Here is a 70841-nt window from a genome sequence, read left to right as displayed (position 1 = left end):
GAGAAACTTGCCTGACATCATTGGAGTTACTCTGGCTCTTTGGGGGTCTAACAGAGACCCAGCGTTTGGCCAAGTGTCTCTTAGCAGCTCAATTCTACTGCAGTGTGGTGGACAGGGTCAGAGAGTGAGTCAGCACATGCCTTGATCTGAGAAGATTCAAGAGCTTGGAAGAGGAGATTGTAAAGCCCAATGTGACAGAGATGGAAGGAAAGTAGGACTGAAATCCCCCTCCTCCATTCTTGCGGATCTAAGTCCTGCTGGTCCCCACAGGCATCTGCAGAGGAAGACTGCAGATGGATCCAAAAGACTTCCAGTCATTTGACTTCCAAGTTTGGTGAGGAAGGTCGGACGTGGTGGTGAAGCCCTAGGACATTGAGACCTAGGTTGGACAACTCAAGGGCAAATGGCCTGGAAGCAAGCTCTTCCGGAAGCTTGACTGAACTTCTGTGCCAATGCTGCCGAGTTTCTGTAACTTCTGAGCACAGCCCCTGGAAAGCACTGTGGCTGTTCCAAGAAATTCAGACCTGATTCTGAAATTCAGAAAGGTTTACAAATCAAACACTCAAAGAAATCTGAAAACCAACACTGTATTCCTCTGATAACTGAATTGGGTAAGAAGTTCCATTTCTTTCCTGCCGCTCTTCAATTTGCTCTGCAGTGTGACACAAATTTCTCTCAGGTCTGTGCAGAACTGCATTGCAGAAGATGCCAAGGAAAGCTGGACTTTTGACCTCTGGCTAGGGTTCAGTTGGGTTTCATGGCCCCGAGGCACATGGGGGTTGTGTTACAAACCCCTCAGCTGGCTGACCCTTCCAAGTGATCAGCAATAACCAGCAGGACTGAAAGTTAACAATCTATTGAGGTGGAAAGAGGCACTCCCCCTTCTCAGAGCTATTAATGCTGGCTGTCTGCTTGCTGCACTGCATTTAGGATCTGGTCATTAGGGGATGGTTTTTTTGTTGATTTTCTTTTCTTTTCTTTTGGATCAATAAGGGCTGGAAATGTCTGTCTTAAGAGATTGACCTCTGCCCCACCGCTCCATAAGGATGAGTGCATTTTGTCACCAATTCCTCAGCCATGGAATAACTGGGGGGTCTGACGACAGGTAAGAATCCTGCACTGGTCTCCAGGGGATAGACAGATGGGCCTCATGGGCCTTTTCCATCTCTGCCTTCTCTCCTGCAGTAAGGAGCAGCCAGACCTCATGAGCCAGGGATGTTGAGTGAGCCCCCAAATCATTGATTGGCCCTGTACTGGATCTGAGAGGAAGTGGGGTGACCCATAGAAATCAGGACAATGTTGGAATTCTCCAGAAAAGTGGCATGTCTCCATCCCGGGGAGTGTAGGAGGAGGGGTTGGCTCCTCAGTGGCTGGGCCTGGCCATCTCCTCTTCGTAAGCGTGGACAGCTCTCTGCACAGCAGGAAACTCCCTCCAACTGTGTGAGCCCCACGGACCCCTCCCGGCCTGTGGCCTGGCAGTAGGAGCAGGAAGAGAACTACTGGACTGAGGAGATAACAAAGCAGCTCCCTACCTGTGCGATGAGAGCGTGTGAGCCACACAGGTTAGAACCACGTCCTGGGGGTGGGAGCGAGCCAGCAAGGCCATGGCCCTGAGCACTGCTCTTCTGGCTCTGGGATCACAGCTGTTGTCGAGCCAGATTAAGATCCCTCCCACGACGTCTCCAACCTGGAAGAATGCCAGAAAGTTGAGGGATGGATTTATCAATGAGTGGCCTCCTCCCAGGGAAACCATCCTGGCAGCCCTGCAAGCCTCCTCTGACCTCGGTTGCCTATCTTGGCTGCTCCCTGTGAGGCTTTGACAAGTCCAGGAACCCCAGTCTTCCTGAGGTCTGGGTTAGCACCTTCAAGCTCAAAAACACGCACAAAACCTTAGAGTGCGCACAGTCCTAACTCTCCTGATGTCCCAGGGCCTTCCCTGCCGTAGCAAACGGCTCTCAGCCCCGCTCTCAAGGGCTTCCCTCCAGGAGCCTTTCCTCCATCTCTGCAACTTCCTTTTAGCTCTTTCTTGCACAATCCGCTCCTCCAGACCAGTGGTTCTCAACCTAGGTTCCATTGTGGGACACATCCAATCCGACCTGTTTGTCCCTGAGGATGTCCCAAAGGGGCGCAGCTCTGTGCTGACCGGGCCACAGGTTGAGAAGCACTGCTCCAGACCCAGCTGGTTCTACCGATGTATCCCAGAGCCCATGGCAGAGATGGGAGGCAGGGCTAGTTGGGTGGGGCTAGCCAGCTCCCGGCCCCAGTCTCCTAAGTCCCCAGTCTCTAATCTCGGATTCATGCTATGGCACTTAGAAGAGCAGTGCAGACAAGGTGACTTGGGCTGGAGCCCAGGCTCTGAAGCCACCCTCCTCCCCAGGCTTCAGAGATCAAGTTCCAGCCCCAGCCCAGAAGAGTCTGCATTGCTGTTTTGGCCCCTCAGTGCCAGCCCTGGGAGCCCAAGTCCATAGGGCCAGGCTTTCAGGCTCCTGCTGCAGAGTTTGCAACACAGGGAGACAGACCCTGAAGGGACAAGCCACCCCCTAGGACTCTTCCGTGAGGAATTGGTCATTGCTCTTTCCTCTCTCGAACAAGGAGCAGAAGCTCCAAGGCGGGTGGCTGGATTCTGTTGACCTGTTCTGCTAGCAGGAGTTAGAGCCCTGCACAAATCAATCTGCTGATTGAGGGGCCATTTGTTAACTTCCCGCTGGGACCTGTTGGAAAGAAGGAACTCGGGCAGACACAAGGATGACCTGCAGGAAACCCTAGGAACAGGCAGGTTGGGGAGGAAGTTCAGGCTGAGGATTCTGTTCATTGATTAGTCTCAGAGTTTCAGGAAAGCCAAATCCCAGGAAGGGAATAAGTCTGCACTTCCGCGCCACGTGCAGGCGGTCTTTGGAGAAGGGCTTGAATGTCGCCTATCCCCGTGGCCAAGCGATGAATGGCAAGGGGCTGAGCCAACCTTCCAATCCCATGCCAGTGTCCCAGGAATGGTTTCCGAGGAGAGGAACTTCTCCCATCCCCCTCTCTGCGCAGCATCCCCCTGCCCCATTGCGGGAGTCTCTTACTCTCTCCATCTTGTCTCCGTGGAGAGATACGATGGCCCTCAGCTCTTCCTCTGCGGCTCTAAATCTCTGCAGGGTGGGTGTTGTCAGACCCTTCACGGCTGCCATCAGCAGGGCATGGAGCGGGGCTGAGGAAGGGTGGTCCCTGGGGGTCTGCAAAGAACAGGGTCAAAGCCTGTTGGGATTGAGTATTTCCCTCGGGCAGCTGCCCTGGAACAGTCTGTCCCCGGGGGAGGCTGGCAGTGCCGAGGGAGCATGGAGACTCTGGCTGAGCCCTTTTCTTCAAAAGCCTCCCCAGGTGCTAAGGTTTCCTTAGCCTTTTGTCCCCTCTCTGGCCCCCTCCCCTGAGAAGAGACGGGAGCCTCTTGGGCAGTGCTGGGACCCCAAGGGCCACCCCGTTTCCTCCCTCGCTAGCCCCTCCTCGCAGGAAACCCCGCTTTTGCTGAGAAAGCCTCAATGTCCTGCAAAGCCCATTCGAGTTGCTCCTTGAGTGTCGCCGAGGGGTCACTGGAGAACCTGCCCCATGTCCCATCCCACCCCGAGCGCCTGAGGAGATTGGCTCAGCAACTCTGGCAGCCCACAGTGTCTACGAGGAAGGGACTGAGAATAGGGCCCAAACGGAAACACCCTCTTCCTTCCCCACCTCGCAGCCTGTGGGGCTGCCAGAAAACAGGCAGGAATCGCCGTCAGGACAGAAAGTAACTGAGACTGAAGAAGCAAGTTTGCCTGGGTGAAGAGAAGCCCAAAGCGTGGGCCTCTGGGGCCAGAGCCCTGGGGGTGAGAACTCACTGGGCACAATGTTACTCCAGGGGGCCTGGTTCCAGGGTCACCTCAACCCAGGGCCTGGGGTGCTGGAGGCCTTTGCCCTGGGGTCTCAGGGCACCCCCTGGCGATTACTGCAGCTGGCCTGCATGGCGCTGGATTAGCACCGTCTGTCCTGGTTGCCAACAGCTGAGGGGTAGCTCAGTGGTTTGAGCATTCGCTAAACCCAGGGTTGTGAGTTCAATCCTTGAGGGGACCATTTCGAGATCTTGGGTAAAAATTGGGGTTTGGTCCTGCTTTGAGCAAGGGGGTGGACTGGATGACCTCTTGAGGTCCCTTCCAACCCTGATATCCTAGGATGCAGTAGAGCACGGCGGAGTGGCACACTCGCCTCCATACTCCAGACCCCCGGCGGGTCAGAAGCTCCCAGAATTGCAGCCTTTTGTATGCGCTGCAGGGTGCTCTGTCCTGAAGAGGAAGAGTTACAAAGGTGTCTAGAGGCTTTTGTAACTCGGACAGAGCCCAGATGTTGGCAGGCGAGAGGGAACCTGGGACCTCTGGAGCTTAGTGCAGGAGCCTCGACCACAGGAGCGAAAAGCCAAGAGGCTGTTAGCTAAGGCTCTCGAGCAGACTCCTTTTCTCTGTGTCTCAAAGTGGTCCTGGTGGCACGAGATGGGCCAGAACCCCACAGCCAGGAGATATGTGGGTTCCCCCGACCAGGGCAGGGATGGGCCTGGTCTGATTTTCAGTCGTGCCTGTGTGCCATGGAAAGTGCATCAGAATTGGGCACCTGAGTCAGGCACTTCTGCCAGTCCCACAAAGCACCTCTGGACTTCTTTAGGTGTCTAAACCCCTTTGTCAAAGCGGGCCTCATTCAAGCAACCCAGATAAAGGCTGGCTGGAGTTGATCACCCTTGATGAGTGTTTCTTTTCAGCCCCTGGGAGATATTCCTACACACAGCAAGGAATGCTTTCCATGAGCACGGCCACACAGCATCATTACCATCGTCATATGGGAGCTGCTTGTTAATGAGGGGCTGGGAGTGCGCTCTTCTTCCTGCTCTTCTGGGCTTCCTTTTTCCCACTTCCCCTTCGTGTCAGATGGCTCCTTCTTCGTCCCTGCAGCAGAAAGAAACATTCTTAACATTTTGTTTACAGAGGATGGAAGTTGGGCCCAGAGCCCTGAAGCGAATTGCCCAGGGTCAGACTGAAGGTTGTTGGCAGAGCTCAGCAGAGAACTCCCCGCTCTCCTGACTCCTAGCTGGGGGCTTTGACCACACGAGGCTTCCTCTTCCCTCGGGGCCAGTTTCTTTTCAATGGGGTCGTCTACTCTTCCCCTCCCCTTGTACCTCTTTCCTGTCAGTGATGGGCACCTGTCCTCCTTTTGCATTGAACCCCCCAAGAAGGAATGACTCAGCTCTGGTACAGTTCCCAGCTGTGACCTGCTGAGACCTCTGGAGCATTTTCCTGAGGAAAGGGACCCAATCCAGGAGAAAAGAAAGGATTTCCTCCAACGTCCAGCCTCTCTCTTCTCCTTCCAGCCTGGAACAATGTTCATAGTCCCCACCCCACCGTGCCAGATCCCCAGAGGGGGGTGACCTGACATTGTCAGCTCTCCCCACCTCAGCCATGGACCTCTGCCACCCTCTAAATGGATTCCAGAGCCGGAGGTACCCATCACTGTCCCATGAGATGGCCCTGATGTCGAAGGCTTGTCGAGTGACTGGTGTGAGTGTTCCTCACATGCTCCTCGTGAACCATGTGGATTGAACCATCTCACCTGTAAGATCCACTTCGACTTTGTCTGTCGTCTCCTGCAGCTTCACCTCCTCTCCCTCCACCTGGGTCTCCGCTGCTTTCTTCTTCAGGGACAAGTGTGTCCACCTTCTTGGAGAGGAAGCTGTTCTCTCCTCACTGCTCTCTGCCATCGAGTTGTGGGATTGGCAACAGACACAGAGTCTTTTCATGATGGTCCATGAGCATTTTCTTCCCTGGGGTTTCTCTGGCAAGGCCTGTTCTTGGGGGCTGAGGCCAGAGCATGCCTCAATGGCTGCAGGTTGGACGAGCACTTTGTGCACATGGATCTGTCTGTGCTCCCGAGAGGTGAGTCTTTGGAAAAAGGAACGAAGCCTGGAATAGAAAGAAGGAGGAAATGGGTTTTTCTGTCCTTCTCGAAAGGAAGGGAATTAGTTTGCCCAGGATTCCCAGATCCACGAGAGTGGTCTTTTGAAGCCATCTGCTCCTCTAATAGCCAGGACTGGTTGCTGCAACCAAGAAGATATGCAACACAAGACCGCCCAGACTGGGTTACACCAAAGGTCCATTTAGCCCAGTACGCTGTCTTCTGACAGTAGCCAGTGCTGAGTGCCCCAGAAGGAATGAACAGGGAATCATCAAGCGATCCATTCCTGTTGCTCATTCCTGGCACCTGGCAAACAGAGGCTAGGGATAGAAAGAGCAAAAGGTGAGTTTCTATGTTCTTTGGTCATTGCCTGGGCCTAGTTGCAAAAATGCTTCCTTCTTAACCCCACTCCTTTGTGCACAGAATGTTGGGACTCTGGGAACAGATCGGGCAAAGCTGCAAACCAAGAAAGCTCTGTTCCCAGAGAAGCCAGGAAAAGGAAGAAAAGATTGTCATCTCGAGGGATGAAGGATGAATTCATCTGGAAGGATGAATTAGCAGCTGCAAATATGTTGACTTCTTCTCAACTATTTGAAAATCTGGAATGTATTAGCATTGGGGAAAGAATCAGTCAACTTGAAATGAAGAATGACCCATATTATTTCCAACATCCAGTCAGAAGTTAGGCCTCCAAAACAAGGACAAAGAAATCACAGCGAGACCCATGACAAATGTAGGCGACAGCTGATTGAAACCCCTTTCCTGGAAAGGAATTGTGGGGTTGGGGGGATCGACACATCTCTTTTCTCTAGCCCAAGGGGGTAGAGTAGAATTTGTAGAGAGTTTTGAGATCTATCGCCATGAGATTCTTTCTGAGAGAACTACCAAGATGACAGCCAGGGGATGGGAGTGGAGCTGTATCACTTTCAATATCTAAGATTCATTTCTTCTGCATTATTTGAGCTCATTTATGGGCATTTCAATCCTGTAAATTCTGAGATCGATATTCTCTCAACACACATTTCTTTGGCAGTCATGACAGGAGACAAAGGGTTTCTATTCCCAACTTGAAGGCAAGGAGTGCATTAGGGGCGACTCCAAGGGAAAGACTATTGATGGAGATCTCAATCTAAATTCTACACGAGTTTTGTTATCTTCCCTTTTGGTTCTAACCCTGGAAATTCCCCCCGACTAGTCTGCTGAAAGATAAAATCACCTAAATCTGCCTCCAAAGAACCTGACAGGCTGAAGCAGGAGGAGACCTGAGAGATGGCCACTTTCAAATCAAAAGGGAACGCTGAGACCTGCCTGTTGCCACACCCGCCCCCACCCGTCCCGAGGAGAAGGAGGCGCCGACCTGTCGTGTGCGATCTAATGAGCAGGGAAAGAATCTGGGAATTACCTTCTGTAAAAACTCATCCTTTTGTTCCTCAAACACCTGTGGAAAAAGCTGATTCAAGAAGTTGCTGACAGAGGGATGGTCCGCGTCTCTCAGCAGCTCCTTGGGTCACCAGCCGTTGTCAACCAAGCCAGTTGGCAGACTGACGGCAGGGCAAGAATGCTGACGCCCAACACTCTTTGCTGTTGGCCTCCGTGACATCACAATCAGCTTGTGCATAAACACACACAGACCCCACCCAGAGAGACACACCCCCACTGAGCAACTCCCCACCCTCCTTCCCAGCACTTCCTGCCCACCCCAGAACAGCTGTTTCATGGAATTGAGGATGCTCCGGGAGGGTCGGTTCGGGGCGGGGACATGGCATACTTGGGGCAGTGCATGGGATTCTTCTCTCCTAAGTGCAGGGCTCAGCACTTGTCCTTGCTGAACCTCATCAGATTTCTTTTGGCCCAATCCTCTAATTGGTCTGGGTCACTCTGAACCCTATCCCGACCCTCCAGCGTATCTCCCTCTCCGCCCAGCTTAGTGTCATCTGCGAACTTGCTGAGGGTGCAATCCATCTCATCCTCCAGATCATGCACGAAGATGGTGAAGAAAACCGGCCCCCAGAGTGACCCGTGGGGAAGCGGGGGAGGGGGTGGAGGAGAGGAGGCAGACGGTGAGTGGCAGGGACCCCACAGAGGGGGGTGCAGTGGAGGAGAGGGGGAAATCATCCAGGCAGCGGTGGGCAGTGTGGGCTGGGAGAAGGGGCGAGGCAGATACAGGAAGAGATGGAGCACAGGCGGGGCACTGGGGCCAAGGCACCCAGGGCCTGGTCATCGTTGGCACCAGGAGAGGAGAGGAGAGGAGAGAGAGACAGAGACAGAGACAGAGTGTGTGTGATGGCCAACATACTAGAGGAGAGACAGAGAAAAACATGGTAGGATAGCAAGCAACTCACCTCCTGGAGTCATCTGTGATGAAGCGGGACTTCATGTTTCCTCTGAATTGTGTGGGGGTGCCTCAGTTTCCCCTATGCAGTTCTTAAGGATCTAGGGGGTGGGGTAAGGGTGTATGATCGTTGCAGAGCTCTGGAGGGCAGGTGTGTGCAGGGGTCTGGACACAGAGAATGGCCGACACCCTCTTTCCTGGCACCTGATGCCCTGGGCCCTTCCACCCTGTGAGGTGAGAGCTGAAGGGAACAAAGGAATCGGGTGCCCTCCTGGCCGAGGACAGGGACAAAGCCCAGAGGAGGAGGGGCTGGGGGGAGTTTCAGTTGGGGGCTGGCTGGAGACATGGAGTGAAGGGCAGACGGGGTTGTCTGGCTCACTGCCCCCCAAAATGGACCCGGCTGAGGGGTCCGGTTCTCTGCACCTACAAGCTTGTGTTAGACCATGTCCCTGTCGTCTAATAAACCTCTGTTTTCCTGGCTGGCTGAGAGTCCCGTCTGACTGCGGAGTTGGGGGGCAGGACCCTCTGGCTTCCCCAGGACCCCGCCTGGGCGGACTGGCTGTGGGAAGCGCAGGGAGGGGCAGAGGAGGCTGAAGGCTGAAGGAGGCTGAAGACGTGTTGTGCGTGTCATGTTGCATGTGTCGTGTGACGTGTTGTGTGTGTGACTTGTGTGTCGTTTTGTGTGTGTGTGACGTGTTTATGTGTGCGTGTTGTGGTCCATGTTGAGTGTGTGTGTGCCATGTTGTATGCCGTGTTGTGTGCATGTGACGGTGTGTGCCGTGTTGTGTGCCATTTTGTGTGCATGTTGTGTGTGTCGGTGTCATGTGTTGTGTGAGATTTTTGTGTCTCGTGTCGTGTGCCGTTTTGTGTGTCTTGTGTCGTGTTGTCTGTGTGTGTCATGTTGTGTGTGAGTGTGTGATATTTTGTGTGCGATGTTTTGTGCATCATGTTGTGTGTGTGTGTCACGTGTGCTGTTTTGTGTGTCATGTGAGGTGTTGTGCCTCGTGTCGTGTGTGTGTGTGTTTATGTGTCGGTGTTGTGTATTGTGTGTGATTTTTGTGTGTCGTGTTGTGTGCTGTTTTGTGTGTCATTTTGTGTGTCATGCTGTTTGTGTGTGTCGGTGTCCTGTGTTGTGTGTGTGTGAGAGACGTGTTTGTGTATGTGTGACGCGTTCTCTCTGTGTGTGTCGGTGTCGTGTTGTGTGTGTGTGTGCCGGTGTCGTGTTTTGTGTGTGTGATGTTTTGTGTGTGATGTGTGTGTTGTCTTGGGTGGCCACACAGGGTAAGACACAAAGCATTCCCCTCATGGAGGAAGAGTGACACAACGTGGCCACTCAGGAGTAACACACAAAGAATCCCCCCCCCCCCGGAGCAGCAGTGATGTGTGTGGCCAATTCAGGTCATGCACAAACCATTTCCCTCATGGAGCAACAGTGACCCCGGGTGGCCCCTCAGGGTACTGCACAAACCATTTCCATCGTGGAGAAACAGTGACACCAGGTGGCCAATCCAGATAATGCACAAAGCATTTCCCTCACGGAGCAACAGTGACACTCGGTGGCCACTCACGGTAGTGCACAAATAATTTCCTTAACGGAGCAACAGTGACACCGGGTGGCCAGTCAGTGTAGTGCACAAATCATTTCCCTCCTGGACCAACAGTGACACCGGGTGGCCACTTGGAGTAATGCAGAAAGCATTTCCTCACGGAGCAATGGTGACACTGCGTGGCCAATTCAGGTAGTGCTCAAATCATTTCCCTCCTGGCCCAACAGTGACAGTGGGTGGCCAATTCAGGTCATGTTCAAATCATTTCCCTCATGGAGCAAGAGTGACACCGGGCGGCCCCTTGGAGTAACACACAAATCATTTCCTCACGGAGCACCCGTTGCACAAACTGAGTTTAATAATAATAATAATAATAATAATAATAATAAACAAAAAATAGTTTCACTATCAAAGGCAGATTTTCAGTGATTATAAGGGATAGCAAACAGAAGAAGGCAGATTGCTAAGCAAATACAAATACACACACATACTAAGCCTAAGATCTTAAAGAGACTGGATTCAAGAAGTAATTTCCCATCCTAAATGTCTTTGGGCAACTTGAAGAGTTTCTGTAGCTTAGACTTCCCGTTGTTTCTCTTTACAGACTAGACTCCTGTCTTAGTCTGGACTTCCCCCTTCTCGTTTCCTTTGTCTCTTCAGGTACTTTCAGCAGCCTTTCTACTGCCCTGCATGATTTTCCTCCGCTCCGACTTCTCCATGGCTCCCGAGACCTCACCTGTGGGAATGCACACCTACCCGTGTCCTACAAAGGGAGACGGCACCAGGAGAGCAGAGGAGAGAGCGAGTTGGCGAACACACGAGAAGACGGCGAGTGCGGACGAGGAACTGGAAGCGCCGACCTGGCAGCCGGGTCTGCAGCGGGCAGAGAGCGGAGGCCTGGTTCCGCCTCCTTGGAAAGAGGCCCAAGCGGCTCAGGCCCCTCCGGCCGCGTTCCCCTCCGGCGAGAGCTCCGGCACCATTCCTCGCCAGAGCCGCTGCGAGAGCCGAGCCGGAGCCCTCGCTCCCCAGCGCTCGACGGGGGCTGGGAATCTCGCCCTCGGCCCTGCCGCCCTCTTCCCTCCCGCCCACACCGGCCCCACGCGCCGCCCAGAGACCGAGTTCCCCCGACCGTCCCCGCTCCGCTCTCGCCCCGCAGGGGGTCGTCTCCGGGGTGGGATTTCGGTGTCGTGTCCTCTGCCGTCTTGTGTGTGTGTCGGGTCTCGGTGTCTTGTGTGATTTCGGTGTCGTGTCCTCTGCCGTTTTGTGAGTTGTATGTCGTGTTGTGGGCGTGTGAGATGTCGTGAGTCGGCGGGTGTGTGTGTGGGCGTGGATGTGTGTTGTGTGTGGTGTGTAGTGTGTGTCTTTGGACGTGGGCTTGTGTTGTGTTGTGTGTGGTGTGGTTTGTGTGTGTGTGTGGGCCTGCGTTCTGCATGTGGTGTGTGGGCGTATGTGAGAGAAGTGTGTGTGTGTGTGTGAGACGTCGTGTGTCTTGTGTGTGTCAGTGTCATGTGTAAGACATCGTGTGTGTGAGTTGGTGTTGTGTGTATCAGTGTCGTGTGTGTCGTGTGTGTGTCGGTTTCATGTGTGTCAGTGTCGTGTGTCAGCATGTGTGTAGTTTGTGTCTGTCGGTGTGTGTGTGTGAGACGTCGTGTGTCGGCGTGTGTGAGAGACGTGTCTCTGTGTGTGAGACGTTGTGTGTCATGTGGTAAGTGTCACGTGTGTGTGTGAGATGTGGTTGTGTGTGTGTTGTCTTGAGTGTTTTGTTCAGTGTGTGATGTGTTTTGTGTCAGTGTTGTGTGTGATTTTTGTGTGTGTGACGGGTTGTGTGTCGTGTTCTGCGCGCGTGCGATGTGCAGTGTACACCTGACGTGCGGTTTACGTGCGACGTGTGATGTGCAACGTGCCTGCGACGCGCAATGTGTTGTGTGTGCGACGTGTGACACGCTGTCTACAACGTGCGACAGACTGTGTGCGATGTGTTGTGTGTATAACATGAAACGTGGGGTCTACAACCTGCGACGTGCGATGCACGAGGAACGCTCGACATGCTGTGTGCTACGTGTTGTGCGTGTGACATGTAAAGTGCAACGTGTTGTGCGTGACGTGCGACGTGCTGTGTGTGCGACGTGTGACGTGTCAGTGTTGTGCGTGTGACATGTAGTGTGTGCGTGCGCACAACGTGATGTGCGTATGCATGTGCGCAGTGTGACATGTGCATGATGTGATATGTGCGACATGCAACAAACTGTGTGTGCGATGTGTGTGTGCGGCATACATGCAACGTGCTGTGTGTCGTTGAGTGTGTGTGAGTCGTGTTGTGGGTTGTGTTGTGGGTTGTGTTGAGTGTGAGACATGTTGTGCGTCGTGTTGAGTGTGTGAGTGTGACATGTGGGTCGTGTTGTGTTGAGTGTGTGTGTGTGTGACATGTTGTGGTCGTGTGTGTGATGTTTTGTGTATGATGCTTTCCGTGTCATGTTGTGTGTGTGTCAGTGTCATTTTTGTGTGTCGTGTTGTGTGCCGTTTTGTGTCATCGTGTGTGTGTGACGTGTGTGCGTCCGCGCGTTGGACGTATTGTGCGTGTCCGTGTGGGAAGTGCGAAGTGGGATGGGTCAACTTGCCGCCCCCTCCCCCAACACTTTAGCCCCCTGTCGTAAACATGACCCTACCCCCTCCCCAGGGTGCTACTGACACTAAAACGACCTAAAAGACCCCCGACTTATCACTATTGGCTGGCACCCCATTGCCACCCGCACTTCTATGCTGCTGCTGGCCAAACCCTCCCCCAAAATCTAAACCCCACCCCCTACCCGGAACCCAACTGGAACCCTGACCCCATAACCTGCCCCCCAACTCGAAACCCCTGAACCAAAACTGTAGCCCAACCCTCACCCCAACCCGAACTTCCAGCTCTGAACCCAGCCCCCCGAAGCCTGACACCGCTTTAAGCCAGAGCCCAGTTCCCCATTCCCACCCTGGGCAACAACAGTGCAAACCACCCTCCTGCCCCCCGCCCAGGAATCCTGCTTCTTACCACCCCTTCTTTGGAAATGAACCTTTTCTTCACTTGCATCCCACACACCTTCATTCTCCTTTGAGGGCTTATTTAGTGACAGGGGTCTACACAAGGCAACTCTTTGCTATCACAGCGTAACAGGACACAGAGAAGTGAAAACAGTGCAAACAACATTCCACGAGTTTTCAGGAGGTTTAAACACCCAATACATTTGAACATTTAACAGTCGCTTTGATCTCTACTAACACACACATCCACTGGCCTGAATACACTCTGACACAAGCTGCTCTTTCAGCGTCACACCTTGTACAAACATTACTGCAACAGCGTGTAGGGCAGCGTGACCCCTGGGGGTCTGTGAGCTGGTTTCAGGGCATCCGCAGGACCCCGCAGCTTCGCCTCCCTGCCTGTTCCACCCACCACCTGTGCTTCCCCGGAGGGATCTCCAGACTGTCAATGCTGCCCGGAGCTTCCCTTCCCTGCCAGGCCTGAGCAACCAGCGCTTGTAACCAGGCCACTCACAGCCTCCCCGCGGGGAGCGTATGGACACAAACCGGCTGCAGAGCAGTTAGAGCAGGAATCCCTGGAGACTCGGGGAGCATCTTCAGCGGATGAGGGTGACACACCCCACAGGAGCTGAATTTCCCACTCGGGTCTGAGTCGTGCCGTGTAGATGGGGCAGCACGGTTGGGAGGCTCTGTTTGCTGCGGTGGATCCACTGGGGGTTGATGTCGTGGGGGTCGAGTGAAGACCCACTAAATTGACAGCAGAGCGCTCTTCGGTCGCCGTTGGGACTGCGCCGGGAACGGCAGGAGGAAGGGAAGTCGACCGAAGAGCATCTCCCGTCGACCCAGCCCAGTGTAGACACAGCAGGAAGTCGACCGAAGCGACGTCAAATCCAGCTCTGTTATTCAGGCAGCAGGTGCAGCGTAACTTAGGACGACTTCCTGCGGTAGGATAGAGTCATAAATAGAAAGGGAAGGCTAACCACCTTTAAATCCCTCCTGGCCAGAGGAAAAATCCTCTCACCTGTAAAGGGTTAAGAAGCTCGGATAACCTCGCTGGCACCTGACCAAAATGACCAATGAGGAGACAAGATACTTTCAAAAGCTGGGGGGAGGGAGAAACAAAGGGTCTGGGTCTGTCTGTGTGATGCTTTTGCTGGGGACAGAACAGGAATGGCGTCTTAGAACTTAGTAAGTAATCAAGCTAGATATGCGTTAGATTCTGATTCCTTTAAAAGGGGGAGAAAATAAGCTGTGCTGAATGGAATGGATATTCCTGTCTGTGTGTCTTTTTGTAACTTAAGGTTTTGCCTCGAGGGATTCTCGATGTTTTGAATCTAATTACCCTGTAAGGTATCTACCATCCTGATTTTACAGAGGTGATTCTTTTTACTTTTTCTTCTATTAAAATTCTTCTTTTCAGAAACTGAATGCTTTTTTATTGTTCTTAAGATCCAAGGGTCTGGGTCTGTGGTCACCTATGCAAATTGGTGAGGATTTTTACCAAACCTTCCCCAGGAAGGGGGGTGCAATGTTTTGGTGAGGATTTTTGGGGGAAAGACGTTTCCAAACAGCTCTTTCCTAATAAAAAACCCGGTTAGACTTTTGGTGGTAGCAGCGAACGTCCAAGGGCAAAAGGTAAAATAGTTTGTACCTTGGGGAAGTTTTAACCTAAGCTGGTAAAAGTAAGCTGAGGAGGTTTTCATGCAGGTCCCCACATCTGTACCCGGCGTTCAGAGTGGGGAAGGAACCTTGACAGATAGACACAGTGTGAGGCCTGAGTTTCCCCTGCAGTCTGGATGCTCAAACACCGGCTTGGCAACACAAGTCAGCAAGCCCAGGCCACATAAAGACAGGCTCAGTGTGCAGTGTGGACAGACCCGCAGACAGCCCCAGTATTGTCAAATGAGGAAATCCTGCCTGTGTTTTGACTTGCTGGTAGAAGAGCCGAGTGACATTGGAGCTCACCGAGCTTCACTGACCAACGCAGCGCTCCAGCACCTGAGCTCTCGGGCTCCCTGCTGAAAGAAAAGCTGAAGGAGCGACCAAGGTCAAAGAGAGGTGCTCGTCTTTGGCCCAGGGCAGGGAGTCCCACCCTCAAAGCGAGAACCTTTCTCTCTTTGTCCGTCTGAGTTGGGGCAGGAGCGATAACACGTCCTCCTGCATTGGCTATTTCAGAGAGTAGTTTCTGACTGTCTTCTCAAAGACAGGGTGCGAAACAGGCCTCAAACCTGACTGAGTGGAAACAAGAACGATGCAGCTCGACTGAGCCAGCTGAGACTTGAGATGTGCCCCTTTGCTCGAGTGAGGGAATGACCTGTGAGGGGACTGGAAACCTGACCGGCCAATTCTTAACTTGCACTCTCTCCGCATCTTTCCTCTGAGTGCCGTCACGGTGGCTTCAATGCTCCAGCACCGGGTGCCCTGCCAGCTCTGGGCCCAACAAGCTTTCCTTGGGATTGGATTCTGGAGAGCAGGGGGGCAGGGAAGCAACAGGTGCCTGTGGCTCCGTGGTGAGGTTTTCCTTGCAAGATGTGTGTGTGAGTCTGTGTGTGTCGGAAGCACTGAGGGTGGCTCTCTCACTGAACCCACAGAGGGCGAGGGTGGCGGGAGCGAGACAGTGGAAGTATAAAGGGGCAAGGACGGGCAGAACGATGATGACTGTGTTGTGTTTCATTCCTTAGATGTGGGGCCACCACCTTTCTCTTGAGCCTTGTCGTATCCCAGGGGTAAAACTCGCCATCTGTCCAGCTACAAGGGCGTGTTTGTGTTCATTCCTGCGAGCCACACAGGGGTTTGATGTTGCTGCTTCCAATCCTCTGGCTCTGCCGGGAGAAGGGGCAATTCAGGCCATCACTGAGCTGAGGGAGGGAGATGATTTTCTGACAGGGAGGGATGCCTCCTCCTCAAGGTGCTTGGCAGGCAGCCCTCCTTCCCAGGTGCGTCCCGACAACACCCAGTTAAAAAGGGGCCCTCCCCAGCCCTCCTCAGCGCGGTGACAATGAGCAAGTGAGTGAGAGTGGGGGAGAGGGAGCGACGGAGGGGAGGGAGATGGCGATGGTGTGAGCGGGCCAGGACCTCGGCGAAGGAGGGTACAAGGGTGCTCAGTTTTGTTGGGTGCGGAAGTTGGCAACTCGAGATCCAGGGGCAACAACTCCAACCTCCAAAGAGGCTGGGCAGGGGCAGGACATCAGCTTGGAGGGGAGGGGTGGGTGGGGCAGTGACATCACCAAGGCCTTTTGCAGGAACTCAGCCCATTGGGCAAAGGTGGTGGGGAGGGGGTGACCTCGCAGAGAGACCCCGACATCAGCCGGGCAGGGCCGAGGTGCAGGGACAGGGCAGTCGCTGAGACCGCCCCCCGGCTTTGCTGCCGCACGTCTCCTTCTCCAGGTCTCCCCTCGAGGACGGGGAGAGAATTAGGATTCCCATCTGTGAGCGTGAGGAGGATCCTCTGTGGAGTTTTCTCCTTTCCTACCCCTGGTTGTGCCAGAAAACGAACATCCCTTGGACAAGGTCAGAGGCTCCGAGAGGTTTGGAACCTGTTGGGTCTGATGCACCTGCTGCAGGCAGAATTCTCGGCACAGAAAACACTGGCTTAAGGGGGCAGAATTTGATTTCCTACCTAGGACTTTGACCCTTGGAATCACTGGGGCCCTTGGGGTTTATCCTTTTTGGTTTCCCTTTTCCTCTTTCCTCCCTCCTTTCTCCTCTTCTCTTGCTTCTTTTTTCTCTTTTCCCTGCTTCCCTCCCTCTACCAAGGAGGGGTGTGTGTGGAGTGCAGGCGAGGAGGGGGGGGGGGGTGCTCACAATGCGGGAGGTCCTCCCAAAGCGGTGGGTGTGGATCTGAGAGTGATCCTCTCTGGTGGTGACCGGGGCCATCCTTTGAGACATCTGGTGAGACCTCTCAGCCTCCCACCCCTCAGCATCTCAATGCTGACTGGCCGAGCAGGGGGCTATCGACAGCGAGGAGACTCAGGTCCTTTTGGTCTCCTTCAAATCAGGGAAATAAGACACAACCAATCCAAAGTATGGGATTCCTCTTGCTGCTTCTCTCCATTAATTGTCTCTTAGCAGTTGGTGATTTCCTCCAATGTTCCAGGTCATCTAAAATACTTGCTGAATAATTCCTATGAACAACTGTTGGTCTGTAGGTCACCTGAGAACCCTTTATTCTCATTGGTGAATGTATGAAATTCAAGATGTGACAGACAGGTTGAAAGTCAGGAGCAGTGTTTCCTCTCATTTGTTATGTCGGTGTGCTGTAAGGCGATTTTGGTACATGGTCATATTCTGTGATGAATGTTGCTGCAATTAAAAATGGAGTTTAGAAATTCAAGATGGCACACACGATTGGAAGGGTTTGAACTCCATCTTGGTACCCTTTCTTCCTGGCATTTTCCCACCAAAACTCTGTGTCCGTGACGGAACCGGAGGGGCAGAGAACTGGCTGGGCCCGGTGGGGCAGGGCCCGTCAGCGTGCGCCTCAGGAATGTGCGCCACGGCGAGCGTACGAGGGAGGGTCGGGGGTGACCCAGGCGCTGTCCACCATGGAGGCAGCCACGGCCAGGTTCTTTGCGCGGCATCGGATCGAGACTCCGGCTACTAACATCTGTCAAGGACTCGGATACTTACCTGACTCCCGTCATCCACCAAAGGCCCCAGTGGAGGCTTTGCTGTCGGCCCAGATCTGTTGATCTCCTGCTTCGGCAGTAGAGAGCCAGATCCTCCGATGCTCCAGAGATCCCGAGACGGACCATCCGTTGTCGGTCCTCCTTCTGCAGCTTGGAGAGAGAGAGTCATTATTTTTCAGGCATTTATTAGTTTAACCAAGGGACAGTTTAGGGGTCTGGGCTTTATGCCCCTTGCTGGAATCTATGGGGAGGTGTTTGTAGTATTCCCCATAGTGAATCTTCCCCCAGTTGTATCTATCCCTTAATAAATCTTCTTTCTGTTTAAGGTTATATTCTTTCTATCCTTTATTTCAGTGCAACATGGGTGGGAGGCACAGAGATTTCTAATGTTCCCAGTTGATAGATGCTGGTAGGAGTCGGACCTGTTGAAAATGTCACCTCCTTATTATTCCTGACAGAGATTTTGGGGTTACATCTATTGGTGACCGTGGCAGGACACCTCAGAGATTTAGCTCTCTGATTGGGGTCCTTCGGTTACATAGATTCCAGCTAACAGTCCGTAGATTCGGGGAGGGAAGGGTCTGGAACAGTGCCGGTGAGGGCGTCGACTAATGGGTGGGATGGGTTCCCCGGGTCACTGCCTGTTCAGACAGGTGCTGTATCCCCACTTGGTTGTCGTTTATGTGGAGTGAGCTAGAGGCCGACAGGCCGAGGCTCCCTGCAGTGTAGGATTCTGCTGATGTCAGTAGCTTGGGAAGCAGATCCAAGCAGCCTGCAGCAAGTCCTGGGTGAAGTGGACCTGGCCAGTCCCTTAATCTAAGGCAGAGGTGGAGAGTAAGGCCCTAACTGTCCGCCTCTAGGACAACTGTCCATTGTCATGACCGAGCACTGTTGGGTTCCAAAAGGAGGCAACTGTGGGGTCTTGTGAATTACTGACCACAGGCAAATCGTCCCCACAAGTCTAGGACAGTGGGCTATTCGGCTTTGACATAATTGCTGTCTATTTTATCCGTGGTCAGATGGAGAAGTTTTCAACCTAGAAGGATGGTCCTGGCAGTCTAATAAAAATCGTTTGGAATATGCAGTGTCTGTTTTTGAGAAATCTCAAAAGTCTTGGAAGAAGGGGCTTTCCAGGGAGATGAAGCACAACGGAAATCACAGCTATTGTAGGGACGGTATTTGGCAAGCAAGACGGTTCCCAAGAAAAAATTGCAGAAGCAAGCATTGATTTATATAGATATGCATCCTATAATGCTCAAAACAGCACACACTGCTGTACAGTACATCTTGTCAGGAAAGGCGAATTCAGGGAAGGTCAGCAATCCAAGACTGGCAGCGTGGACTTTAACCCTTTTAAATAGGGAGATAGAAGTGCAAAAGTTTCAACACTTGGCTACTGTACCCGATGCTTTAATGTCTGCGGAAGAAGCTCATGAATGTCCAGTACCTGATATGCATGCACCAGCATTTAAGACTCCATTTCTCCTTGAAGCTAAATATGAGGACGCTAAAGAAAACTCTCAGGAAATTTGGGTGGTAGATGGATCCAGTTCCCATCATAGTACATCCCCTCTTGCTGGTTTTGCAGCTATGCAGGCTTGTTCAGGGAAGATAGTGCAAGGCACCATCCGCCATCACTCAGTGCAAGCGGCTGAAATCGCAGCAGTGATAGCTGCTTTAAGATCAGCAGATCCACAGAAGGACATCACAGTGTGTACAGAGTGCAACTGGGTCCTGAGGGTATTCATCGATTGGATGGCAGTTTGGCGGGAGAGAAACATGTGTTCGGCAGATCAACGGCCAATAGCTCATGCTTCATATTTACTGTATGCTTGGAAGCTGGCAGAAGGAAGGCAAGGAAAATCTTTTCTATTCAAGGTCAAGGCTCACAGGAAAAATCGGTCAGAGATCTCCATCCTGAATAGAGCTATGGATAAATTGGCGAAACAGGCTGCTTTATTGGGTGTAGAAGCTGAATGGAATGTACCAACAGATGTTGTAAACACTGTCCATCCCACTGAAACCCTGCAACATCAGGATTTAAGACAGCTTCAGCAGAAGGATACCAGTGTGATGGAGCTGTTGAGTAAGCAGCGGTGCAAAGGATTTACCATCTCCACAGATAAGACAGGATTAATTCTGGCAAGAAAAGAAAACCAACCAGAAGGCATCGAAAGCATCCCTGTGTTAGTAATTCCATCCTATCTCTGCCAAGAGTTAATTAAATTAGCCCACGAGCAAGGTCATTATGGAATGGAGAAAACCTTAAAGCTCCTACTCACCTTAGGATGGTGGCCTTCAATGGTCAAGGGAAGTAGAATCCTGGACATACAACTGTCTTCCAAGTGCCACGTGTAACCCAGATTCAAGGATCTAAAAGGGACCATTACTTCACCAGCCTATCAATGGCTCTTGGACAAGAGTGCAAACAGATTTTGTAGGTCCATTGCCAAGGACAGGCCGAAGAAATCTATACTGCTTAGTGCTTATAGAGCCATTCACCAAATGGAGAGAGGCCTATCCCACAAAGAACTGCACTGCAAATACCACCGCTAGAGTCCTTTTAGAACAAGCTTTAAGGAGGTTTGGGTGTAATTTAATATATCAGGTCCATTTAATATATCCATCACAATGGGTATTGCCCCCACTAATGTATCCTCAATAAAGGTAAAGGTCTTCCTCCCTAGTCATCAAATGGATCATATTGAACTAAAATGTCAAAAATGTACTGCTCTTTGCAATAAGGCTCCTAAGGAGGTTGTAAAATCAACATTTTGTGAAATGGAAGAACACCCTAGAAATTTTGGAGCAGTATGTCACACTTTTTTAAAACTAAATGTTTCTGTAAATGATACTGGGAATTAAAAGGTCCTTTTGGCTTAGTGAACAGCAGAGAGGCTTACAGAGGGAGTTTGCCTGGGATCTGCCTGAGAGGAGGTATGCTAAGGCCTGCATTAAGGAGGCTGTGTTGGTGAGTATCTGAGTGTCTGTTGTGGGGACAGTTTGACAGTTTGACTGTGTGCTTGATTGGTTGTTTGAAAAGTGTGAATTGGGAATGCTTTGTTCCAGGTGAGCCTTGAGTGGGCCTGACTGTTCTAAAAAGCCAGTCAGCTGCGAACCAGCTGTGCAGCGGGGACAGGAGGATGGTGAAGAAATTTGGCAGCATGTGACCTCCAGAAGAAGAAAGGGGAGTGTCCATGTACCAGCAACGCAGATACAGGTAAGGAACCGTTTTCATGTTCTCTCCACAGGTACTAATGCGGAGAGTGGACTAGAGGATACATCTGAGGGAAGGGAACAGAAGGAGACTCCACCGATTGGAAGGCATGAGACGCACTGTCCTCGGGTTGGAGGTTCCATGACCACTGCTCCCAAGAGGAGGAGGCGGGTGGTGGTGGTCGGGGACTCTCTCCTCAGGGGGAGAGAAGGATAAAGGAGTTTGAGGTGTATGTGGTGTTCTCGTCCATCCTCCCCGTGGAAGAAAAAGGCCTTGGTAGAGACCGTCGAATCATGGAAGTCAACGAATGGCTACACAGGTGGTGTCGGAGAGAAGGCTTTCGATTCTTTGACCATGGGATGGTGTTCCAAGAAGGAGGAGTGCTAGGCAGAGACGGGCTCCACCTAACGAAGAGAGGGAAGAGCATCTTTGCAAGCAGGCTGGCTAACCTAGTGAGGAGGGCTTTAAACGAGGTTCACCGGGGAAAGGAGACCAAAGCCCTGAGGTAAGTGGGGAAGTGGGATACCGGGAGGAAGCAGGAGTGCGCGAGAGAGCAGGGCTCCTACCTCATACTGAGAAAGAGGGACGATCAGCGAGTTATCTCAAGTGCCTATACACAAATGCAAGAAGCCTGGGAAACAAGCAGGGAGAACTGGAGGTCCTCGTGATGTCAAGGAATTATGAGGTGATTGGAACAACAGAGACTTGGAGGGATATCTCACATGACTGGAGTACCATCATGGATGGATATAAACTGTTCAGGAAGGACAGGCAGGGCAGAAAAGGTGGGGGAGTTGCACTGTATGTAAGAGAGCAGTATGACTGCTCAGAGCTCCGGTACGAAACTGCAGAAAAACCTGAGTGTCTCTGGATTAAGTTTAGAAGCATGAGCAACAAGGGTGATGTTGTGGTGGGAGTCTGCTATAGACCACCGGACCAGGGGGATGAGGTGGACGAGGCTTTCTTCCGGCAACTCACGGAAGTTACTAGATCGCAGGCCTTGGTTCTCATGGGAGACTTCAGTCACCCTGATATCTGCTGGGAGAGCAATACAGCGGTGCACAGACAATCGAGGAAGTTTTTGGAAAGCGTAGGGGACAATTTCCTGGCGCAAGTGCTGGAGGAACCAACTAGGGGCAGAGCTCTTCTTGACCTGCTGCTCACAAACCGGGAAGAATTAGTAGGGGAAGCAAAAGTGGATGGGAATCTGGGAGGCAGTGACCATGAGATGGTCGAGTTCAGGATCCTGACACAGGGAAGAAAGGAAAGCAGCAGAATACGGACCCTGGACTTCAGAAAAGCAGACTTTGACTCCCTCCGGAAACTGATGGGCAGGATCCCCTGGGAGAATAACATGAGGGGGAAAGGAGTCCAGGAGAGCTGGCTGTATTATAAAGAATCCTTATTGAGGTTACAGGGACAAACCATCCCGATGTGTAGAAAGAATAGTAAATATGGCAGGCGACCAGCTTGGCTTAGCAGTGAAATCCTTGCTGATCTATGTACAAAAAAGAAGCTTACAAGAACTGGAAGATTGGACAAAGGACCAGAGAAGAGTATAAAAGTATTGCTCGGGGATGCAGGAGTGAAATCAGGAAGGCCAAATCACACCTGGAGTTGCAGCTAGCAAGAGATGTGAAGAATAACAAGAAGGGTTTCTTCAGGTATGTTAGCAACAAGAAGAAAGTCAAGGAGCGTGTGGGCCCCTTACTGAATGAGGGAGGCAACCTAGTGAGAGAGAAAGTGGAAAAAGCTAATGTACTCAATGCTTTTCTTGCCTCTGTCTTCACGAACAAGGTCAGCTCCCAGACTACTGCTCTAGGCAGCATAGCATGGGGAGGAGGTGACCAGCCCTCTGTGGAGAAAGAAGTGGTTCGGGACTATTTAGAAAAGCTGGACGTGCACAAGTCGATGGGGCCGGATGCGCTGCATCCGAGAGTGCTAAAGAAGCTGGCAGATGTGATTGCAGAGCCATTGGCCATTATCTTTGAAAACTTCTGGCGATCGGGGGAAGTCCCGGATGACTGGAAAAAGGCTAATGTAGTGCCCATCTCTAAAAAAGGGAAGGAGGAGGATCCTGGAAACTACAGGCCAGTCAGCCTCACCTCAGTCCCTGGAAAAATTGTGGAGCAGGTCCTCAAGGAATCAATTCTGAAGCACTCAGAGGAGAGGAAAGTGATCAGGAACAGTTAGCATGGATTCACCAAGAGCAAGTCATGCCTCACTAATCTAATTGCCTTCTGTGACAAGATAACTGGCTCTGTGGATGCGGCGAAAGCAGTGGACGCGTTGTTTCTTGACTTTAGCAAAGCTTTTGACATGGTCTCCCACAGTATTCTTGCCAGCAAGTTAAAGAAGTATGTGCTGGATGAATGGACGATAAGCTGCATAGAAAATTGGCTAGATCGTCGGGCTCAACGGGTAGTGATCAATGGCTCCATGTCCAGTTGGCAGCCGGTATCAAGCGGAGTGCCCCAAGGGTCGGTCCTCGGGCCGGTTTTGTTCAATATCTTCATTAATGATCTGGAGGATGGTGTGGATTGCACCCTCAGCAAGTTTGCAGATGACACTAAACTGGGAGGAGAGGTGGATACGCTGGAGGGTAGGGATAGGATACAGAGGGCCCTAGACAAATTAGAGGATTGGTCCAAAAGAAATCTGATGAGGCTCAACAAGGACAAGTGCAGAGTCCTGCACTTAAGACGGTAGAATCCCATGCACCGCTACAGACTAGTGACCGAATGGCTCAGCAGCATTTCTGCAGAAAAGGACCTAGGGGTTACAGTGGACGAAAAGCTGGATCTGAGTCAACAGTGTGCCCTTGTTGCCAAGAAGGCCAATTGCATTTTGGGATGTATAAGTAGGGGCATTGCCAACAGATCGAGGGATGTGATCATTCCTCGCTATTCGACGTTGGTGAGGCCTCATCTGGAGTACTGTGTCCAGTTTTGGGCCCCACACAACAAGAAGGATGTGGAAAAATTGGAGAGAGTCCAGCGGAGACAACAAAAATGATTAGCGGACTGGAGCACATGACTTATGAGGAGAGGCTGAGGGAACTGGGATTGTTTAGTCTGCGGAAGAGAAGAATGAGGGGGGATTTGATAGCTGCTTTCAACTACCTGAAAGGGGTTCCAAAGAGGATGGATCTAGACTGTTCTCAGTGGTAGCAGATGACAGAAGAAGGAGTAATGGTTTCAAGTTGCAGTGGGGGAGGTTTAGGTTGGATATTAGGGAAAAAAAACTTTTTCACGAGGAGGGTGGTGAAACACTGGAATGCGTTACCTAGGGAGATGGTGGAATCCCCTTCCTTAGAAGTTTTTAAGGTCAGGCTTGACAAAGCCCTGGCTGGGATGATTTAGTTGGTGATTGGTCCTGCTTTGAGCAGGGGGTTGGACTAGATGACCTCCTGAGGTCCCTTCCAACCCTGAAATTCTATGATTCTATGATTTAGAATTTTTGTAGCCCCTGTGCCATACATTAGTTTCGTGGGACTACTTGTAGTAAAAAGGGATGTATCTTGCACTTTGATGATAAACCCTCACTTTGTATGAAAAAAATTGGTTTTAAACGTTCAAGTTTCTGTTATCCCTATGCATGCAGAATGTGCCCGGTATTTAACCCCTTTGCTAATGGGGTGGATGGCATGGGTGCAAGGTAAGGACTTGCAACCACCATCTCCCCACAGAACTAAGAGAGATCTAGCTGCTAAGGTCCTAGGAGGGATGGGGACTGGACTAGGAGTGCTAAATACGGTGGATCAGCAGTTCCTGGCATGATGTATAGGTGATGAGATTACTGGTTCTGTGGATGAAGGGAAAGCAGTGGATGTATTGTTTCTTGACTTTAGCAAAGCTTTTGACACGGTCTCCCACAGTATTCTTGTCAGCAAGTTAAGGAAGTATGGGCTGGATGAATGCACTACAAGGTGGGTAGAAAGCTGGCTAGATTGTCAGGCTCAACGGGTAGTGATAAATGGCTCCATATCTAGTTGGAAGCCGGTATCAAGTGGAGTACCCCAAGGGTCGGTCCTGGGGCCGGTTTTGTTCAATATCTTCATAAATGATCTGGAGGATGGTGTGGATTGCACTCTCAGCAAATTTGCGGATGATACTAAACTGGGAGGAGTGGTAGATACGCTGGAGGGGAGGGATAGGATACAGAAAGACCTAGACAAATTGGAGGATTGGGCCAAAAGAAATCTGATGAGGTTCAATAAGGATAAGTGCAGGGTCCTGCACTTAGGACGGAAGAACCCAATGCACAGCTACAGACTAGGGACCGAATGGCTAGGCAGCAGTTCTGCGGAAAGGACCTAGGGGTGACAGTGGACGAGAAGCTGGATATGAGTCAGCAGTGTGCCCTTGTTGCCAAGAAGGCCAATGGCATTTTGGGATGTATAAGTAGGGGCATAGCGAGCAGATCGAGGGACGTGATCGTTCCCCTCTATTCGACATTGGTGAGGCCTCATCTGGAGTACTGTGTCCAGTTTTGGGCCCCACACTTCAAGAAGGATGTGGATAAATTGGAGAGAGTCCAGCGAAGGGCAACAAAAATGATTAGGGGACTGGAACACATGAGTTATGAGGAGAGGCTGAGGGAGCTGGGATTGTTTAGCCTGCAGAAGAGAAGAATGAGGGGGGATTTGATAGCTGCTTTCAACTACCTGAAAGGGGGTTCCAAAGAGGATGGCTCTAGACTGTTCTCAGTGGTAGCAGATGACAGAACGAGGAGTAATGGTCTCAAGTTGCAGTGGGGGAGGTTTAGATTGGATATTAGGAAAAACTTTTTCACTAAGAGGGTGGTGAAACACTGGAATGCGTTACCTAGGGAGGTGGTAGAATCTCCTTCCTTAGAGGTTTTTAAGGTCAGGCTTGACAAAGCCCTGGCTGGGATGATTTAACTGGGAATTGGTCCTGCTTTGAGCAGGGGGTTGGACTAGATGACCTTCTGGGGTCCCTTCCAACCCTGATATTCTATGATTCTATGATTCTATGTGAAGTGGGACATGATATCTCCTCACTAGCCAATCCCCTCTCTGCAGCATTGAATGATTTGGGTGAACTAGGCTGTCGTATTGCTAACACGTGACCAGCGTGGTTAGAAGTGCAGGAAATGGATCACCTGCAGGTGACAGGAGCATGGGAGACACTGCAGCCTGGTCTGACAGAAGCCCTTGCATGTGTCCAAGCGCAGCAGCTGCTTCTCGATATTGCAAAGGCCGTAACCAGGGCTGGTGAGAATGGGAACGTGCCGCAGGAAATTCAGCACGTTTTCTGGTCTCATGCCACCAAATTCGCGAAAGAAAAACAGCAATGGTGGAAAATGGTGAATTTCACCTATGAGCATGCTAATGAGACTATTGTGGCATCCATACTTCCTTTAAGGGATGCGACAGAGGAAATAATTCACCCCCCTGATTCCTTTGGGAATGTTTGTAAACAATTCCCTAATGCTGCCTACGGAAAATACCAAATGGGTGCATGTAAGAGGAGAGCAATATTATTCTTTACATTTACAAGCTTGTGTGGAGGAAGCGAAAGTGGGTTTTACCTGTACCACTGGGGTATGGGAGGAGACCCATCTTTGTTTAGATCCCCATGAAGGTGTTAGGGAAAAGGGGTTTCCCTCCATCTAGGGTTGGGAGGGTGGCCTTCCCTGGACTTCTGTATTAGCCAAACAAACACAGAGTCAGGACTCTTAGATAAAATGAGGCACTTTAATGCTAGCAAGTACAACAGCTGAAGGGCTCACCAATTCCTACACAGAGGAATATGGCGAAGCCCAGAACAAAGAACAAGGTAGAGCTTTTATAGCTTGGTTCACCATACTTTGTGATATCTCTTCCAGTTCAAACCGGTCAACCCCTGTTGGTCTGAGTCCTGAGGTATGAACATGGAGCCCCATCTGTATAAGGAATTCTCTCCCCAAACGGGGAGTACAGGTTACACATAGTTCAAATTCTTTCTACCCATAAACATAGGGAAAGGAGAGATAAGCAGAGAAAAAAGACAGAAGCCTAGCTTTACATGATTATAGGGTTGTTTTCTGGTTCTTTTCTTTATCAAAGGGAAATGTAACTACCGGCTTCACCATCCTATGCATTTTCAAAATTCAGCGATAGTGGTTATTGATAGTCATTGTTTGTGTATAAGAACTTTATGTAAACGTGTTCATTAATGGTTTTTATCATATTGAACACGATGCAGGAGATAATAGATGTTTACGTGCAGTTTTTTCTGTGAGGGGCTGCGCTGCAGACATGAATCTGTCAGGTGTGGAAGTGAGGAGCATAATAGCATCTTACACTACATATGACCATCTTCCACCTATTCATATCGGAGCAGACCTCCAAGCACTGAAACATTTAATGCACCATAAGGAGATGGTTGACCCCCTAAAACAGCTTCAACAGCATGGAGCTCACACTTTCCTCACGGTACATCATTCTGTGGGTCAAATCAGAAAGGTGTTAAAAAGAATCGGTGATGAAACCAAATCATCCAGCTGGTGGGAAGATCGTTTTACAGCTCGATCAGGTAAAGATAAAAAGGCTTGGGAAATTCCGCTCCATCCAATTGGAGTAATACTGATCAGACAGGTGGTTATGGTCGTATCTCTAGAAATTATATCTGTGTACGTGTGTGCAAAAAGAAATTTAAAGCTAAAATTCAGCGGTGATGCCTTTTGTAATGTGTCAACCTGCATAACTTCATTATGGGTTCAATGTTCAATGGTATTAATGTAACAATAATGCCAGATGTTTGTTAAAATGTTCACACCTGTCAAGGAGGGGATATGGAAGGTGATTTTGGTACATGGTCATATTCTGTGATGAATGTTGCTGCAATTAAGAATGGAGTTTAGAAATTCAAGATGGTGCACATGATTGGAAGGGTTTGAATTCCATCTTGGTACCCTTTCTTCCTGGCATTTTCCCGCCAAAACACTGTGTCCCTGACGAAACCGGAGGGGCAGAGAACTGGCTGGGCCCAGTGGGGCAGGGCCCGTCGGCATGCGCCTCAGGAATGTACGCCACGGCGAGCGTACGAGGGAGGGTCGGGGGTGACCCAGGCGCTGTCCACCATGGAGGCAGCCAGGGCCAGCTTCTTTGCGTGGCATTGGATCAAGACTCCGGCTACTAACATCTGTCAAGGACTCGGATACTTACCTGACTCCCGTCATCCACCAAAGGCCCCAGTGGAGGCTTTGCTGTCGGCCCAGATCTGTTGATCTCCTGCTTCGGCAGTAGAGAGCCAGATCCTCCGATGCTCCAGAGATCCTGAGATGGACCATCCGTTGTCGGGGTCCTCCTTCTGCAGCTTGGAGAGAGAGAGTCATTATTTTTTGGGCATTTATTAGTTTAACCAGGGGACAGTTTAGGGGTCTGGGCTTTATGCCCCTTGCTGGAATCTATGGGGAGGTATTTATAGTGTTCCCCACAGTAAATCTTCCCCCAGCTGTATCTATCCCTTAGTAAATCTTCTTTCTGTTTAAGGTTATATTCTTTCTATCCTTTATTTCAGTGCAACATGGGTGGGAGGCACAGAGATTTCTAATGCTCCCAGTTGATAGATGCTGGTAGGAGTCGGACCTGTTGTATATGTCACCTCCTTATTATTCCTGACAGAGATTTGGGGGTAACAGTGCAGAATGAATGTTGTTCTGTGCACCAATATGGAGATGAGGGGTGACCCCTCCCCTGTACATTGCTGCTCATTCCAAAATTCATTCTGCACATGGACGGTGTGTGGTAGGCTGAGGGTTCGGAGTGTGGGAGGGGGCTCAGGTGGGGCAGAGGGTTGGGGTGTGGGCTGTTGGGTGGGGCCAGGGATGAGGGGCTCAGGGCTAGGGCTGAGGGTTGGGGTGCAAGAGTGTGAGGGGTCCGGCTGGGGTTGCGGGCTCTGGGGTGGCGTTGAGGATGAGGGATTTGGGATGCAGGTTCCTCCGTCTGATCTCCAAGATGCTCTGGAAATAAGACACCATGTCCTGTGATGAGCTCACACCCAAGAGCAGAGGGTGTGAGAACTCCAGCAACTGAGAGGGCAAGGGATTTACCGTCAGATTGTTTCAAATGCTGCATTCGTCAGGTGACATTGAACAGCAACGCTCAGCTAACATCGTGGAGAAAGGAATTCTCTGCTAAGGATTCAAGGTGCCCCTTTGGCCAACTCCACCCCTTCCCTGAACGGAGTGTGCTCAGAACAACCCCTCCTCAGCTGAACACACACAAACCCCCAGCTGGGCGCCCAGCACAAAGCAAGGGAGGGGCTTGCTTGGATTGTTTTACTTTTTACTTTACAAAAGGTTTTTTCAAAAGCATTTCCTGTTCCCCATGGGAAGGAAGTGGATGGTCGTGGGGAAGGGAACCTCAGCGTGGTGGGGCTGGGAATTTGGGGAGAGGCAGAGGGAGGGGAGTGGGTGAGGGGGTAAGGGGCAGTTGCGGGGGAGGGAGGCTAAAGGGGGTATGTGGGGCAACTAGGTGAGGGGTTTGGGGGTAAGGCTGAAGGAGGGCAGTTGGTTGTAGGGGGGAAGACTGAAAGGGCAGCTGGGGATGAGCCTGGGAGGGGGGGGAAGGTTGAGGGGGGCAATGAGGGGAAGGGGACCAGGGCAGCTGGGGGAGGCTGAAGGGGGGCTGAAGAGGTGATGGGGGAAGGGAACATTTGGAGGGAGGCTGAAGGGGTGATGAGGTATAGGGGGCTGGGGCAGAGAGACAGCTGGGGGGCTGCTCATCCCCACGGGAGGGGAGGAGGAAGAGGAACTGCCCTGGTATCAGAAGCTGTTTCTTTATTAGAACTTTCTACGTTCCTGAGCAGGGTCCTGGGATCAAAAGGTTCGACAGGGAACTAGAGAGATTCCTGGCAGCTCGGTCCATCGATGGCAATTAGCCAGGATGGGCAGGGATGGTGTCCCTAACCTCTGTTTGTCAGAAGCTGGGAACGGGGCGACAAGGGATGGATCCCGGCATGATTCCTGTCTGTTCATTCCCTCTGGGGCACCTGGCACTGGCCACTGTCGGCAGACGGACACTGGGCTAGATGGACCTTTGGTCTGACCCCGTCTGGCCGTTCTTTGCTCTTCTGTTCTTATCACCTGCTCAGTGACATCTGCAAGTTGCTGCCCTCACTCACCACCAGCATCTGCTCCCTGCAACCAAAGGCAGGGAAAATCCCCCTGAAGGGGGGAAACTGGAGGGGAGGGCTGGGCAGAGGGACAAAACTGGGAGCGGATCGGGGTTCAGACAGAGGGGCTGCCCTGCCAGATAGGCGCAGAAGAGAAAACCCCGAGATAGAGGGTGGCAGAGGGGATAACAGTTCCCACAGTTGGGGTGAGCCATCAGCAGCCGTTCCAAAAGAGGGTGTGGTGGATGGTAGAAGGACTTGTGTTCCTCACTGGATGGTCCATCTCAGCACCACCTCCCCAGGGCTGTGGTGTTAAAGGCCCCGGGGGGCCCATTGTCCAGGGACCGCAGCTCTTCTCTCGCTGACATGGTGGACTGAGCTGCCAGTGGAAACTTGATTCAGGGAAATAGTTTACACCCTCCCCCCAAGCCCCCTCATCCTAATGCAAACGGATACTTTTATAAGTGTTAACTCAGTTTCCAAGAATTCCTGGCCAGTTTCCGTCTCTATAACGTGTCTGCTTGGAGCCTCATAGGAGCTCCAAATGTGTCCTATCTGCGGTTCTGATTGCCTGAATTGGTCTCCCTGTCCTGAAACCCCCTGGATTTCTGTCGTTCCGCATCTTTTCAGGACTGATTTCTAACAATGTTATTTGGATGACACTGTCCAGTGGAGCAGGAACCCATCGGAGAGGTCGGAATTAGGAAACCCCGGTGATCCAATCCCCCGGCCCGAGCTCTTTCATTATTTAGCCGCGGGGAACCAACTTCCACAGGAGCGCGGGAGAGAGCCCCACCACACCACCGTGCTTCACACACTGACCTGAAACATGGGGACCCTGGTTCAATCCTTCCTCCCTTGCAGGCAGTGGGGGGTGATTCCTCTCATGTAAGTGCTTCAGGATTGATTCCTTGAGGACCTGCTCCATGAGGAGGCAAGTGATCAGGAACAGCCAGCATGGATTCACCAAGGGAAGGTCATGCCTGACGCATCTAATCGCCTTCTATGATGAGATTACTGGTTCTGTGGATGAAGGGAAAGCAGTGGATGTATTGTTTCTTGACTTTAGCAAAGCTTTTGACACGGTCTCCCACAGTATTCTTGTCACCAAGTTAAAGAAGTATGGGCTGGATGAATGGACTATAAGGTGGATAGAAAGCTGGCTAGATTGTCGGGCTCAACGGGCAGTGATCAATGGCTCCATGTCTAGTTGGCAGCCGGTGTCAAGTGGAGTGCCCCAAGGGTCGGTCCTGGGGCCGGTTTTGTTCAATATCTTCATAAGTGATCTGGAGGATGGTGTAGATTGCACTCTCAGCAAATTTGCGGATGATACTAAACTGGGAGGAGTGGTAGATACACTGGAGGGCAGGGATAGGATACAGAGGGACCTAGACAAATTAGAGGATTGGGCCAAAAGAAATCTGATGAGGTTCAATAAGGATAAGTGCAGGGTCCTGCACTTAGGACGGAAGAGCCCAATGCACCGCCACAGACTAGGGACCGAATGGCTAGGCAGCAGTTCTGCGGAAAAGGACCTCGGGGTGACAGTGGACGAGAAGCTGGATATGAGTCAACAGTGTGCCCTTGTTGCCAAGAAGGCCAATGGCATTTTGGGATGTATAAGTAGGGGCATCGCGAGCAGATCGAGGGACGTCATCGTTCCCCTCTATTCGACATTGGTGAGGCCTCATCTGGAGTACTGTGTCCACTTTTGGGCCCCACTCTACAAGAAGGATGTGGATAAATTGGAAAGAGTCCAGCGAAGGGCAACAAAAATGATTAGGGGTCTGGAACACATGACTTATGAGGAGAGGCTGAGGGAACTGGGATTGTTTAGTCTGCGGAAGAGAAGAATGAGGGGGGATTTGATAGCTGCTTTCAACTACCTGAGAGGTGGTTCCAGAGAGGATGGTTCTAGACTATTCTCAGTGGTGGAAGAGGACAGAATAAGGAGTAATGGTCTCAAGTTGCAGTGGGGGAGGTTTAGGTTGGATATTAGGAAAAAACTTCTTCACTAAAAGGGTGGTGAAACACTGGAATGCGTTACCTAGGGAGGTGGTAGAATCTCCTTCCTTAGAAGTTTTTAAGGTCAGGCTTGACAAAGCCCTGGCTGGGATGATTTAATTGGGGATTGGTCCTGCTTTGAGCAGGGGGTTGGACTAGATGACCTCCTGAGGTCCCTTCCAACCCTGATATTCTATGATTCTATGATTCTATGCTGGCAGCACCAGCTCATGCTCAGGCCTCCCTGAGCCACAGATCGAGCCCAAAGGCAGGCTTGCCTCAGTGGCAGGACAGAGCAGAGTGCCCAAGGGGAGTGTCTGGGACTCCCTCTTCAGGCTGTTGCCGTGCCTGGGGAGTTGGCTCTTGGTGGGTGAAAGCAAACTATCGAGCTCCCAATCCCCATGGGGTGTGCCCTGGTGTGTAACACTCTGCCCTGAGGTTGGTACTCACGCCCCGAGCTACGCGAGGCAGCTGGACACAGCCCAGGTGAGTGCTGCGAGAGACGGGTCGGGCTCGGACACCTCCCCCTCCTCAGTCTCTCCCATTCAAGGGCTTGGCTGGCTCCCTGCCCTGTGAGCTGGATTTCGGGAGTTGTATTGTAAGGTCCCTGTGTGGCCCATGCGCCGTACGGGGAGTTTAGGCACCTAACTCCGCTGTGTGGATCCGTGTTGTTCCTGTGATTTTCTAGCAGGGGAATCATTGAATGGGAGCTTCCTTGCTGGGCAATGGCTATTGATGGGCTGTTTCACACCCCACCCGGGGGTTGCTGACCTTCCTTGCTGGTACCTCTGGGGAAGCTAATTTTTGGCTGATCCCACAACTTACAGCATGTTTCAGTGAACACCGAACAATTCTTGTCATTTCATAAGCATTGAGGAGACACAGATCTAGACAGAGAGAAGAGTGACTTTTGACAGCTCCTCACCTTTCCCCTGATCCCTTGCATGGCCTGGTTTATGTGTAATATCACAATTCAAGACAAGATGAGGAATATGGGGGTTACAGGGCACCTAGAGGAGGAGGATTTGATGTTTGCATTTTGCATAATGAAAGAGAAGGGATAATCATGTATTAAATGGATTGATGTGTGGTAGGATGTGACCATATTCTGCCCGCCACCCTTTCTGAGAGCAGGAAGGAACGGCCTCATGTGCCATTGGTAAAGAGGCATCAGCCAGATTCTGATGTCTGATGCTGATTTCAGGCAGGAATAGACCAGAACAGTCCTGGTCACCTTTTGTTTTAGGATAAGGTTTTATTATGATATTTGCCTTTTCCCCTGAAAAGATCCCGTGTGCTTCTTATCAGCATAAGATGCTCCCCCAAGGTGTAGAGTGTCACAAACACATCTCATGACTCTGCCCCCAACAACTAGAATTAGGACATGAATGTGGGAGAAACAAGAAGAATTGTTTTAATGGTTTGTTTACAATAAGTGGAAAGCAGGAAAGTAAAAGGAGCTGAGAAGGACCTTTCATAACCACAGCGTAGGGCAAGGGGACCCAGAGATTTTGAGAACAGTTTTCTTAATGGCACTAAAGTCATAGAAATGGCCAGGAAGTAACCCAGGGAATTAATGAATTACCATCTCATGTGAATAAATCTCTCTGTCCCGCTTACTGTCCCATTCCTTCTTCTTTTCCTTTGTTGTTGGTCCAGGAGTAGATTTTCTTTCCCTGCTTGAGAGCATGATTGGCTGTCGGTTGCCCCATCCTCTTCTGGGAGCATGTGCAGAGAACTAAAAAAGCTTTCAAAGACTGGGCTCTTTCCCTTTTGATTTTCCTTCCACTCTCTGTCGGCCTGTGTCCTTGCTGCCTTTTTGCTGCTGCTTCCAGGTGGTTGGTTTGAGGTCCATGGGGTCTGTGGTGTCCTGGTTTGGGTGGGTTATTGGAGAAGGGGGAGGACGAGTCTATGGCAACAGCTTGCGATTTGCCTTGCCTGCCTGGCTTGCACTTTTGCCTTCGCTTTTGGTTTTTGATATTTTCCTTCCACTATCATCAGTTCATCTCTTCACCACATAACTGTCCGGAGCCTGGCTCGGAGCCAGAGGCAGGAGGAGAGAGACAAGAGTGAGATTTCAGCATCTCCAGGTAGGGACCACGGCTCCAGGAGGCCCCAACAAACAGTGTGGGGTTTTTAATTCACAGCTGTTGGTGGGTCTTGGGGAAACCCTGGTGGACCAGCGGGGGCGGGTGTCTGATGGGGTGGGTGGGGCGGCAGGGGGCGGGGAGGGGGCCCAGCTGGGAGGTGGAGGGGTCTGTGTGGTGGGAGCTGTGGGAGGGTAGGGGATGGATTGGTGCTGTGGGAGGAGGAGAGGGGGGTTGTGGACAGGGGGCGATTGGGTTGAATGGATGGGGACGGGGTCTGGGAGGGATGTGGGGGAGGGAGAGGCTATAGGGGAGTTGGATCGGGGTCTTGGGTCAATGGCATGGCTGTGGCTGTTGGGTTGGGTTGGGTTGGGAGGGGCAGCACCATGGCCGCCCCCAGGGGGACACAGCATGGCTGTGGGGGGCTGTAGGGAGGGGAGGGGTCTGTGGGGTGGGGGGGCTGCACCCTGGGTTGGGGCGAGGAGGACAGTCGGTGGGGGATTGTGGAGGGGCTCGGCCACACTGGGGCCTGGGGGCTTGTGGGGAGGCAGCCCCACGGGGCTGTGGGGAGGGGTAAAGCGGTGGCACCAGGCCATGTCTACCGCCCCCCAGCCACTGGTGCTCCAGGCAACGCGGTAAGGGGGCAGGGAGTGGGCGAGGGGTGGGATAGAGGGCACGGGAGTTCGGGGGTGGTCAGAAGCTGGGGGGTCGATAGGGCTCGGGGCCATCAGACAATGGGGAACAGGGGGTTGAATAGGGGCAGGAGCTCCCAGGGCGGTCAGAGACAAGGGGTGGTTGGATGGGGCAGGGGTCCCGGGGCAAGTCAGGAAGGAGAGGAGGGGTTGGATGGGGCGATGGGGGGCAGTTAGGGCGGGGGTCAGTTGGGGCGGAGAGTCTCGGGCCGGTCAGGGAGAAAAGGTGGTGCATGGGGCATGGGTCACGGGGGGGCGGGCAGTCAGGAAGGAGAAGAGGGGTTGGATGGGGCAACGGGGGACAATTAGGGATGGGGGGATCCGGGGGCGGTCAGGGGACAGAGAGTGGTGGGGTGGATGGGGCAAGGGTCCTGGGGGGGCCCCTCAGGGAACAGAGGGGTTGGATGGGGCTGGAGGCCCGGGGTGGCCGTCAGGGGGCGAGAAGCGGGGGTCGGATGGGGGCGGGGGCTGGGCCATGCCTTGCTGTTTGAGGAGGCACAGCCTCCCCTCACTGTCCCTCCGTACAATTTCTGAAACCCGATCCGGCATCAGGCCAAAATTTGCCTGCCCCTGGTTTAGGGCCTGATTTATGCAAAGACCCATTGGGAGTGTGTGAACATTGCCCCATTTCTGAAACTGGAAACAACCCCCTGCACAGGGCTGGGAAAACAGAGCAGAGCACTGGAGCCTGAACCCCCTCGTCAGAGACTGCGATGAAATCCTCTCAGGCATTGGCATCCAGACAGCAGGAGTATCTGGCTGTGTCGACTCTCTCCTCTGGCCCTGAGCGACCAGCACCCCAGCCAATGCCTGAGATGACGGGGCGTCCAGGATTTCCAGGTTTATGGATCTTGGGTAGCAGATAGAAGACCCCTGGTCAGGGTACCAGGGGCGGGTCTGTGCAGATTTGTTCTTGTGCTTTTCCGGGCAGTTTCTTGAGCAGATGGTGCAGTTTCTCTTGGTCACCCTGAGTGGGATCAGAGGGGAATGGGCTGGAGAATGTGGAATTGGAGAGCTGCCGAGCAGCCTCTTGTTCATATTCCAACCTATTCATGATGACGACAGCACCTCCTTTGTCAGCCTTTTTGATTCGGATGTCAGAGTTGTTCCTGAGGCCGTGGACGGTGTTGTGTTCTGCACGGCTGAGGTTATGGGCCAAGTGATGCTGCTTTTCCACCACTTCAGCCCGTGCTTGTCGGGTGAAGCACTTGAGTCCAGTCTGGTGTTTCGACCTTCAGGAGGATTCCACGCAGAATCCTTCTTTTTGTCGTGTTGGTAGGAAGGTCTCTGTGGATTAGTGTGTTCTTCAGAGGTGTGTTGGAAAAATTCCTTCAGTCGGAGACGTGGAAAGTAGGATTCCAGGTCACCGCAGAACTGTATCATGTTGGTGGGGGTGGAGGGGCAGAAGGAGAGGGCACACAAGATACCCACTTCCTGGACACTACAGTGTTAATAAGCGATGGTCACATAAATACCACCCTATCCTGGACCGCTGTACTTACCTACATGCCTCCAGCTTTCATCCAGACCACATCACACGATCCGTTCTCTACAGCCAAGCTCTAAGATACAACCGCATTTGCTCCAATCCCTCAGACAAAGAAAAACACCTACAGGATCTCTATCAAGCATTCTTCAAACTACAATCCCCACCTGCTGAAAGGAAGAATACCCAGAAGTCACTGACTCCAGGACAGGCTAACAAAGAAAGGAACAGAACGCCACCAGCCATCAACTTCAGCCCCCAACTAAAAGATCTCCAGCACAGGATCAAGGATCTACAATCTATTCTGAAGGATGATCCCTCACTCTCACAGATCTTGGGAGACAGGCCAGTCCTCGCTGACAGACAGCCCCCCAGCCTGAAGCAAATACTCACCAGCAACCACACAACAAAAACACTAACCCAGGAACCTATCCTTGCAACAAACCCATTGCCAACTCTGTCCACATATCTAGTCTAGGGACACCATCCTCGGACCTAATCACATCAGCCACACCATCAAATGTGCCCAAATACATTTGTTAGTCTCTAAGGTGCCAGAACTACTCCTCGTTTTGTTTTTGTTTTTTGCTGCTACAGACTAACACGGCTCCCACTCTGAACTAAATGATTGCATCTCTCCCCAAAATAGATCTAGAAGCACAAAGAACACCCTGGAGACCAGGCCTTTAAACGTTAGTAAACATCAGAGTTAAGGTGATGTGTACATACTTGGCGCAGTGCTGTTGTGAATGTGTGTTATGATACAGACTCACAGGTGTGGCCCTGGGGTCAATTCCCTGCCCCCCACAGCATCAATTTCCTCCAGACTCCCAAGGGAAGTGGTGCTTCCTCCATCCCTTGATGAGATGCCTTTCTCGAGTCTGCTTTGGTCCAAAACTCGCTACTGAGCCATATAGGAGGCCTGTGATGTGTAGGGGGCCAGATGAGATGATCTAAGAGTCTCTTCTGGCCTTCAAGTCTCCAAATCTCTGCAAAACCGGGTGCAGCACATTGAGCATCCTCTGATGGTTCCACGTGTGGCCTGCGTGAACCCTTGCACGACCACTGAGTGTGTGGGGGTGAGCCAGGGGGAGCAGCTCAAACACGCACAGGGGCCGGCTCGGGGCAGGACATGAGCCCTGCAGGGCAGGGGTGGGGGTGGCAGTGACATCACAAGGGCCTTTTGCAGCACTCAGCTGATTGGTGAAAGGAGGTTGGGAGGCGGTGACCTCACAGAGAGTCCACGACAACGGCCAGGGAGGACAGGCTGCAGGGCAGGGGGATCTCAGAGACCCCCGGGGCTTTGCTGCAGGGAGTCTCCTTCTTGAGGTGTCTCCTTGAGGACTGAGAGAGAATTCAGGGTCTCGTATATGAGCGCGAGGTGGAGCCTCTCTGGAGTTTTCTCCTTTCCCACTGCTCATTGAGCGAGAAGACAGACGTCCCTGTGGAGAAGGGAAGAGCCCCGGAGAGGTTTGGTACCGAGGCAGCCTGATCCGCCCGGTGCTGGCCAAATTCTCGGCATGGAAAACAGGAGGTTAAGGTGGGACAATTTTCCCCCAGCTAGGCCTTTGTCCCTTCGAGTCCTGGGGGTTTGTCTTTTTTGGTTTCCCTTTTCCTGCTTCCCTCCCTCCACTGGCGAGGAGGGGGCTGCTCTGTAGCCCTCATGGTGGGAGGCCTCCCAAAGAGATGGGACAGGAAGCGTGCTCTGAGAGTGATCCTCACCGGTGACCTGAGCCATCCCTGGGCCATCTGGGGAACCCTGAGCCCACCACCAGAGTCTCCACGCTGATTGGCTGAGCAGGGGGTCTAGTGGCAGGGAGGAGATTCAGGACTTTGTTGTTCTTGTTCAAGGCCCAGCAAATGAGCCAGAAAAATTATTTGCTTGGTGAATTTTTCTCCTTCTCGCTGCTGATTGTCTCTGAGCCGTTCCTGGTTCTCGCTGGTGTTCTCCTTCTTCTAAAAGACTTGCTGAAGAATCAGTGTGAATGGTTGTTGGTCTGTAGCTCATTCCAGGTCCGTTTATTCAGTGTGTGAAACTCCAGACTGATGGTACGTTTGAAAATCAGGACACCCGGGTCCTGTTCCCAACTCTATCCTGACAGGTTGTGTGATGGAAGACAAGGCCCTTCGCCTTTCTCAGCCTTCGCTTCTCCCTCTGTCAGTTGGGGAGAACAATCCTCTCACACCTGCCTCCCAGTGCGGGGAGGCTGGGTGTAACTCATTCGGCCAAGCATCCGAAGTTGGTGCTTTGCCGTTCCTAGATTGAGCTGGAGGCACGGGGAAGATGGGGCAGGGAAACAGAGGGACCCTGGGGATTCTGTGAGGTCATTAAACCAGAGCAGAAGTTAGTGTGGGGGACAGATCTCCTGTACCCCTTCCCTACAGGGACATGCGGGTAATGTGAATGGAGGAGGTGGGGGACCAAGTCACCCTGAGGATCCTGCAAAATTAATACAACCAGAGCAGGAGAGAGTGGGGTATAGACACCCCGAACTCTCTCTCTTCTCCAGAATGACCCTGATTGCCAGAACTGGGGGACTCCTCAGAGAGCAGAAGAGAGCTGGAGGGGATAGACCTCTGCAATATGGACTATATGGTGGATAGAAAATTGGTCCTCGAGCCGGTTTTGTTCAATATCTTCATAAATGATCTGGAGGATGGTGTGGATTGCACCCTCAGCAAGTTTGCAGATGACTCTAAACTGGGAGGAGAGGTAGATACGCTGAAGGGTAGGGATACGATACAGAGGGACCTAGACAAATTGGAGGATTGGGCCAAAAGAAGTCTGATGAGGTTCAACAAGGACAAGTGCAGAGTCCTGCACTTAGGACGGAAGAATCCCATGCATCGCTGCAGACTAGGGACCGAATGGCTAGGGAGCAGTTCTGCAGAAAAGGACCTAGGGGTTACAGTGGACGAGAAGCTGGATATGAGTCAACAGTGTGCCCTTGTTGCCAAGAAGGCCAATGGCATTTTGGGATGTATATGTAGGGGCATTGCCAGAAGATCGAGGGACGTGATCGTTCCCCTCTATTCGACATTGGTGAGGCCTCATCTGGAGTCCTCTGTCCAATTTTGGGCCCCACACTACAAGAAGGATGTGGACAAATTGGAAAGCATCCAGCGGAGGGCAACAAAAATGATTAGGGGACTGGAACACATGACTTATGAGGAGAGGCTGAGGGAACTGGGATTGTTTAGTCTGTGGAAGAGAAGAATGAGGGGGGATTTGATAGCTGCTTTCAACTACTTGAAACGGGGTTCCAGAGAGGATGGTTCTAGACTATTCTCAGTGGTGGCAGATGACAGAACAAGGAGTAATGGTCTCAAATTGCAGTGGAGGAGGTTTAGGTTGGATATTTGGAAAAACTTTTTCACTAGGAGGATGGTGAAACACTGGAATGCGTTCCCTAGGGAGTTGGTGGAATCTCCTTCCCTAGAAGTTTTTAAGGTCAGGCTTGACAAAGCCCTGGCTAGGATGATTTAGTTGGGGATTGGTCCTGCTTTGAGCAGGGGGTTGGACTAGATGACCTCCTGAGGTCCCTTCCAACCCTGATATTCTATGATTCTATTAATATCCAGAGTACTCCCTCTGGGGTTGTGCCACCCTGCACTCCCTACAGGGAACATACAAGAACAAGCAGCAGTGAGGTGATCCTTGAAGGTTGTGAGCTCTCTATAGTGGGGGGTCTTTAGTGTACAAAGACCCAACAGATGGAGTGTGGGCCCCCTGCGGGTTTGGGTTCCCTCCTGAAAGGAGCTGGGAGGGTTTAGGACCCAGCAGCATAAGTGGGAACCCCATTTCTCAGGGGAGGGAGGGCCCAGTAGCAAGGGGAGGACCCAGTGGTCTACCTGCAGTGGGGTCTTGGTGAGATTTCAGAGAGAGGCTGCTGCTGACCCTCAGCTGTGTTTCAGGGTTTCACATTATCCAGACGATATACGGCTGTGATCTCCGGGAAGACAACACCACTTGGGGGTTTTACCAGGATTCGTATGATGGACGCGACTTTCTTACCTTCGATAAGGAGACCGTGACTTGGGTAGCAGCAGACATTGGGGCTCAGATCTCCAAGAGGCGATGGGATGCTGAAGTACTTGACAACCAGCGGTGGAAACGCTACCTGGAGGAGACATGTATTCCCTGGCTAAGGAGTTCTCTAGAGTACGGGAAGGAGACTCTGCAGAGGAAAGGTAAGTTGGGGGACAAGCCCCACCCAAGAGGTCAATACAAGTTACATCTCCATTCCCCAGCCCCAGTTCCAAAATGGAGCAGGGGAGTAAGGGGCAATTCAGCGAACCTTGCACCAGGGATGGGTGGGGAAAGAACCCCTTCCCCACCAGCGCTGCTGGAAAAAAAGATAAGAAATTGAAAATTTTAAAAGCAGCTCACTGTAGAGAAGCTGATCAAATGAGCCCAAATTTGCAGCACACATTCTAGCTCTTCCCCTGGTGTGACACAGTAGTTATCAAGGCAATCTGCCAATGTGTGTGCATGTTAGAGTAATTTACTTAATTATGGAAGAGCCACCGCTTCTCTGGACACCAGCTTCATTCACCATGTAATTCTTCCTCATTCACTGTCTGCACCATCATATTTTCTTATGTTACCCCCAGCCCCTGTGTTCCACCAATGACGGTAGCTTTGTTCTTGTTGCCTTTGTCCAAACTTCTCCCACAGTCATTTATGTGCTTTCTTCCATGCCATCCCCTACATGTGGAATTGCCCTCCCCATACTAATCTGGAAGAAGGCACCCCTTGACCTTAAAGTTTTCCCCCTCAAGACCTACCTTTGCTGCAACACCCTCTTACTTATTCCTTGATTCTTTTATCAATAAGACATCTGATAATCACACTCAAATTTATCAGAGCTTTTTCAGTAAAGATTAATCAGCACAAACATAGAAGGGAAGAGGTTAAATGCTTTACCACTCCGACTCAGGAGGACAGTTGCAGCGTAGTCTGCTTCAAAATGTTAACTCGCTATTACCCACATATGTACCTTGTGTGTTACCATGTACACACATTTCCCAGATTAGTTAGCATCATTACACACCCTAATCTTTCCCTTCCCAAACAGTTTGCACTTGCTGTTCAAAGTTACTTGAAATTTGTACCCAGTTTTTTGCAACATACTAGTTACTTATTTCTCTCAGGAACCTCAGCAGAACATTATCTTGTCAATTGCCATCTTTACAAATGCCAAGAAGTAAAAGCCATACACAGCAGTCTAATGTATATTTCAGTGCCAACGGGCTGGGAAACTGATTTTTCAACATAAGAGTAAATGCATTTGAAATCCATAATATTGGGGTAAATAGATTTGGTAACAACCTACAAGAAATTAGCCAATTAATATTAGTTAATTTGAGGGGCAATTTAGCACTGTCACTTTTTGTTTAATGGGCCCTTTCCATCTTTAATTGGTCATTTTATCTAGTTCATTTTTTTGCTCCCTGGCCAGGGCAAGATTCTTCTCTCTTTCATATCCAGGGACTGAGAGGAGATGGGCACAAACCTAGCACATGATTGACACCTGTATCTGGAGTTTAGTGAAGCCTTTCAAGGTACTTGTGTCACTGTGGTTGGGAGCAGAGGCCAGGTCAGGGACCTGGATTGGGGGTTCACCGTTGCTGATGCTGTGAATTGGGCACAGGAATTCTCTAACATGGTGGCTCTCTCTCATCAGAGGGATTCCGTCTCATGGACTTTCGTCCTCTCCCACTCCTGGGGTCTCAGAATTTCATGCTGCAAAGCTCCAGCAAAGGCTGCCTGGATTAGAGCTTGAAAATAACTAACTTCAGTTTCTTCTTTTTCCCAGTGCGCCCAACAGCTAGAGTGAGCGACAGGTCATCTCATGACGGCCTCACCACCCTCTCCTGTAAGGTCAGTGGGTTCTACCCCCGGGACATCACCGTGACCTGGCTGAGAAATGGGGAGAGCAGACAGCATGAGACCTACTCTGAAGGCATCCTACCCAGTGGGGACGGGACCTACCAGACCTGGGTGACAATGGAGATTGATCCCAAGATCAAAGGCCATTATTCATGTCACGTGGAGCATGAAAGCCTATCAGAGCCACTCTCCGTCTCCTGGGGTAAGGCATTTGTGTGTGTGTCTCTTTTTTCCTTGTGGGAGAGGGGGAATCCATTAAACTCAACCCCTGAAAAATTCTCATTTGGATTTCTAGGCTGAAGCTGGAATTTCCTCAGGGTCTGTGAGGCCCTGTCCCCTTTGGCCCTGTCCCTCTGCATCAAGTTCTTGTGCTGGAGTTGGGACCCACAGTGCCTGGGGCTCATGTCTTGCTCTCCAGTTTGCTGCCTCTGGGGCTGTTCGATACATCTCAGCAATACACTGTCTCTGAAGGGAGAAGATTAGTAATCGGACATTAAGGCCTGAAGGGACCATTCTAATCATCTGATCTGAGCTCCTGCATAGCCCAGGGCAGGGGGGAATCACACCAGGGACCCCAGCATCCAGTCTGGTCATCTGTGAGCAAACTAGAGCTCATCCTTCAGAAAGAGATGCCCATTCCAGATGTAAAGTCTCCAAGGGATGGAGAATTTGCCACATCCCAGGGGAAGCTCAAATCTGCCCCTTATTTCCAGACAGAATTGGTCTTGCTTCAGCTTGCAGCCCGGTGTCAGAGAAAAACACAGTTCTCACTCTCAGGTTGGGTGCAGCAAGTCAGATACACTTTATTATCTCAAGCAATTGCACAGAGGGAGAGAGTGCCCTAGGACACAGGGTTTCCCACACCTAGGCAGGTCTCTCTACAGATAAACAATTAGAGCAAGTATTTATACCTTTATTACAGACAATAATAAGCAACAGCTGCATATTGTTTATACATATTCCTTCATGATATCTCATTTTGCTCAATTTCTCTTATAGTCTACGTTCTATTCTTATCTAATACAAGGTCACAACAGCCTCTTTCACAGTTCTTTTCCACTCGCTTCGCACTATCCCCGCTTCTACAAATCTTGCGTTATTAAAGCTAGAGTTAGCCTGACTTCTGTTCATTTCAGAGGCCTGCATCCAAATTCCCTTTATATACTTCCACATCGGTCTCAACTTCAGGCACTCATGGTCCTGCCATGAGTGCAGGGGACGGGACTAGATGACCTCTCGAGGTCCCTTCCAGTCCTATGGTTCAGCAGGTTCTCAGAAACACGGCTCTATGGGCCCTTCATTCTTGCCCATGTGGCCAGAGAGAGAGGTTTAATGTTGGGAGCAGCTTGTTTCTGTGCGCAGTGATGCTGGAAGGGAGGTATGGCCTTGGAATGGAGTGAGGAGGCAGATTAGAGCCCTGCATCACGGGGGAGAGACTCCTATGCCCCTAGCACAAGAAAGTCTAGGAATAATTTATTACAGATGGAGCTCCCTTCCAGCCATCTTTTTGCTTGGTTAATTGGGATGGGGAAAAATGCAGCATTTGGAAGTGCAAACGATTTCTGAGCGGGCAATGTGCACCGGGACTCTCGTCAGCAGACGGTTTCACATCACGATCCTGCTCCCACGTCCCTTGCCAATTTTTGTGTCATAACCCACATTTCCTTATTCTCTTCGAAATATTTTTCTTTTTGCTGTATTATCATGTGGCTCTTTCAGACAACAGGAGAAGCTGATTAATGAAACTGAAAGTGTATACAGAACGTGGGGTTTAACAGGTTTATATAAACCAAAAACAGTATTAATATTTCTATCCTCCTCTCTTCACTTCCTGCCCCCTCAAAAAACACGCATTGTGTCTGTAACTCCATTCATGGCAGGGAAATCCAGAGCTTTGAGGTCAGTTTCCAGTTTGGCACCAGATTCCCACAGTGGGACTGTTCCATTAGTCATGAAAGTCAGCATGGTCAAGGGGGATTAGGGGCTGGGAGCCAGGACTCCTGGGTTCTGTCTCTGGAAGGGGAGTTGGGGTTAGGGGGTTAGAGCAGGAGGGGCTGAGAGCCAGGATTCCTGGGGTCGATTCCTGGCTCTTGCACTGCCTCACTGTGTGATCTTCAGCAAGTCTCCCCCCTTTCCCGTGTAGGGATGATACTGACATCCATGCTCTCCCACAGTTCTGAGGATTGGTTAATGTTATAAAAGTCTTCGAGTTTAACTGCTAAATATTTATTATGACTTGAAGTGGTAGAGACTGTGTCCAGGACTTCCTATGGTGGGGTGCAATGCATGGTGGCTGCAGTGGAAGGGGTGGAGGGTTGCAGGACTCAGCCCTAACTTGGGGAGCTGACTGACGGATCCCTGCAGTGGGATGAAAGGGGGATTTTAGAGGTGGGGGGAGGGGGATTTTTCCCCATTGATCATTCTTTCCATTCCATTTCAGAACCAAATAATCTGATTCCCACTGTGGCTGGAGTTATCACTGCAGTTGTCCTGGTTGGTGCTATAATCGGAGTAGTCGTCTGGAAAAAGAAACGCCCAGGTAAAGAGCCTGGGATGGGGGGATTCTCTGGACTTACCGGGCCCTGCACACCCGCCTAAGGGCAACAGCAGTACAGGAGCCTGTGTCAGTACGGTGTAACTGCCCCATTGCGGGACTGAGCTAATGACCCCCAATGGGAGCTGCTGGAAGGCCAGACCCAGAAACTGGGTGTGGGTTACAGTTTAGATGGGGCTAGGTTTTCCAAAGAGCTCAGCACCCAGTGCGCCGAGGTCTTTGGAAACAGTCTCATTGTGTCTTTCTCTCCTGCCAATTGTGAGCGCCTGGGACCTTGAGTCCATTACTGAGCTCCAGGGGGCTGTGCTGGGCCAGGGGCCCGGTTTCTGAGCTGTGGACACAGATCGGAGTCGGTTCCTGCCTTGGGAGCTGCATTCACTGAAATTTGCCTTCTCTCTGCAGGGAAGAAGGGAGACGGCTATGCTGTAGCTCAGGGTAAGTGACAAGAGACCCATCGCCTCTTTTCAAGTGGCCATCTCTGAACAGCCATCAGTATTTGCTTGTGGATTTTAGCCTGGAAGCACTGACAGGAGATCCTCGCTCCCACTCATAGGCCTTGTCTACACTGAGGATTTTAGGGAAATCTCCAACTATTGCTCTAGTACCATAGAATCGTAGGACTGGAAGGGACCTCAAGAGGACACCTCGTCCTGTTCCCTGCACTCATGGCAGGACTAGGTATTATCTAGACCATCCCTGAGTAACCTGCTCTTAAAACCCTCCAATGAGGGAGATTCCACAACCTCTCTAGGCAATTTATTCCAGTGCTTAACCACCTCTTCCAGTCCTCTCTCCCATCTTCCATGACTTTTCAGAGCTATTGACTCAGATATCTCCTCTGTCAGTTCCTTGACTATTCTAGGATACTTTTCATCAGGCCTTGGTGACTTGAAGACCTCTAACTTGTCTAAATAATTTTTAACTTGTTCTTTCCCTATTTTAGCCTCAGATTCTACCTCAATTTCACTGGTGTTCACTATGTTAGACATCCAGTCACTATGAAACGTTTGGGTGAAAACTGAAACAAAAAAGTCATTTAGCCCTTTTCCCATTTTCACATATTCTGTTATTGTCTTTCCTTCCTCATTGACTAATGGGCCTACCTTGTCCTTGATCTTCCTCTTGCTTCTAGTGTATTTGTAGAATGTTTTCTTGTTACCCTTTATGTCTCTAGCTAGTTTGATCTCGTTTTGCACCTTGGCCTTTCCAATTTTCCCCCTACATACTTGTGTTATTTGTTTACAGTTTTCCTTTGTAGTTTGATCTAGCTTCCACTTTGTGCAGGACTCTCTTTTGATTTTTAGATCATTGAAGATCTCCTGGTTAAGCCAGTGTGGTCTCTTGCCATCCTTCATTTCTTTCCTGTGCAGTGGGATAATTTGCACTTGTGCTCTTGATAATGTCTCCTTGAGAAATTTTCAACTCTCCGGAATTGTTTTTCCCCTTAGACTTGCTTCCCATGGGATCTTACCTTAGTAAACTCAGGGAGCTGCTAAAGTCTGCCTTCTTGAAATCCATTATTTTATTGTGTTGTTTTCCCTCCTACCATTCTTTAGAATCATGAATTCTGTCATTTCATGATCACATTCACCCAAGCTTCCTTCCACTTTCAAATTCTCAACCAGTTCCTCACTATTTTTCAAAGCCAAATCTAGAACAGCCTCTCCCCTAATAGCTTTCTCCACATTCTGAAAGAAAAATAGTCTCCAATACATTCCAAGAACTTCTTGGATAATCTGTGCCCTGCTGTGTTGTTTTTCCAGCAGAGGTCTTCTTCAGTAGTGTAGAGTGGCTGTAGACACATGTTCTCTAACCTTGCTCCGAGAAAGTCCTAGATGATACAAGGGTTAAAAACACCTGAACCCCATCTCCTCAATTGCTCCACCCCTGCTCTCTCTGGTGGAACTGCATGGCTTGCGGGCATGGGTCCCAATTTTAGTAGTGTAGACAAGGCGATAGTCAGGAATGTATATGGTGGTTTTGGGCTGAATTATTATCCCCCTAGAGCTGTGCTGTGTGTGGCTGAGTGTGGCCCTGAAGGTGTCTGACCTGCTTTTAATGTTACACTTTTGACTTACCTGAAAGTTGGTTTGGTGCTTGTGAAATCTGGGCCTGATCCAAAGCCTGTTGAAGCCAATGGGAGTCTTTCCACTGACTTCAGATCAGCACCACTCTGTCGCCTCGATTACAACAAGTTCAAATCCCCTCCTCAATTGTCTCCTGTAATTAGCTTTATCAACAGGACCAAGACTAAAAATTATGGGAAATATTTACATACGTTATTGACTGCATCTGAGGCCCTCTAATGTCTGGTATGAAGAGCCAGTATAAAGTGCACAGATCTGCCGGGCCCTGCTAGGGTGTAGTCATCCAGCTCTCTCTCTATGCTCTCAGGGGTCCCCCAGCAGGTAACGGAGGGGGTTTGAGAAGTGCCAACAAAACCTCCACAGAGCACCACCCTACCTCGTACAGCTGGCCCTCAGTCGTGCCTCCTTCCCTCCTCCTCGTTACTCCAGAACAACAGAAATTCACATGCAAGAGCTTTGATAATGGGGAGTTAAGGTGGCAGGTGCTCAGCCCTGCCCTGGGCTCCCTGTGTCTTTTCAGAATGGGAGTGTTTAATTCCCAGAAGTCAAAGGTTTGCAAACCAGGATATGCAGAGATATTATGGCCAAATTCACAGCCATAAAAAACGCATCACAGACCATGAAATCTATAGAGATTTCACCGGGGAGACCAGCATTTCTCTAACTGGGGGTCCAGACCCAGAAGAGGGTTGTGGGGGGCGGAGGGGGTTTGCAAGGTTATTGGAGGGGATCACAGTATTGCCACCCTTACTTCTGTGCTGCCTTCGGAGCTGGGGAGCCAGAGAACGGTGGCTGCTGGCCAGGCACCCAGCCCTGAAGGCAGTGCCCCCCCAGCAGCACCCTAAACGTAAGGGTGGCAATGCCGTGACCCGTTGACAATAACCTTGCTGCCCCCCTCCCCCCAGCCCCTTTTTGGTCAGGACCCTACAGGTACAACACTGTGAAATTTCAGATTTAAATAGCTGAAATGATGAAAATAACAATTTTTTACATCCTGTGACTGAAATTGACCAAAACCGACCGTGAATTTGGTAAGGTCTTAATTATGTTGCTTCCCATGCAACTCAAACTCTGCCCCAGTGGGTCTGGGAATAGGAACAGGAAGTAGACCAGCATCATGCCAAACCAAACTTGTCCTTGTCTGTGTGCCCAGCACCACCCCAAATCTGCATTCCTCTTCATACCGTCCACACTGTTCGGTGCAGCGCCATTGATTAAGGCGGGAATTGCTGTTCATTGGCGGGGGGAGGGTAACATCTGTGGTCTGCGTGAGGGACCCCTCTGGGCACAGACCAAAGGAGGCGGAGTTGAGGTTGTTTGGCAGGAGTATCCTTAGCCCAGCATCTCCTGCTTTGCCCGCCGTTGAATGTTGAGTAGTCTGGGCTCCCGTTCTGACGAGGCATGAAGAGCACAGAGCAGTGCTGTCCCCCTACAATGGTGACGTTTTTCGCACGTGAATAATGGAAATCCTGGGCAGCTGCCCTGTAGACTGATCTGTGCACCACCCAGCTCACTGCTTGGGAAGAGTCAGGTGATGACTGTTCCCTTTGGATAGGAGTCCCCGTATCTACTAACTACGCTGAAACCCTGCCTTGTGAGAGACGCTAATATACTCTCTCTTCTCCTCCTCCTCTGCACAGCAAACGACCAAGGATCTAGTGGTTCTGACCTATCTGCCAAGGGTAAGTGAGGGGGGCTCTAGCCTAGGGGTTCACTGCTCTCACTGAGGCCTCTGGAGAGAGAGACCCAGTCCAAGTCATTGGACCCTGAGTGTCCCTGGCCCGTCCCCTCTAGCAAACCAGCCCCAAGGAGCAGAACAGGGGAGTTTGGGATCTCTTATTTCCCTTTTATTCACACTGGGGGTGCAGGAACAGGTTTGCAGCCAAATCCCCCTTGTTTTCGCTGCGATGACTTTAGGTGTGAAAGACGCTAGTGAGAGGGATTTCTCTGTGGCTGCTGGTACAGCGTGGGCTGAGCTCAGCTTTTGCAAGGATAACTCCAGCTGCTTCAGAGAACAGTCTCCAGTGAACTGCAGGGAGGAAGCAGCAGGGACAGAGCCCAGCCCTTGGGGCTCCAGGAACCCGGGTCTCTGACCCTGGAGCTACAAGCTTTGTCAGCGGGGCTAGAGATTTTGTCCACTGAACCCTGCAGCCACTAGGGCGACCGCCCCGACCACAGCCTGCACTGTCATTGCAAAACATGATGGCAGGTTCCCTTTGACAGATGTTGCCTGTGTTTAACTTCTGCAGCTTAACTGAGCCTGGTGGAGTCCGTGCCACGGCCTGAGGGGACCCCCGAGAGAAAGACGGATGAGCTCTGCTCTGTCTCCCTACAAGAACCAGTCAACCCCTCCCTAGCTTTTCTCTGGCAATTGGAGGGTCCCGTGTGGGATTTCTGGCCTCGTCTCTCTGCTCACTGAACCATGTTTTGCTTTTCAGGTGTCATAGTTTTCTGTAATAATGTTTTATTTGCACAAAATAATTTCCAACATTTTAATGGATAAAAACTCTGTTAGTCAGAGTTCAGTGTTTGCCCCATTCAGTGTGGGCACGCCGTCCTCTGGCTGCGCGGTGCGGTGAGCTAGGTCTGTCAGCAGTAACTGCTTGTGCATCTGTGGTGGGGACGGCTTTTTTTTCTGTCGAATTTCATGATTATAACACGGTAAATGGCCGGGTCTACTCGCAGCTGGTCGCACTGTTGCCATCATCAGCTGAGGACGTCTGTTGGACAGGAATAAGTGTCTGCATTTAGTTTGTAAGTGCCTCTAATGTCCTTTTCACCATTCATAGAGCCATAGAAATGCTGGGCTAGAAGGGCCCTCAATAGATCATCAAGTCCAGCCCCGATCTCAGGCAGCACCAAGTTAACCTAGACCATCCCTGACAGGTGTTTGTCCAACCTGTCCTTAAAAACCTCCAACGACGGGGATTCCACATCCTCTCTAGGCAACCTGTGTGACGAAGTGGGGTATTTTCCTAACGTTGCGTATGTATACTGTGTGCCTCAGTTTCCCCCGTGTGCTGCATGTCTAACCCAGGTGGGAGGTGGGGTGTCTGCTGTTGTAGAGGACCAAGTGTGACCCAGTCTAGCAGCCTGGACCCCAGACCATGGCCTGGGCACTTTGTAACTTAGCGACTGATGACCTGAAGGCCCATCCCAACTTGGAGCCAGCCAGTTATGGGCAGCGGAGAGAACAAAGAGCTGAAGAGAGAGTCACCTGGAGACCTGTTTGCCCGGGAAAGAAGACAGATGGAAGTGGGGCCTTGGAGGTGATATGGGGTGGGCCGCAGAAAGGAGGATTCACTTCTGGTCTGGGAACAAAGAGCGGCCTGAGCCCACCTGGATGGGGACAGACCCTGATGAACGCCCCTGAGAAGGTCTTGTAATCTGCTCCAGACGTACAATAAACCCTTCTGTGCTGCGCTGGCTGAGAATCGCTGCAGGCTCAAGAGAGGCAGGCATGCTGGAGGCTCAGACGGGCGGTACTGGGAGGCGGAGGAGAAGCCTACAGCTTAAACCCTGAGCAAAGAGTGTGACCTCATGTAGGCTCAATACTCTGAAAGGCCGGTTCCCATACGGAGCCAAGAGGGCACTGGCCTGTGAGTCTGTGACAACCTGTCCCACACTGAACTGTCCTTAGAGCTAGAGAGTTTTCCTAATGTCTAACCTAAATCCCCCGTCTCCTACTGTCAGTGCACCTGGAGAACACTCGATCACCGTCCTCTTCAGAGCAGCCCTTAATGCCGGGGTAGATCATTATTTTTTGTCAAGGTCCAAATTTCTTGGTCAAGATATAGCCATGGTCCAGACTCAAGAGAAATATTTCTCACACCACAACTGCCCCTGTTCAACGAACACCTGCAGTGCTGTGAAATGTGCCCAGGGCCTATATTGTTTCTATTCTTAGTGCATTAAATGAAAAATAAAATCAAGCCATGGTATAGCCTAAAAATAACCTCCAAGAAAGATAACAAGGAGTCTGGTGGCACCTTAAAGACTAACCGATTTGTTTGGGCATAAGCTTTCATGGGCCCATGAAAGCTTATGGCCAAATAAATCGGTTAGTCTTCTTGGAGACCCCAGGGCATGGCCACTAGTTAAGTCGAGGGGATGGAAGGCCATAAGGGTCGAGGAAGTCTCCCTGCTGAAGGCCGAAGGGCTTCTTCTCAACCCCCCTTAATAGAATTCAGGCCTGGCTGGTTTGAGTAAGCTCTTTTGCTCTTAAAACAATGTTGCAGCCGCAGATAATGCCTCAGAGTGTAAGGTTTGCTGACGCCAAGTTAAAGATAATAGGAGAGAGAACTACAAGGCCAGGCAGGACGTGCTGGTTGTTTAAGTTGCTAGGAATGCTTGTTAGCGGTTGCAGGAAGTAAACATTGTTGTAACCCAGATAAGGAAGGCAGAGTATTTGTGTAAAGTTTTAATTGGCTGATGTGTAGTGCAGTAGCATTAAGGAATATAAAAGTGTGTGTAATGACCTGCTCTGGGTGCAGGATTTGAGATTCTATTCTCCCTACACTTTGTTTGCAGCTGCAAATAAACTTTTCTGCTTCTCCACCCCGCTGTGATTATTGAGTGACGCACACCGGGTAACGAACCCCTGCTGTTGTTTGGCCTCTGGGCACTGGGTGCTGGCAACAGTCTTTAAGGTGCCATCGGACTCCTCATTGTTTTTGGGGATACAGGCTAACACGGCTCCCCCCGATACTTGTCTCCAAGAAAGATGTAATTTATCTGAACCGTTGAGAAAGTGTTTAGAAAAATGTCAAATAGATGCAACTATTAGCATTAAAAATACTTTCAGGCAACAGGTTTAAGTTTTGTGTGAGTTTTGTCAAATACGGTTATTGTAGGTGTATCTGCATAGAGAGAGAGAAACAGATTCAAAACTTTTTCAGCCGTTTGTGGTTTATTTACCATCAGTATCAGAGTTTGAAAGAAACACTTAGTACACCTGAACTCTTCATCATTTATGATTCAAGCCTTTCCACTAACAAACTCCCACCCACCACCACTCCCAGATCCTTCTCAGCACCGCTGCTGCCGAGCCAGTTTGCCTCATTCTGTATTTGTGCATCTGGTTTTCCTTCCCTACGTGGCGCACCTCACATTGGTCTTTGTTGAATTTCATTTTGTCGTCTGTTGCCCAGTTCTCCAGTTTATCCAAGTCCCTCTGAATTTTAGCTCTATCCTCCAAAGTGCTGGCAACCTCCTTCCCCCCACCCCGCAGCTTTGTGTCATCTTCAGCATTGATCAGTCTGCTCTCTGTACCTACATCCAGGTCATTAATAACGATGTTAAACGCTGGAGCCAGAACAGATCCCTGGGGAACCCCACTTAAGACCACCTCTTTTGCCCTCACAGTTTACAGCTCTCTCCTCCCCCTCGGGGTGCAGTGACCCTCTACGGGTTAACAGGACCTTTTTCCAGTGAAAGAGCCTTTATCACACTGTGAATATTCTGAAACATGTACATGTATTTGTTAGCAATCAGCAGCTGATCAGCAGAATGCACTCACCGAGCATCTAATGCTCACCACTCCCAATAAAGCAGACAGACCTCTCCTAATGGCCAGTCAGCGTTGTGTCATCTGGGGCTCTGGCTTCTCCACAGTCTGGTCATGCAAGGGATAAAAATCCTAGCTGTTCCGGCCTTGAGCCGAATCCCCGAGTTACGTTCCAATGAGCTTGTTTTCTCACCCTCCGGATCGAGTTAAAATGAGAGTTCTTCTTACAATACCTTCTTCGCCAAGTGTTTTACTCAAAGCATGACTAGACGTCTCACCAGTCATAACCCCTCACGGGCTAAAGCAATTTCTCTAGCAACAGCAAAAGCAACTTATCAGCAGAAGCAACTTTTAACTCAGACTCCCACGGGCGCCCAGTCAGAGCCTTGCAGACACGCCAGGGCAGCGGGTCCGTCCTCCCTCCCGGTCCAGTCGCTCTGTGACATTCCTGGGTCTGTCCCGGGGAGTGATGCTGCAGCTGCCCCGGCATTCCTTGTCCCTGCGCTCAGGAGCACAGCAGGGCAGCTGCCTTGTTCCTTCCCCCGTCGTGGGGCTGCCTGGACCCACCGCAGGCTGGGGAGGGCGGCAGGTGAGAGGCACAGATGGCCTGGAGACCCCTCTCTGACCAGCCTCCACAGACTGGGCCAAGCCCCTCTGCCTGTCCCATGCAGCCTGCAGGGCTTGCTGGGTTTAACTCTCACCTCCGGGGTGAGACTGGATCGTACCACAGTGTAACGGGGACGTGCTGGTGGCTCCTCCCTGGGGAATTTGGGTGCTTGGTGCCCAGGGTTCATCTCTCCTGGTGGCAGAGAGCACAGGAGCAGCCAGTGCAAACTTTATAGCCTTCCCCTCTGCTCATGGGTGGCTGGGCTTAAAGATGCCTCTGAACCAGGCACCTTCACCCAAAAGGGAGCTGATTCCTGGCCCATTGCAGGGCGTGAACTGGCATCAAACAGCTCACTCTGGGCAGGGCCTTGTACCCTTCCCTACCCCTATTTCTCCAGAGTTGAAAGGTCAAAAATCCCCCTCAAATCTTCCTTTAAGAGATGATTAGCGTCTGAGCTGCGTGGACAGCGATTTGCACTAGTTGGTGTGGGGATGGGGGGGCCTGGTGTTGGTTGGGGAGCTCCCTGTCCATCTCCCCCACCCCGGAGCCCGCTCCAGGCTCATCCATACCCCCCTGCGGTCTCCCAGGAGCTGGGGCTGCCTCCTCTCAGCTCTTGCAGCTGCTGTGATCCGGTGTAGCTTCACTCTGTTGTGGCCGTGAGGACGACTGTGCCAGTGTCAGGCAGCCCAGGGGCTCTGGGTGAGGGAGCGGCTGACAGGGGATGTTTGATCTAGAACAGGAGTTCTCCAACTTCACTGCACCATGACCCCTTTCTGACAACAAAAACTATGACATGTCCCCAGGAGGGGGAGCTGAAGTCCAAGCCTGCCTGAGCCCCACTGCTCTGGGTCCCCACTGCTTCAGCCCCAGGCAGGGGTCCTGTAACCTGAGTCCATTCACCGAAGCCCTCAGGCATGTCTAAGCCAGCCTGGTGACCCCACTAAAATGGGTTCGCAGCCCACTTTGGGGTCCCAAACCACAGTTTGAGACCCATTGATCTAGAAAGTTAAAATGTTTTTACTGGTACCTAAGTAGCAGCTGCCCTTAATGATTTTATAAAAGAGAATGTTTTACATAGTCTGTTCTGATATGTCCGTAGTAGCCATTAAATACAAGAAACCATGTAAAAATAATCTTCTAAAATAACTAAATGAAATTTCAAAATTGTTATATTTTCTAAAATTATGATTTTTTTAATTCTCTCTAATTGGCAGTTTCAGAAATATTTGTTTTCATTCTGAATTGGATCAAAAGCAAATTTCAATATGTTAAAATTCCCCCTAAAATAGAAATTCCAGGATTTGACCAGCTCCCCCCATAATTCCTGCCTCCCAGCCCCCATTATAACACGGCTTTTGCCTTCATTATCACAGCCAATGCTGGTCAAACTGTAATGCAACTAAGACAGTTTAATAGCGCCTGACGAAGAAACCAGGGATAGTCTGTTCTGTGTTTGTACAGCGCCGAGCGCAGCGGGACCCTGGTACATGCCCATGGCCCCGATGGTAAACGCAGGATAAAGGACAGTTCTGTGGGCAGAGAGATCTGGAGTGCGGGGAGGGGGGTGTGACGCGTCCTGGAGCCAGCAGAGGGCAGCAGCGACCTCCTGGCAGACCTGTCCTCCAGCTCCTGTCTCCGGGGTCCTGGGTCCTGGTTCTGTCCCCAGCCTGTGCTGGAAAATGCACAAAGAGCAGGACTGACCTGCCTCTCCCGCAGTGTGATCCTCACACAGAGACTCCAGCTCCGGCCCAACAGCACTCACAGGGCAGCTGAATTTTCTGGGGGAAAATTGGCTAAATATAGGGTTCACAACCAATCATTTCTTAAAATGTCCCCTCGTGTCTCACTTTCCTAATCTAGCCTTTCTCAAAGGCCAGGTGAGCTGATCAGAATGGGGCCTTCTGTCCTTAACAGCTTTGAATCTGGGGAAAGGTGCAAAGTTGAAATGTTAGTAACCACTTAAAAGCGGCCAAGAGTCCTGTGGCACCTCGTAGTCTAACAGACGTCCTGGAGCATGAGCTTTCGTGGGCGAATACCCCCGTCGTCGGAGGCACGGAGTGGAAATTTCCAGAGGCGGGTGTAAATATGAAGCAAGAATCAGGCTAGGGATAACAAGGCTGCACTTGCGCAAGTCTCTTCATGAGGTTGATGGATTTCCACTCCATGCGGCTAAATGCAGGGCCTCGCAGGGTGTCAAGTATCATACTTTAGCCGTAGGGAGTGGAACTCCAGAGTCCTTATTAGCCTCCTTCAAATCCCTCCAAGGTGTCTGCAAAAAACCTGACGATGGTGAGGGTGCTGGTGTCCTGTCATCACAGCTTATCGTGCTGACCAGTGTTGTCTCATTGCTTCCTTGGGCTCCTCTGTCTGTCTCCATCTAGTGTTTCTTGTATTCGTGTCACGCCCCCTCTCCACCCGGTCACCTTCTTTAACGCCAGTCTGCTTACAGGTTTTGATGGACAGGTCTGGGTTCTTCTGGGTCCCGCCACCCATCCAGCAGGGTGTATCTTCTTTGTGTTTCCCTGTGAATGTATTTGGCGATGCCTCCTCCACCCTCACTCCTTCCTGGCAGGGTCCCCAGAGCGGCTTGGGAGGAAAATGCCAACCCCAGGGTAACCCCCACTTACCTGCCAGAAAGTTGGAGACTCCCAAGAAATCACACAAATACATAGAATATACTCAACACAGTAATTATATAAACCGGAGACAAATATAACATAACAGGGTGAAACACTATTCTTCATGCCCATGCTGACAATACCCGTGACTTTCCCCAGTCACGTGACCTGATGTAGCCAATGTAAGATCAGTGTCCCGTTGGTACGTGTGCTTTGTTGGGGCCCTTGATGACCTATGCCCACGATATCTTCCCTGCAGTGGTTTAGCAGGGTGGCTGACTGGGCTCAGTACAGCCCAAAGGACTCACAAGTGGGAGGAGGTGGTCAGGCCCTCCACAGGTTTACTATGCAGCCGGTGATAAAATCCCGAAACCCATACTCTCTGTCCTGAGGACACAGTTCAGGGAGTAGGGGGTCCCCAAAACAAATTCCTGGACTGACGAACTAAAAGATGGTGCACTCACAAACTCCATGAATGATCCTCAGGTTCAGAAATGACTCTGGACCCCTTGGTCACAGCAGAGGGGCTGATCTCTGCTGGCAGGGAGCCTCTTCAGGCAGGAATCAGGTGGCTTTGTCCCGGGATTTCAACTCACCACACAGGGGTGCAGGGCTCAAGGTGCAGATTACAGAAATGGACTAAACTCCAAACTGTCGTCTCCTAGCCCAGCGTCCAGGCACACTCCCGGCAGGCCAGCCCTGGACTAGCAGCCAGAGCAGAGCTGGCCCTGTGGTGACTGGTCTCCCCTAGGGAGCTGGGGGCGAACTCAGCCTGGCTGGGGAAGTTTCCCAGCAAAACTCTACAAACTGGGAGTCATCAGTGGAGAGGGAAAAGCCCAACAGAGGGATCTTGCTGTCAGGTCCCTAGAGGCCAGTTCTTGGGGGAACCCTGCATGCAGGCCTGGGACTCCCCAGCTGACCACACAGCCAGGCCTGCCCTTGCCTTGCCTGGCTCCAGACTGACTCCAAAAATGGCTTCTCCCCTTTCCTGAGCTCCCTGGGAAGGGCCTCTCTGAGTCTGCCTTGGCTCCCCCTCCCTGCCAGGGACAGTGCCCCTCCAGGAGCTGCCAGCAGGCAGAGCCTTGGGGGTTACACTGGTAAACAAACAAACAAACCACAAAGCAGAAAGCAAACCCATGACCTAGAGGGGAAGTGAAGGCATCTGTATGAAATCACTCTGTCACTGGGAGTCCTGAGGAAGTGGAACCGCACAGGACAGTTTGGGAAGAGCCAAAGGGAACGTTTGCTGGAGACCAGGGATGGGAAGAACTTGGAAGACTCAGCCCACAACACAGGGCAACAGGGAAACAGCCGGGGCAGAGACAGGGTGAATCCACTCACCGGAGCAGAGGGGTTGGAAAAACCAAAGAATCCCCACTGGGACAGATCCAGTGTGCTTGGTGACTGTGGGAAAAGCTTTGCTGGGACTTCAGCCCATATTACTCCGCACAGCAGACAATCCACACGGGAGAAAAACGCTATCGATGTGCTGAGTGCAGGGAAAGCTTCGGTCGGAGCTCCCAGCTTCTTTCACATCAGAGACAGCACACCGGGGGGAGACCCTGTGGATGCCCTGCCTGTGGGAAACGCTTCTCTCGCAGCACCGCCCTCATTAACCATCAGGGAATCCACAGAGGACTGAAGCCCTACAAATCCCCCAGTATGGGACGAGCTTTGCCCGGCACTCACAACTTGTTGTACATCAGAGAATCCACACGGGAGAACAACCCTGTGGAGAAAGCTTCCAGTACAGTTCAAACCTTCTCACACATAAGAGAAAACACACGGGAGAGAAACCTTAAAAATGCCCTGAGTGTGGGAAAAGCTGCAGTGACAGCTTTAATAGGCATTGGAGGGTGACACTGGAGAGAAGCCCCTCAAATGCTGTGATATTTGGAAAAGCTTCAGGAAGAGCTCAGACCTTATTGCACATCAGAGAATACACACAGGAGAGAAACCCTATAAATACCTCCCTGAACTGTGGTAAAAAAATTCATTATAGCTCAGACCTGATTAAACATCAGAATCATAGAATCATAGAATATCAGGGTTGGAAGAGACCTCAGGAGGGCATCAAGTCCAACCCCCTGCTCAAAGCAGGACCAACACCAACTAAATCATCCCAAACAGGGCTTTGTCAAGCCGCACCTTAAAAACCTCTAAGGAGGGAGATTCCACCACCTCCCGAGGTAACCCATTCCAGTGCTTCACCACCCTCCTAGTGAACCTAGATCTCCCCCCCTGCAACTTGAGACCATTGCTCCTTGTTCTGTCTTCTGCCACCACTGAGAAGAGCCGAGCTCTATCCTCTTTGGAACCCCCCTTCAGGTAGTTGAAGGCTGCTCTCAAATCCCCCCTCACTCTTCTCTTCTGCAGACTAAATAACCCCAGTTCCCTCAGCCTCTCTTCATAAGTCATGTGCCCCAGCCCCCTAGTTATCTCCGTTGGCATTTGCTGGACTCTCTCCAATTTACCCACATCCTTTCTGTAGTGGGGTCCCCAAAAACTGGGCACAATACTTCAGATGTGGCCTCACCAGTGCTGAATAGAGGAGAATAATAATTTCCCTCCATCTGCTGGCAATGCTCCTACTAATTCAGCCCAATATGCTGTTGGCCTTCTTGGCAACAAGGGCGCACTGCGGACTCATCTCCAGCTTCTCGTCCACTGTAATCCCCAGGTCTTTTCTGCAGAACTGCTGCTTAGCCAGTCGGTCCCAAGCCTGTAGCAGTGCATGGGATTCTTCCATCCTAAGTACAGGACTCTGCACTTTTCCTTGTTGAAGCTCATCAGATTTCTTTCAGCCCAAACCTCCAATGTGCCTAGGTCACTGTGGACCCTATCCCTACCCTCCAGCATATCTACCTCTCCCCCCAGTTCAGTGTCATCCACAAACTTGCTGAGGGTGCAATGCAACCCAACATCCAGACAGATCATTAATGAAAATGTTGAACAAAACCAGCCCCAGGACCAGCCCCTGGGTCACTCACTTGATACCGGCTGCCAACTACACATCGAGCCATTGATCACTACACATTGAGCCCGATAATCTACCCAGCTTTCTGTCCACCTTATAGTCCATTCATCCTACCCATACTTTTTATATTGTTGGCAAGAATACAGTCGGAGACCGTATCAAAAGCTTTGCAAAAGTCAAGGTATATCACATTCACCGCTTTCCCCATATCCACAGAGCCAGTTATCTCATCCTAGAAAGCAATCAGGTTGGTCAGGCATGATTTGCTCTTGGTGAATCCATGTTGACTGTTCCTGATCAGCTTCCTCTCGTCCAAGTGCTTCAAAATGGAGTTCTTGAGGACCTGCTCCATGATTTTTCCAGGGACTGAGGTGAGGCTGACCAGTCTGTAGTTCCCCCTATTCTCCTTCTTCCCTTTAAAAAGATGGGCACTATATTTGCCTTTTTCCAGTCGTCCAGGACCTCCCCCAATCGCCACGAGTTTTCAAAGATAATGGCCAATGGCTCTGCAATCACATCAACCAACTCCTTTAGCACTTTCGGATGCATTGCATCTGGCCCCATTGGCTTGTGCATGTCCAGCTTTTCTAAATAGTCCTTAACCTGTTCTTTCACCACAGAGGGCTGCTTACCTCCTCCCCACACTGTGCTCCCAGTGCAGCAGTCTGGGAGCTGACCTTGTCTGTGAAGACCGAGGCAAAAAAAGCATTCAGTACTTCAGCTTTTTTCACATCATTTCTCACTAGGTTGCCTCCCCATTCAGTAAGGGTCCCACACTTTCCCTGACCTTCTGCTTGCTAACATACCTGTAGAAGCCCTTCCTGTTCCCCTTCACATCCCTTGCTATTTGCAACTCCAACTATGCTTTGGCCTTCCTGTTAAGTCAATCTGGTCGCCTGACATATTTGCTATTCTTTCTGCACACAGGCAAGAAATCCTAAAAGTGCCCTGACTAGGGATTCGCCAAGTGAATATCATCTTTGCCATTTACCATGAACCTCAGAGCATCAGGCCAGGCTGGAGTGGCTGTTTAATGAGGATATGCAATGGTTATAAAGTAGAGAATAAATCACATTCCTGGAACAGAGTCGTGTAGGGCAAGAGGCTGAGATAAGATTCCCACATTGTGATGGGATTTGTTTATGATTTTTCAAGAACCTCTGACTGTCCTCTGATCGACTCCTCCATCAACACAATTTGTCAGTTCAGGCCATAGTCAAGGAGCACTTGCTAACACTAAGCTCCGACATAGCAGCATTCACAAGTAATGGTCTCTATCATCTCCCCTTGGCTTGGAGACACTGTTCCTTTCTGGCAGACAAACATCTGGCCTCAGTTACTTACAGCTTTGTCACCCCTCAGCGGGGTTGCAGCAATGTGATCTGCCTGGCCATGAAACCATCAATGCCGGGGGACCTTCAGCTACTACAGAACACTGCAGTGCATCTCCTCTGCAACACAAGCTCCTGTGAGCATATCACGCCTGTCCTCCACTCCCTGCATGGCCTGCCCACCGAATGTCAAATTATGTTCAAGATCTTGGTCCTTGTCTCCTGGGTGCTCCATGGCCTCAGCCGAGGTTATATGAAAACTCCCTAAAGCTCTGTGATGAAGACCACAGACAGCAACTTGCATTGCAACTCAAGCACCATGAAACAGGCCACAATGACTGTAATGTTTATTTGTGCAGGAGAGAGAACTGTCTTTGTGGCCGGGCTCAGGTGGTGCAATGAACTCCCCCAGGAACTAAGGATCATCACCAACCTGACCATCATTTACTCCTAGTGCTTGGACTTTGCTTTCTCTAGTATAAATACCTATCAACACGTTCACTTATCGCAACAAACATAGCAGAACTCTTCCACTGCACACGCTTCTCCCCCAGAAAGGATTAAATGTGACAGAAGGTTGCTTATCACACGACTGAAAGGTGATCAGATACTGTGGGGAGGAACATGGTATGAGCACCGATAGAGAAGAGAAGAGACTTTTGCTGCCATGCAGCTACAATTTTATTATCTTATTCTCTGTGACTTTTCATTTAGACTGGGCAGTAAATTATTTAATAAAATGGATACATTCAGGAGCAATAATGGTCTCCACTAGGTTTGAAATGCAATGTCCTGACCTAGGCTGAGTGGGGATGATGGTTTACTTGTGAGTTTCTTGCTTTGCACGAGGAGGAATAACATGGGTCTGAGTTTCTCAGAATCATTCATCTGCAGAGTAGAAGAATGCAAAAATGGGCCTTCCTGGGGTGAGACGGGACCTTCAGGAAAGTCTCTTGACATGTTTCTTTTAAATTACAGGGTCTAGGAGGGCTCTGCTGTTTATTCCCTACAGGTACCATGCATTCCTAGATCTAGACGGGTTATCTAGATGACCGAGGTGCTGACTGTTCCCCGTAGAGTTACACACTGCCACTATCATGGGTCTGTAGTCTCCTTTATGATACATGTCTCCTCTACAAAGCCCTGGACTAAGAATGTGAAATCCATGACCCCATTTCTTGTACCTACTCCACAGGGTCGGGGGATTAATCCGCAGACATTCAGAATCCAGATGCATTAACTACAATATATTTCTTTTCTGATTAGCTTTCTACTTCCTTTTTTTATACAGGCACTTATCAGAAAAAATATCAAAATGTTCACTTCAGAATCATGACAGAGAAAAGATATTGAATCTAATTCCCTAGTATCTCAAAATACCTGATCAACCTAAATATTGTCACAGGCAGATTACAGAAAGTCTTGAAAGCCAGCAGCATCTGTCTGCAGCCTGAGATTTCAGGTATTATTGCTCACAAGCTAGATGCCCTTCCAGCCTGGGCTCAACCCTTCTCCCCCCAGTTCAGTTCTTGCTTCCAGGTGCTTTTCAGTGTCTCTTTGGGTGGGGAGGCACAGGAAAACCACGAGGATGTCACTCCCCTGCCTTATATAGCTCTTGTGTATGGTGGGAACCTTTTGTCTTCCAGTGGAAAAACACTGGCATTCAAAAGCGGGGGGAGGGTCCAGTACCAGGTGACTCGGACCCAGGTCTCTGCAGGGCTATGGCAGCCATTACTCTCAAGCTGTCTGGAGCATCCACAGGAAGACTAAGCCCTTCACAGTCCATTGTCTTTGCTAATGGGCCATCAGCCTGTCTGGCTTGTCACTGTTGTACCTGCAGGTCTAGTTGTGGGTGACACCCAAAGTAAACCATTGGAAATACAGATACATGGTCAATATTTCTAACTTCAGATACAGAAATGATACAGTCACACAAACTGGATAATCACATTCAACAAATCGTAACCTTTTCAATGATATCTTCCATGAGCCATTCTGCATAAAGTACATCTCAGTTATGCCAGATCCATATCATAAGCATATTTCCATAAATAATATGGAGTGTAACATTACACAGTCAATCTGGTTTACATTTGCACATATCCCCAATATGGAACACTGGCTGTTGGCATTTATTCCGTGATATTAATCATTTCTATGATTTCGAGGATAGGATGAAAATTTAAAATGATCTGGACAAACTGGAGAAATGGTCAGTGGTAAACAGGATGAAATTCAATAAGGACAAATACAAAGGACTCCTCTTAGGAAGGAACAATCAGCCACACACATACAGAATGGGAAATGACGGCCTAGGAAGGAATGCTGCGGAAAGGGATCTAGGGGTCATAGTGGACCACAAGCTAAATATGAGTCAGCAGCGTGACACTGTTGCAAAAAAAGGGAACGTCATTCTGGGCTGTATTAGTAGGAGTGTCATAAGCAAGACACGGGAAGTAATTCTTCCACTCTACCCTGTGCGGATTAGCCCTCAACTGGAGCATCGTGTCCAGTTCGGGGCACCACATTGCAGGAAAGATGTGGACAAATTGGAAATGGTCCAGAGAACAGTGACAAAAATGATTAAAGGTCTAGAAAACATGAGCTGTGAGGGAAGATTGAAAGAATTGGGTTGGTTTAGTCTGAAAAAGAGAAGACTGAGAGGGGACATGAGAACAGTTTTCAAGTGCATAAAAGGTTGTTACAAGGAGGAGGGAAAAAATTATTCTCCTTAACCTCTGATGATAAGACAAGAAGCAATGGGCTTAAATTGCAGCAAGGGAGGTTTAGGTTGGACATTAGGAAAAATTCCCTAACTGTCAGGGTGGTGAAGCACTGGAATAAATTGCCTAGGGAGGTTCTGGAATCTCCATCATTGGAGATTTTTAAGAGCAGGTTAGACAAACGCCTGTCGGGGATGTTATAGATGGTGCTGGACCTGCCATGAGTGCAGGGGACTGGACTTGATGACCTCTCGAGGTTCCTTCCAGAGCTATGATTCTATGATTCTATATATTAATGATATAATATTAGCTATATAATATAAATAATAACTTTACTTCCTGGAAAAACAATGAGGATCCTTGCGGCACCTTAAAGACTAACACATTTATTAGAGCATAAGTTTTTGTGGGCTTCAGCCCACTTCTTTGGATACAGAAACGCAAGCTGGAGTTTGGCAGGGGAATAAATATATGCTTACAGAGATGGGTGTGAAGCATTACTGTGCAGAGGCCAATACAATCAGGGGGGATGTGGCCCATTACTAACTGTTGATGAGAAGCTGTGAATACCAGAAAAGGGAGAAAATCTTTTGTAGTGAGCCAGCCATTCCCAGTCTTTATTCAGGCCGAGTGCGATACAATCAAACTTGCCAATGTATTCCAGCTCAGCAGTTTCACACAGAAGTCTGGTTTTGAAGGGTTTTTTTTAAGAATGGCAACTTTCAAGTTTGTCACTGAGTGTCCAGGGAGTTTGAAGTGCTCTCCCACCGGTTTGTGAAAGTTCCCATTCTTGATGTCAGATTTGTCTCCATTTATTCTTTTGCATAGAGACTGTCCGGTTTGGCCAATGTACGTGGCAGAGGGGCATTGCTGGCACATGATGGCATATATGACATCAGGTGAATGAGCCCCTGATGGTGTGGCTGATGTGGTTAGGTCCTGTGATGATGTCACTTGAGTAGATATAGGGACAGAGTTGGCAACGGGGTTTATTGCAGGGGATGGTTCTTGGATTGGTGTTTCTGTGGTGTGGTGTGTAGTTGCTGGTGAGTATTTGCCTCAAGTTGTGGGGCTGTCTGTAAGCGAGGACTGGCCAAGGTTTTTGAGAGTGAGGGATTGTCTTCCAGGATAGGTTGTAGATCCTTGATGACGCACTGGGAGAGGTTTTAGCTGGAGGCTGAAGGTGATGGCTCGTGGCGTTCTGTTATTTTCCTTGTTGGGCCTGTCCTGTAGTAGGTGATTTCTGGGTACCTATCTGGCTCTGTCAATCTGTTTCCTCACTTCCCCAGGTAGGTATTGTAGTTTTAAGTATGCTTGAAAGAGATCCTGAAGGTGTCTGTCCCTGTCTGAGGGATTGGAGCAAATGTGGTTGTATCTTAGGGTTTGGTTGTGGATGATGGATCGTGCTCTGTGTTCTGGATGAAAGCCGGAGGCATGTAGGTAAGCATAGCGGTCAGTAAGTTTCTAGTAACAAGGGTGGTGTTTATGTGTCCATCACTTGTTTGCATGGTAGTGTCCAGGAAGTGGATCTCTTGTGTGGATTGGTCCAGGCTGAGGTTGATGGTGGGATGGAAATTGTTGAAGTCCCAGGGGAATTTTTCAAGGGCCTCCTTCCTGTGGGTCCATATGATGACATCATCAACGTAGCGCAAGTAGATTAGGGGCGTTAGGGGACGAGAGATGAGGAAGCGTTGTTCTAAGTCAGCCATAAAAATGTTGGCATCCTGTGGGGCCATGCGGGTACCCATAGCAGTGCCGCTGATTTGAAGGGACAAATCGTCCCCAAATGTGAAATAGTTATGGGTGACGACAAAGTCACAAAGTTCAGCCACCAGGCTTGCCGTGACATTAGCGGAGATACTGTTCCTGACGGCTTCTCGTCCATCTTTGTGTGGAATGATGGTGTGGAGGCTTCTACATCCATAGTGGCCAGGATGGTGTTTTCAGGAAGATCACCGATGGATTGTAGTTTCCTCAGGAAGTCAGTGGTGTCTCGAAGGTAGCTGGGAGTGCTGGTAGCGTAGGGCCTGAGGAGGGAGTCTACATAGCCAGACAATCCTGCTGTCAGGGTGCCAATGCCTGAGATGATGGGGCGTCCAGGATTTCCAGGTTTATGGATCTTGGGAAGCGGATAGAATACCCCTGGTCGGGGCTCTAGGGGTGTGTCTGTGTGGATTTGTTCCTGTGTATCTTTAGGGAGTTTCTTGAGCAGATGGTGTAGTCTCTTTTGGTACTCCTCAGTGGGATCAGAGGATAGTGGCCTGTAAAATGTGTTTGTTGTCTTGTGGCCTCCTGTTCAGAATCCAATCTGTTCATGATGACGACATCACCTCCTTGGTTACTTCCTGGCTCTCCCATAACCCCACAGCTCCCCAACTCAGGGCCATCCCTCCCACATCCTCTCTTCTTCACCTTGTCACGCTGCAGATATCCTGGGTTCCCCACATCCCTGATTAAAAATCTGGCACAGCAGACTCTCCTGTCCAGGAAGGAGGGGTTGGGTAAGAGCCTGGGGGTGTCAGGGAGGGCAGCAGCTTTGGGACTGGCAGACCCCTGCCAGGGAGCAGAGCTGAGGTGAGGAGGGGCCATTGGTGCAGAGTCACTTTCCTGCCCAGCCCCAGCTCTTTCCCAAACGTCTCTCCACTCACCTGGAGTCTGCAGCTCAGGAGCTGGTGTTGGCAGAGCCTGGGGCTGCCCGAGGGGCTGGTTCCAGCCCCCGCCCGGAGAACCTCCCCCCGGCCGGGCACAGAGGGGCGCTAGGGAAGGGCGCTCCCTGCTCACACCCCACGGGGGAGCAGCAGTGGCTCAGCCCGGTTCCTGGATCACATTAAAGCAGAAGTTCTCAACCCGCAGCCCGTGGGCTGCTTGTGGCCCAGTCTACACACGACGGCGACCCATGTGACATCCCCGGGCCATACAGGTAATACTGTATACAGACCACAATGGGAAATGGGTTGAAAACCAGGGCAATAAAGGCAGCAGGGGTGGCCTCTGACCCAGGAAGTTCAACCTCTGATCTGCTGAGCAGCACGAGGGATGGGCTCCTACGAGGCTCGTCCCAAGACTGCTCCCTGGCACCATTTGCTACCAGTAGCAGATATTGGCACCTAGATCCTCCCTTTTGCTCTGCTGTCAGCATTTGCTACATCCCACCCACCCATCCCCGTCTCCTGGACTTCAGACAGCAAATCCTCACAGAGCGGGGTCTGCCTCTCCCAAGTTGCTGCCCGTCACCTTTGTCCATCTCCTGGCGCTCATGATGTGGTGCCGGGGGCTGGCAATAGCCGCTGGGTGCCATAATACGCAGACACACGGCGGGACTAAGGGACAGGGCTGTTGTTCGTGTGGTGGGTGCCGGAGATTTCAAGTCCACATGCATCTGCAGGGCCCCCAGCTGCCATTAACTGTGTTCAGTGTCGTGGGACTGATGGAGGAATGAGCTGGATCAGCTTGGCAAAGAAGGGAGTTGGGCACGGATCTGCCGTCTCCCATGAACAACAGACCTCCTTCCGCTGGGCAAGGGGGCAGCACCTTGCGGGTTAAACCTCCAGCACAGGGCAGAGCCGGCATGTTTATTGTAACAGCAGCTAGGGAAAGAGGAAAAGCAACAGAGAAAGTCCTTTGGCTCACAGGGTGATCTGTGCCCTGAGCCTTTAGCTCCCTTTACAGCTTCAAGCAATCACTCTCATGGGAGGCAACTAGCCCAGAGGAGGCTACAGAGACATTTCATGATGCATAGAGATAAGGCATTTGTGGTGACATTGTTAACCTCATGGGTTCAGACCAAATATTGCAAAAGTCCATTAATTTGGCAGTGTTGTTTGTGCTTCGGGTGTTCAATTCTCTTCTCTAAGGGGCGGACAGCGCTGTATTTTGGCATGACACACACGGCAACGGCTGGCAGGACAGGGGGTGTTTCCCCTCCACTCCTGCACCAGCTCTGGGGGCACCATCTTCCTAAATAGCAATGCTACCAATCTTCCTGGTTTACCCATTGCCTTTCTGAACAAGACCCTTCCCTGCCTCTCTGGAACACACCTCAAGGTAAAATCCTCCAATACGAGAACACCCAAACTCCCTCCCAGATACCGCACGCCAAACCTCCTGCTGCACCTTAACCCCCGTCCCGTCCCTGGCCCCATCCCGGAGCCCACCCCACCCGCTGGAGCTGCACCCCCTCCCACACTCCAATCCCCTGCCCTGGCCCTGAGCCTGCTCTTCTACTCCAAGCCTCCAGGAGCCCCACAACATCTAATAGCCCACAGGAGAGTTAATCTGGCTCTTTCTGCACTCTGTTATTTGTTAATTTTTTTCAATCAATTGGTGTTATTTATTTTTTAAGTGTCCAACTCTACTAAAAAAAAGTCAGTCTGGAATATTTCCATCAATATGTAACGTTCTCCAGAGCATCAATTCCTAATAAAATCAAAACTGCAACATATTTCAGTCCTTTCTTTGCTTACAGCACATTCATTTCCCACCCTTCCACCTTGGTGGATTCACGGCACCTTCACGCCCCTATTTCCTTTCCTGTTTCGGGGGTTACACAGTGGCATCTTCTCTGCCTGTTCCAGAAAATCTCTCCCCGTCCGCCACCCACCCACCAGCGTGGATCTCCCCGAAGCACCTGGCACAGAGCTGTCCATCTGCAGCTCCCCAGCGTATAGTCCAGAGCTGCTGGCTCCTCTCCAGGGAAAGGTTCCTGCGCCAGGGAAGCAGAGGGTGAGGTGGGTCTCTCAGAACCACAGAAGGAACCACAAACACCTGAGTGTCCACACTCGCCTTGGGAGCAAAGGTTCCCATCTTCATTGCAGAAAACAAAGCAGAAGCCCCTGTCACCACCGACCTGTCCAGGCCACCCCACGTGAATACCGGTGACCTTGCCAGGTCGACCAACCAGGCCTTGCAGCACCATGAAGAAATAGCCCAGGCCTTTGATAAGCTGTAAGAGCTGGTGCCGGGGGCAAGGATTAGGCACATGAGTCCCACAATGCCACTCAGGAGCCTCAGACAGGCAAAGCCATCAGGAAGTTCCTGTGCATGGAGAACCTTCACGCCCCCGCTGAGCAGCACCCCTCTGGAGCAGCACACGCGTCCCCAGCTGTCGATCCAGCTGCACACTGCACTGGTTAGCTACACGCCTGAGCCTCTCGCATGTGGGGAGCTCCCGCCTGGCGCTGGCCACGTGCAGGGACATCCTTAGGGAAAACAGCACCCTGGGCAAACCTGTATTTTGGCACCCCCGTCTGCAGATGCCTGCCAAGGCTCCCCTTCTCCCCCCAGCCCACCCTGCCTCTACCCCCCCATTGCCCCCAACTCCCTTCTGTGACCTCGCACTCCAGGCCCACCCTGCTTCTTGCCTCTTAACCACAGCACGTCCCTGACCACGGCACCCACCCGGAGGGCCGGTCTTGCCCCGCAGTGACTCACGTCTGGATGCCACGGTGACGGGCCCTAGGGGAAACCCCACAGTGGTCACGTTGACTCCCCCAGCCAGTGCCCCAGGGACCCCTCGTCTGGTCGCTGAGCAGGACAGCCAAGACGATGGAGCAGGCGTTCGGCCACGCTCCGACAGGGCGAGGGGGCTCTGGGGCAGGTGTCCCTCTCCTGCACCTCCCAACCTCTCCCACTCAGCCGCGCATCCAGCTCCTCTGCCAGAGCCCAGAGGGTCGCAGCCCAAGGGGGGCGCTGTGACAGGAGGGCACCAGAGGGCTGTGTTGGCCGGGGCGCATGGTGACCTGAGAGCCCCAGAACGGGGGGGAAGGAACCGGACGTGGCTAGATAGACTCACACTGGTGTGGGGATACCGGGAGGGGGCAGTGACATGCGGGCTCCAGAAGGGCAGATTTCTCCCACCCCAATGCTGAGCATCACCAATGGTCAAGTGCCCCTCCCCCGGCCCAGAGCAGGGGGTGATTGGGGGAGGGGGGGTTAACACGCTCCAGCGCAATGGAGGGAGCTAGGGTGGGTGGTGATGGTGGAAGGTTGACTCCCGAAATCTCCCCAACCCCCTGCACTAGCCTGTCCCTTTGGGCTGAGTAAGAAAAAGGGGGAGCCCCTGAGAGCTGGGGAGCATGGGGACCTGTCGGGTCAGAGTGTGGCCTGCAGCAGGGGACCCTGAAAACTGGGAGAATTGCAGCAGGAGGCTGAGAACTGGGAGGCTTGGACCTGTGGGGCAGAGGGAAGGGGCCTCCTGGGAGCTGTGTGGACATGGCCGGGGGCTGGGAGCTCTGGGTATAGGGAGGAGTCCCCCTGGCTCTGGGGGCACAGAGAGGGGCCTCCTGGGAGTTGGGTGGGCTGGGACCTAGAGGCACGGGGGGGGCCCTGGAAGCTGAGTGGGTGTGAGCTGGAGCACAGGGAGAGGTCCCCTGGGAGCGGGGGTGGGCTAGAAGCTGGGGGACTGGATCGGGACCCTCCAAAATTTACTGGTCTCTCTGCCCGGCAGTTTTAGTTCCCAGTCCCTTCCCTTCCCCTCCCCTCGCTTCCCAACCTGGAAGAGTCTGGCAACTTCCCGCTCCTGTTGGCTGGCCACATTCATCTTCCATTGGGCCCATGGAAAGAGGAACGGCAGGGCTGGGACCATCTGGGGTGGTGGTGGGAGGGGAAGGGGGGTGTGGCGGGTTCACTTGTAGAGCCCCCCTTGGGACTGTCACTTGATTCCTGAGCTACCACGGAGCCTAACCCTTCTGCCAGCCTGGGCACCCCTTGACTCTGCCTTGCTGAGCCAGACCCTGCAGGCCCCCTCCAGCACAGACTCTAGGGCCACACCCTCTGCCGAATTCAGACACGGAGAATCCCTCAGCCCTGGGGCGGCTCAGTTAACAGGGTCTTGCCCCAGCACCCAGTGCAGTGCCTTCCCGGGAGCCTGAACCCCAGATAAACTCGTCTCACCCTGTCTAAGTTGTACGCAGTGTGAGTTCATATTATTCGCCCTCTTTCTCCTTGTAAAGAGAGATCTGCACAGACTGCTCTCCCCCCAGGGACCAATGACTTACACTGGGATTATTAATGAACAAAAGTGATTTTATTAAGTATAAAAGGTAGGATTTCAGTGTTTATAAGAGATAACAGACAGAACAAAGGAAGTTACTAAGTAAAATAAAACAAACACAAGGCTAAACCTAATACACTAAGAAACTGGCTCCATGTAATATCTCACCCTCAAAGATGTTCCAATGAGCTTTTTTTCCACAGACTGGACGCATTTCTAGTCCGGTCCCAATCCTTCCCTGTTTAGTTTATGTTAGTTCCAGCAGACATCCTGGATGGTGAACAGGGGCTTTCTGCTGACTGGCCGCAGCTTCCCTCCTGTTTCACCCCCTTATACAGATTTGGCAAAAGGCGGGAGTCCTTATTTCAGCTTGACCCTCCCAGTTCCTTATGGAAAAGTACCTGGTTTAAGATGGATTCCAGTATCAGGTGACATGGTCACACGTCCCTGTGAGACCCCAGTCTCCATAGGTTATGGGCTAGCCCACACATCCGCAGGAAGGCTTACAGGAAAACAAAACCATTCACAACTAGTTCTAGTTAACTGGAGCCATCCAGTTCCTGAAATACCATTAATGGTCCTCCCTTCGCCTGACGACATTAGTAATCCACATTTACACCTCATATTTCTAACTTCAGACATGGAAATGACACATGCAGACAAATAGGATGAACTCATTCAGTCGATGAGAACTTTTTCAATGATCTGTCACAAGAGGCAGTTTGCATAAAGCATATTCCAGTTACGTCATATTCATACTCGTGAGCACATTTCCGTACAGAATACGGAGTGCAGCGTCACAGGGAGACCCGGCTCGCAGGGGCAGAGGGCAGGGGCAGAACTTGGAGCCAGGCTGGGAGGGACACCCTGGGAGTGGGGAGCAGGGGGGCTCTGCTCAGGAGCAGGGAAGCAGACGCTCTTGCCACGCCAGGCTGCACCCCGCAGGCAGCCTCTGCACCACGGTGCCCCCTGGCTACAGCACTCTCGGCAGGGGCCCACACTGCCCTGCCCTAAGACTGGCCCTGGCCACATGCTTCTTGGGGCCAAGGGGAACTCTCGTGTCAGGACTCCACCCCTGCAGCTCCGGGCTGAGCGCTGCACAGGTCTCCAGGAACCTACACTTCAACCTCCCCACGTCCGGTTCCCATAGCCGTTCCTCCCAGCTCTGCAGCACTCTCCTACTCCTCCAGCCCATGCTAGTCGGCCAAGCCCAGACATGGCACTCCACCCAGGGAAGCCACTCCAGGAAAATGTCATGCAGAGGTAACTGCCCAATTTCCTCCTCCTCCGCCACCAGCCATACATCCAGGGCATCACTGGGGGTGCCTCCCAACCAGTCCAAAGCTGTCTGGCTGTGTGACTGCCATGACACGTGGAGCAGCCTGTTTGTATCAATGACTGTGGGGATCGCACCACTCAGTGGTGTTTCCTGCATGCTGCCTGGCAGCTACCTAAGTTTCCTCTAAGCTGCG

At 51.2% G+C, this 70841-nt stretch overlaps 1 protein-coding gene across 1 annotated transcript; it reads left to right on the top strand.

The window, feature by feature from the left end:
- Positions 1–27706: 27706 nt before the first annotated feature.
- LOC142071806 (class I histocompatibility antigen, F10 alpha chain-like) lies at positions 27707–51428 on the top strand. Its single transcript, XM_075127356.1, has 7 exons — positions 27707–27737; positions 39956–40273; positions 41902–42177; positions 44416–44514; positions 44932–44964; positions 48257–48298; positions 48866–51428. Exons 1-7 carry the CDS (start codon positions 27707–27709, stop codon positions 48868–48870), a joined length of 804 nt encoding a protein of 267 aa, XP_074983457.1. The 3' UTR covers positions 48871–51428.
- Positions 51429–70841: the final 19413 nt, after the last annotated feature.

This window comes from Caretta caretta, chromosome 4, assembly GCF_965140235.1.
Source record: "Caretta caretta isolate rCarCar2 chromosome 4, rCarCar1.hap1, whole genome shotgun sequence".
NCBI classification, from domain to species: domain Eukaryota; kingdom Metazoa; phylum Chordata; order Testudines; family Cheloniidae; genus Caretta; species Caretta caretta.
The sequence above is the reverse complement of the archived record's forward strand: the minus strand, read 5'-3'. Positions and strand labels throughout refer to the sequence as shown.

Coding starts and splice junctions, on each gene's coding strand:
- LOC142071806 (XM_075127356.1), top strand. CDS start 27,707: ATGCGCCTCAGGAATGTACGCCACGGCGAGC. Junction 42,178..44,415: donor GCCACTCTCCGTCTCCTGGG/GTAAGGCATTTG, acceptor ATTCCATTTCAG/AACCAAATAATCTGATTCCC. Junction 44,965..48,256: donor CGGCTATGCTGTAGCTCAGG/GTAAGTGACAAG, acceptor TCCTCTGCACAG/CAAACGACCAAGGATCTAGT.